This window comes from Silene latifolia, chromosome X (genome assembly GCF_048544455.1).
Source record: "Silene latifolia isolate original U9 population chromosome X, ASM4854445v1, whole genome shotgun sequence".
Taxonomy (NCBI): domain Eukaryota; kingdom Viridiplantae; phylum Streptophyta; class Magnoliopsida; order Caryophyllales; family Caryophyllaceae; genus Silene; species Silene latifolia.
Window position 1 is genome coordinate 195,620,572 of NC_133537.1, and position 72,089 is coordinate 195,692,660.

General features: G+C 36.7%; 1 protein-coding gene across 1 annotated transcript; it reads left to right on the plus strand.

Moving 5' to 3' along the window:
• Nucleotides 1-6,684: 6,684 nt before the first annotated feature.
• Nucleotides 6,685-49,288, plus strand: LOC141623770 (UDP-glucose:glycoprotein glucosyltransferase-like). Its single transcript, XM_074439924.1, has 37 exons — nucleotides 6,685-7,061; nucleotides 7,147-7,581; nucleotides 7,659-7,812; nucleotides 8,228-8,399; nucleotides 9,057-9,130; nucleotides 10,557-10,653; nucleotides 10,733-10,845; nucleotides 11,858-11,973; nucleotides 12,885-12,942; nucleotides 16,434-16,586; nucleotides 16,681-16,779; nucleotides 16,867-17,025; nucleotides 20,848-20,916; nucleotides 21,661-21,740; nucleotides 21,918-22,080; nucleotides 24,376-24,510; nucleotides 34,865-34,970; nucleotides 35,077-35,171; nucleotides 35,247-35,359; nucleotides 35,523-35,733; nucleotides 35,953-36,021; nucleotides 36,512-36,657; nucleotides 38,502-38,603; nucleotides 39,276-39,423; nucleotides 41,899-41,955; nucleotides 42,029-42,159; nucleotides 42,354-42,442; nucleotides 42,853-43,205; nucleotides 43,765-43,860; nucleotides 45,721-45,782; nucleotides 46,441-46,543; nucleotides 46,624-46,782; nucleotides 47,150-47,290; nucleotides 47,385-47,428; nucleotides 47,690-47,804; nucleotides 48,276-48,428; nucleotides 48,773-49,288. The coding sequence occupies exons 1-37, from the start codon at nucleotides 6,901-6,903 to the stop codon at nucleotides 48,950-48,952; spliced, it is 4,911 nt and encodes a 1,636-aa protein (XP_074296025.1). The 5' UTR covers nucleotides 6,685-6,900; the 3' UTR covers nucleotides 48,953-49,288.
• Nucleotides 49,289-72,089: the final 22,801 nt, after the last annotated feature.

Genomic DNA, 72,089 nt, shown 5'->3' on the forward strand with positions numbered 1-72,089 from the left:
ATTCCAAAAATGTATAAAATGTGTTAAATTGTCATCTAGTGAGGATCGAACCCATGACCTCTTGGTTTGTGTACCCTCACTATTACCACTATGACACATTCAACTTGTTGATATTAAATATAACCGATTACATTTAATTACGAATTAACAAATTAATTCGTCCAAGCTAACATTACATACATTTAATTAAATATAACTTATTATATTCAATTTACGAATTGACAGTTAATTCGTCTCAACTAATATTATTTAATCTTCATTAAATAATTGTCTCATCAACACATTGACTAACTGTTTAGTCATATTAGGCATCAATGTGATCATATTTCTATAACCACATCTCTCAAACACATCCTATAGGTGTGACCTTTAGGGACCAGTTGATCACCGCCATCTGTATGATAATAACGTCAAACTTTCTAGCAAGCCAACTGTTATTAGGTAAACGTTAATCAACTGATTAAATATACGAAGTATACCCTTGTGAACCTGTAAGAGATTTACAAATGTTATCACACTAATTTGTGGAGGACACAAGCTCCAACAGGTTTTCCTTAATATCTTACGTGAATATTACGGGAAATTGTTTACCAAAGATTAAAGATTGTGAAATATTTATAAAATATGGAATAGAAATATCCGGAACATTCCAGAACATTCTGACTCGTGATTTAACGGTTATCAGAGAATGAAGACAGTTTTAGGCCCGGACTCCAAATGTACTCTAATTACTGTCAAAACGACCGTATCGGCACGTAGATGACAACTAAGAGGTAGACATCAGTGTTTGAGCAATCACTTGACGATAAACTTACGAACTGTCACAAATCGTTCCGCGTAGCAAACATGCGGCCCAATCATCACCGGGTGGTTTGCGAGAGGTGCAGAAATGAGGTATCTACACACGCCCAGACGTACCGGGTCCGGAAGCCAACCTGATCCCCTGCCAGACGTCGTGTCTCAACCAAATGAGTTCCTCCAAACTCGTCATTAATGTGCACATCCCTCTTGGAGTGGGAAAGCTCCAAGAGGCGACCTAAGCGGAAGACGGTCTCCCAACTGTCTCCCGTCTCCTCAACAACAACCAACAGTCACAACCATCATATTACCCAATATACATGACAACACAATAAACACAAGATGCCACACAATATGCCAATTACCGAGGCATCCAACCGTCTCAACCAAAATCATGTATAATGCAATGACAATTAAAATACAACTCACATGACAATTCAAATGCATATTGAAACTGAGTAGGATTAGCCTACCTTTTAGCAAATCCGCATAAGCAATCCGTCATACAAGCTAGGCCCGTCTAGTGAAACCGTCTCACAAAACCCATTTCCTAAAATACGATAATCATACAAATACATATAAATATACTCATCTAATCATACAAATACGCATAAATATACGTATATGAATACGTATAAATATACTAATCTATATACAAATACGATTAATTAAACTAAATAAACTCGTCTTATACACTACCCAAACCCGACTCAAGTTCAACCACCACCACCACCCACTGCCACCACGGTGGCCACCACCACTAGCCACGGTGGCCACGGTCGACAGCAGCCCCAACCAACGACAACAACTCACGGCATCAACAATACAACCCGCAACAACTACAACAACACCACCACGACATTCCTCCACCGCCACCCTGCTGCCGCCTGCCACCACCGTGGTCCCTCCCTGACCAGGGTGGACCCAACCCTCGGCCACCATGCTGATGGTGTTGCCGCCACGACGCATCAACAGTAAACAACAACACAACAACAACACCACACCAATCCCGACACCTCCCTTTTACCACCCATTTCCGCCACTTCCAGCCGCCCTCACCACAACCAAAGACCACCCCTTAACTCGCCCCTCCACCCTCAATCCAAATCCGCCCAAGTCCAGACCCAACCGACCCGAAACCCTTTCAAAAAACGCAGCCCTAACCCGCATAAACCACCAACCCCAAAACCCCCTTTTTAAACTCGGTCAAACCCCTAAATGGTGGTCAATGGCGGTCGAATGGGTGGTCAAAGACGGGTCAGAGGTGGGTCAAGGTCGGGACGAGTCAATGGTATAAAAATAATAACATAAAGGCTAGTATAAGACGGTTTACCTTACGATCTCAAGGCGGAGGGACAAAAGGCAAATCTCCATTTTCTTCTCCTTTTCTCTCTTCTTTCCTCTCTCTAATTTGTTGGTGGATTACAAATGGATAGGGTTAGTTGGATAGGGTAGTATGTATATATGTATGGTGGAAGTATATAATACATATATATAATGTATTATTATTATTATTATTATTATTATTATTATTATAATCATTATTATTCCGTCTCAACATAACTTGTATCAATAAAATATTATTATTTTATAATTATTAAATACGGAGTATTACAGTTGGTTGCTTGTGTAGTACTTTTCACCCCTTCGTGCACTATATAGTTGAGATGTAAGTATTTCTTTATATATTTTTTTTGTTTAAATGTAGTACGTAAATGATAATTGACAAATAAATTAACTCACCATCATACAATAACACAAGCAACTATATGCCCATGCCTGCGGCGAGCGGCGATATACAATTACGTAATGGACAACGCTCTTTAACCCAATTGATAATTGACTAATTAATTAACCCTTTTAATATAAATTCTAATTAAAAAAAATAAAACTATAACAAAGAGTCAATTTAATTATAAATAATGGATTAATGAATTAAATACCTGCTCTATACTCTCGAATTATCGTTATCGTTGAAGAATTTGAAGGGGATATAATAAAAGAAGGTAGAGAGAATTAAGTTTGAAATTTTTTTTTAGTTAAGGGTAGACAAAAAAAAAATTTAAGGTAAGAAATACCGTAATGAATAAAAAACTAAAAATCCTGTTGCAAAAATAAACTTCGTAACATAAGTTTGGGTTAGACCTGGCAAAACGGTCAACGAGTTGGGCCAATTCGGGTTGTGTAAGTTCGGGTCTCTCATATTATCGGGTTATTTCGGGTTTCAGGTGTTTTCAGGTATGTTGGTCGGGTTATTTTCGGGTCAAAGCGGGTTGGGTTATTTCGGGTTCGGATAATTTTCAGGTCAACGATTAAGACAGAAAAAAGTATGTTTAATATTATTTCCGATTATTAGTTCAATTTTTATAAATGATTCTTTATTTTTAACATTAACAATTTTAAGTGTGCTTTTAAATTAGTCATTTTAAGTTTTTTTTATTCAATTAGTGTTGTGTTTTGTCGGGTCGTTTTCGGGTCAGGTGGTTTTAGATCGGGTCATTTCGGGCCGGGTCTGTTCCGGGTCAACGAAGTTCAGGTCATGTTCGGGTTGGGTCGGATTAATTCGGGTTTCGGGTCACAGTTGAGAGTTGTAGTTTGAGTCGTTTCGGGTCTCGAGTCAGCCTTTTCGAATCAGGTCAATCGGGTCGAGTTGGTTTTGCTAGGTCTAGGACTTTGGGTGGAATTTAGAAGCGGTAGAACTCAGCAGGGTGGGCTTTGTAGGCGGCAAATTATATTCTACTCCCAGGAGTAGGGAGCATGATACTCCCATAGGAGTTATAAAAAGATAAAATAAAAAAAATAGTTAACTACCCAGTATATGAATAACTACCCACTACTTATTCTACGTTTCTTTTTCTTTTCCAAATTACTCAACTTATAAATTTTAAAATCATATCAAATTCATCAAATTTATAATTTCATCTAGTCGTACGTACTTAAATTTGCGAAGTTAATAGTTCATAATCATTAAATTAAACCACCATATTCACCGAAATCAAAATGAATATAATAGGGTCATTGAGTGAATATGACACTAAATCTCTCATATTCATCAAATTATACTATCGTATTCACTGAGCTCAAAGTGAATATGATAGTGTCATATTGTGAATATGAGATTACATAATACATATTCATCAATATTCATCAAATTATACTATCGTATTCACTGAACTCAAAGTGAATATAATAGTGTCACATTGTGATGACATTCCATAATACATATTCATCAAATTACACAATCATATTCACTAAACTAAAATTGAATATAATAGTGTCATATGATGAATATGACCATCAAACTAAATTATCATATTCACTAAATTAAAAGTGAATATGATACTGCTATTTGATGAATCACACTCCTAAAATCACAAAACTAACCATGAATAATAAGAGACAAAATATAAAAATTCATTCAATTAATACACTTACCTGATGAGTTAGAAGATTATCAATCAAAATACAAATCTAAAAACTAATAGGTTTGAATGAAAAATAAAATAAAATTTTATGCATTATTCTTTTTGGAAGTATGAAAGATCTAGGTATGAAAGGGGAGGAAAAAGGGTTTTATGGTAAGGGTTGTTAACTGCTTAATCATACGAGTGAATTTTTATCTTTTAATTTTATTTATTTTAGGGTAAATTGATAACTTATACCTATTATAATCCACTTTTTCAAATCTTATACCTAAGATAAATTTCTTTCAAAATTTATACCAAGAAAATTATTTTCTTCCGAACTTAATACCAAATATCAAAATAAGACTTAAAAAGACGGTTTTACCCTTATTAATTAGTCCATTACCACCACTTTCCCACAATATCAATCCTTAACACATCAACCACACACCCTACCACCCATCAGCACGATCCCTCTCCTCCCCCTCACATCACCACCGTCATATCACCTTCACAACCGCCGCCTATGCCCATACTCGCCTCGTCTCACCCAATCAAAAACCCATCAACCCATAACTCTTAGCACCACCACCCACCCTCACCTTTACCACATAATTCGAACAGACCACCAGGAGCTATTGATCCACCATGGCTCAAGCTGAGCAGCAATCCCGACACCAATTCGCTCAAATTCAATCAGACTACAAGCGCGGCTCGTAAACGGCAGATCGCTCCTACCACCGTATAGCACCATCGGGTGCAATCACCAACCATGGCTTCATTCACCGGTCCTCAATCAATCCGACCACCGTGCTACAACTCCGCCACGCATACATCACGGTGGCCTCCTCTAATCCTCTTCGCTCAGTAATCAAGCAGCAGTAGCGATGACGCTTTCCGAACCCGACATCGACAACAATTACCACGTCACAACCCTCCAGCCACCAGTCAATCACTAGGGTGGTCTTAATTCACCATGATTCAATCAATCCGTACATGCTCTCTCGATTCCTTTGTGAGTTGCAATACCGCCTTTCGTGGCGACCCATAAAACGATGACCAGAACCTGGCAACAAGAACGTACTAGCAATTCGTGAAATCCATATGCTACTGTAATTTTATGCGCAAAATTCTAGGGTTTTTTTTGGTTAATTAACGTTTCTTCCCCAAAATCTAGGTTTGTTTGTTCGTGTGTTTAGAGGGAAGTGGTGTTTGTTCGTGTGTTTAGAGGGAAGTGGGGAATTAAAGAGTCATTTAATTAGTTGTATGTGGTGATGACTGATGAGGTGTATGGTGGAAATAGGGATTGATTGGCTAAAGGGTGTTAATAAATAATTAGTAAGGATAAAATGGTCAATTCGTGAGATTTGGTATTGACTATGAAAAAGATGAATTTTTTTGGTATAAGGCTCTGTTCTTTTGGACTTAATTTCGATTCTAATCGATTCGATTCGATTGATTCGGCTCCATTGATTCGATTGATTGATTCGGCTCAATTGATTGATTTAGTTGATTCGATTCGAGTTCAACATTACTATTATTATTCTTATTGATATTCTTATTATTACTTTTATATTAATTTATTTACTATTGTTATTATTGTTATTATATTATTTTTATATTTATTATATTACTATTATATGTATTAATAATTAATTCGTATTGTTTATATTATTATATTTATATTTAATAGATTTATTATTATTATTATTATTATATTTATTATTTTATTAATATATTTATTATTATTAATATTATTTATAACATATTTATTATTATTATTATTATTATTATTATTATTATTATTATTATTATTATTATATTTAATATTATTATATTAATAAATTATTATTTAATATTTATTATTTTATTAATAAACTCATTATTAATATTATTAATCACATATTTATTATTATTATTATTATTATTATTATTTTTACTATTATTATTATTATTATTATTATATTTAATATTATTATGTTAATAAGTTATTATATTAGACCTATTATTATTATTATTATATTATTTATTTTTTAGTTATTAGTATTAATATATTATATTATTATTAATAATGTTATCATTTATATTACTAATATATTATTATTATTATTACTTTATTTATTATTATATTAATATTTTATTTTTTATATATCTTATTAGATTATTATTATTAGATTATATTAATATATTATTATTAATGAACAATATTATAATAATATTTATTATTATTATTGGTATTATTTTTATTATAATATTTATTATTATTATTATTATTAATATTAATATAATCTTTTTATTATTATTATTTGATTCGATTGATTCGAGATCTGTTGATTGATTGATTGATTGACTCCATTAAAGTTCATTCGATTCGTTCAAACTCTATTGATTGATTGATTGATTGAGACAATTTTCCAAAAGAAAAGATGGCCTAAGTTTTGAAAGAAAATTATGTTAGGTATAAAATTTAAAAAAGTGTGTTATAATCAATTTAACCTTTATTTTATTTTTAATAGTGAGAGTAGGAAGTACCATACTGTATGATATAAGAATTGCTCTCTTTCTCATTCTCAATCTCAATTGTTGTTGAATTCAATTGAATGACTCCTAAATTGTTGATGTGAAATCATACATACAATTGAAACGGATCCAATAAAACTCAATTCATCATTCTCTACAGAACTACAAGTAGACGACAATGAGAAGCCATGAGAGATCAAAGCTTGTGATATTAATAATAATCTTTGGTTTGGTTGTCTTTTTTGGGGTTTTAGCTTCTTCCCAATCACATCGCCCTAAAAATGTTCAAACTTCTCTTCGCGCTAAATGGGATGCCACTTCTCTTCTTCTGGAAGCTGGGTATCGCTCTCTTCTCTCATTCTTTTTCATTTTTAATACAAATAATGCTTCATCTACAGTTTCACTGTTTTTGTTCTTTTGTCAGAGAGTTACTGTCCAGAGAGTGGAAAGATTTGTATTGGGATTTCGTTGACGGTTGGCTTCAACATGATGTCGATTCCAATACGGCCAAAGGGTGTTTGCTTCATATTCTTAACTTTGGCCGCTCTTTTCTCAGTCCTCATCTCGGCTCAATTTTTGAATTTTCGCTAACTCTGAGATCAGCGTCACCTACTCTAGTCCTATATCGACAATTGGCTCAGGATTCTCTGTCTTCTTTTCCTTTGACTGATGATGAATCCATTTCAAATGATGCTGATGCTGATGCTGATGCTAATATTCACAATTCCAAACCCGACCCGCTTCTTGTTGGTTTGAACCCCAAAAGTATTGGAGGAAAATGTTGTTGGGTTGATACTGGTGAATCACTTTTTTTTGATGTTGCTGAAATCATACCTTGGCTTCAAAACTTGGATCATTTGTAAGTCTTGCTTATCCAAATTAATTGGTTATAAATAATGCTTCAACTTGTGACATGGTTGGTTGGGTTGTTGCCAGAGCCGAACCTTCATACCAGCAACCACAGCTTTTTGAATTTGATCACGTCTATACGGTTTCTAACACTTCAAAACCAGTTGCTATTTTGTATGGAGCTCTCGGGACCACTTGTTTTACAGAGTTTCACAATGCACTTGTTCAAGCAGCCAAACAGGTGAATCCATTGTCATTGTTTAAATCTTTTAACCAGTTGCTATTTCTTGCATTTCTTATACTTTAAAGCCCAATCACGGCAATTGTTACCTATTTCAAATTTAATTTGTTTATTAAAAGCTTGACATCAAACACTAGTCTAGCATGTTTCCATTGTTTATACACCCTCCATTCAACCAAACACACCATTTGTTTTTGTTTTATTAAACAGGAAATAGTTTGTGATTTTTACATGTGTTTTCGTTTTTCACATCATCTAGATTATGCATGTTAGATACTTCCTGACTCCTGTCATGTACGTGTGTTTGGAGTCTAGAATGCAAGGCCATTTTATGTAATTCTTCTTCTTTCCTCAGCTGTGACTTTATATACATCTTTTTCTTCTTCTTCTTTGTGCTCCTTTGTTCACTTTTCAGGAAAAGGTTAGGTATGTTGTTAGACCTGTACTGCCCAGGGGTTGTGAGACAAAGGCTAGCCGCTGCAGTGCACTTGGCACCAAGGATCCCGTCAACTTGGGTGGTTATGGTGTTGAGCTTGCCTTGAAAAATATGGAATACAAAGCTATGGATGATAGCTTGATAAAAAAAAGTGAGTATTGTTATTATCCCCCGATAAGTTAGTATCTTTACGGTTTTCCACCTGCCTGCTTAGAATCATGATGACTTGAGATTCTATTTGAGGAAAAATTCACTCCATCACATAGTTCTTATGAAGTTTGAAGCTTCAAAATTGATGTTTTCTTCAATGTGACTCTCCTTCTTTGAGGCTCGATAAATACCTCAAGTATGGCCATGGGCAAGTCCATGTACAAAAGTTGACATGAAAGTGTAATTTTTCTTATAAAAGCTTCGTCGTATTTTGGTTGATTTTGTTCATGGATTGCACCTAGTACTTCCTCCATTACTTTCTTGCGGCTGTACATTTTGGAGACATTTTTATTGCTGTCATTTTTTCTCACATTGCTCTCTTTTATTTTTGAAAATGTATGCATATTATTTGAATTAGTTTCTCCAAGCTCTTCGTAATTGCTTGTATAATTACGGGAGATCCCAGTTGACTTTCACTATGGTCTATTGATGTCTATTATATTGTCGAATAGCGGTGATGTCATGATGAGAAAAAGTTGTAGTACGATCATTTATCTACATAAAAAGGCCGTGTAGCTTTTCCTCTTGATTTGTCGAAGTGCCTGATCTTCTCCTTATATTACTAAGTTTTGGCTTCACCCTTTCTGATTACTTGCAGGTATTACTCTAGAGGATCCTCATACAGAAGATTTTAGCCAGGAGCTCAGAGGCTTCATTTTCTCCAAGCTACTGGTTGGTGAACCTTATATTTTTTGACATGCATTTTTAGGTCTGCTAAGGCTCGAATTGACTAAAAAGGCAAACTTTGCTCTTCCACTCATGATATATTGTTTATTATTTTAGGGCAATTTTTTTTTTGTGTGTGTGTGTGTGTTGGGGGGGGGGGGGTGGTGTCAAATTGTGATGGAAAAGAGACCGAGAGAGTGAAAGAAAAAGAGATGATGGAGTTGTAATGTTAAGGTTGAGGATGGTGAAGCCCAGATCCCAAGAGTGGATACAATAGCAAGTAGGAGGTGCGAGTGGGTCGTGGAGAACATGGTAGTTAATGAAGATCACTTATCTGAACACCATCGTTTTGCAAAGGTTTGAAGATCCCCGAGGCTGCATTGACTGCATCTTAAGACAGCATTGGCAGACATATAGGAAGATTAGGCCTAAAGTTGCAACCACTGCTGAAACTGAGATTTAGTACTATGGTAGGGAGAGACAATTGTTGTCCCTTTAGCAACACATTTATTATCATTTTGTTTATCTGAGATTCCAACATTGAATGTTTGGTCGTAAAACAGTTTCATGTTCGTAGAATGAGATAACTAGGGAGAAAGTAGCTGGTGGATCTATTGAAATTATGAGGAAAGAGAATTAGCTAAAGTATTTTGACCATGTTAGATAGAGCCAAGTGATGCGCTGGTTAAGACCCTGGGAAGAGTGGGGAAATGAGGAGATTGTGAGGGTAGGGTAAGACCTTAGAAAATCTGGGCCTACTTGAGATTGTAAGAAATACAGCATTCGAGATGGGAAAGTGAACTTAAAGAATTCATATTAATGATAGTGAGTTTAATTTTTGTATTGTCTTGTCAATGTAAATTCTTTTTTATCGTCTTATTTTTATTTTTAATTTTTCATTTAAATTTTTGTCCAATTTCTTAATGTTTCGGCAGTTTCGTATTACTATTTCCTTTTGATTTTCCTTTGTACTTATTTCTCTCTTTTAATCTATTCTAGCTCTCATCTAAATAGTTTCCGTCATTTTTGTGCCTTTCCATTCTTTCTTCCCATGTATTTTTTTCGCCTATCTTGATTTTTTTATCGTGTTTTATTACCCTCCACTTTTTCACTGTTTTCCAATCTCACATTGACGGCTGTATAGACTGATTAATGTCAGCCAGCCACATATCATTTTGGATCTAAGGCTTTGTTGTTATCTCTGTGTCATTTCCGAAGATTCTGACATAAGATATGTCTGCTAGCTATTTGTAACTTTGAGCCTTAGTGACAAGTTCTCGTGATACATTATCTTACATATGGTCTTATATGTTTTGATCTCAGGATGGTAAATCTTTGCTTCCAATCTTCCACCATCTCTTTTAAAAACTTTTGTGTGTTTATATGCTCTGTAGTTATTGGGTAGTTGATCTGTCTCCTTGTCATCGTGCAGGAACGTAAGCCAGAGGTATCCACTGAGATTATGGTTTTCAGGGATTATCTTTTGTCATCCAGTGTATCAGATACTCTTGAAGTTTGGGAATTGAAAGGTAACCATACGTAGCATCTACTGCCTCTGGTTACAGTTGCTATTGATCTTCCCAATGAAACTAATAAATAATCATACAGATTTGGGACATCAGACTGCGCAGAAGATTGTCCATGCGTCAAATCCTTTGCAAGCAATGCAAGAAATTAATCAAAACTTTCCCAGTGTTGTTGCATCATTATCTAGAATGAAGGTATTACTCAGCTTCACCTATATTTAAGAAGTTTAGGTTCTTATCAAGTGGTTCATCAATTTGAAAAAAAAAAAAAATCAAGTGGTTCATCAATCATCACTGTCCTTTGTTAAAGGGGAGATATATTTAACAGAATCCTCTTGGACTAGTTAAAAGATACGATGTGCAAAATTGCAAATGTATATCCATGGTGCTACGACACCACATCACGACCAAGTTATCAATGTCTTGGAAGCTACTCTGGGCCGCATTTTGAGACGGAGTTTCAGAGTTTGCCAGATTTATACCGCACGGACCGAGATTAGGCAGTGATAACCACTTTCGGGATCAATGCTGAATGCTGAACCGAGATTTTGGAACATGTATACATACACCTAAACCTCTAGCTAAACTCTGCCGTCGGTGGGATTTTCTAGGTGGATTGGATTAATTCTGGGTGGCTCTTATATATTCAAAGGATTCTAGTAACGATAGTACTAAATCAAGGTTGCGGTCACGATAGCGTCTTAGTTTGAAAGGATTTGAGGCGATGAGAGAGGCCGAGGCAAAGGCGCACGCCTTTTAGACACGAGACAAACTGTTCTTCAACCATTTTTTTTTTTTTTTTTTTTTGGGTTTTTAAAGAGGGCTAATATGTAAAGGGGTAAAAACTGGGGATAAAGTGATAAGGAGGAGAGCATAATAATAAAAGAACTTGAAGAAAAAATTGGAATTAGCATAGTACTGCGCGTCAGTAATTGTGCCTTGTGTATAAGGCACACCGATGCGTCTTTGCTAGTGCACACACAGCCTTGGGCTTAAGCACTTTTTTGAGCTATGATAGCTGTATTGACTATCAGACCCTAATCTCACTAAGTGCGGCAAATATCGCCTCAAAATGAGGTCATGATGATAAAAAACTGAGGTCATGATGATCATAAAAAACCTTTACATAATGGTCAAGTTTCAGTGTTGCAACCTTTTATTTATTCCTGCTCTCAGCTACTTATTAAAAATGATTAATTTCTTGCAGTTGAATGATTCTGTGAAGGATGAAATACTTGCAAACCAAAGGATGGTGCCTCCGGGGAAGTCTTTAATGGCTATAAATGGCGGTTTAATCAATATTGAAGATATTGACCTTTATCTGTAATGCTTTATGTTTTCTTTAATCTTTAGAACCTGTATTCCTTTTATCTTATAATAATGGAACTTGGTTTTTTATTCTACATGTCTTGATGAGCTTTTAGTGTTTTTCCTGTGCGTCACTACTCTTTTCCTTCGAAACTAATGGTGTTTGTGAATTTCAAAGCTCGTGGTCGTAGTTTTATGTTTGCGTTAGGGGCTTGCTCTTTAGGTTCATTTTATATCATTTGCTTTGATTTTATTTCTCGACAACGATGTGTGGCTACTCTGCTTTAAAATATTTTTCTGAAAACTTAAGGAAGCGTCACTAGGCCTATTAATTTGTTTGTAAAGGAGAATTCTGCTTGGTTGGTCTTCTTTGATGCTAAAAGTTATCTCCCTAAAAAGCTATTCAACATAAAGAACCATGGGTGTGGAAGTTGTAATTGGGTTTGGTATGTAAATAAAGTTAAATCATGAAATGTTATGGGTGCAAATCTTTATTTCCCTTGGGGGACTGAAATCTTATTTTAGTGTTTATGAATGGGGAAGAATTTATTACTAATATGTTGAAAACTAATCCCTCAAATTTTCTATTCTCTTCCCACTTTCCTTTTTTTTTTGGCAAATTCTTTTTTTTGTCTTCCTATTTCTCTTTCTTTCCATTTCAGGTAAGTTTCTTATAGTAAATGACCACATTGTTCTCGTACTACCCAATCTATTTACTTACATTATCCCCCTAACCAACTCCCTCCTCTAAGATATTGTTGTTAGAACAGTAGAAAGATTTCATTGGGATAAATTATTGACTATTCCTTGGTTTTGTGGTTATTACATTCAAGTAGTGACTGCTATTCTGATAGAATATTTCTTCTTGTTCAGTTGGGTCCATGTGCTATTTTTACTGGGTCCAATGTGTATTACTTCTTTTCCAGGTTAATTGATATAGTTCACCAAGAGCTTACGTTGGCAGATCAATTTTCAAAATTGGAGGTTAGTCGCTTTAAGCTTTCTTAATTATTCAATGAATGTTTCTTGTTGTGTGCATCTGCTAAAGAGACGTGGTCTTCTACGGGCATTGTTTTCTGTTGATATTGTGTTCTTCCGGAGTTTCCATGTTTATTTTGAAAATGAAGAAGAGGAAGTTTATGTTGCCTAAGGGTTGTATGAGTAAGTTGTATGAGCATGTCTTCATTCTATATCTTTCATAACTTTATCGTCTTTAATTTGTGTTTTTTGGTATATGTCTGTCTTGTACCACTAAATAGGAAAACCATGGTTCCAACCCTCCTGGCCGTTTGATAAAGTTACTCTGTAGATACTATCTTCTTCGTTATCTGTCATTCTAGGAAACTCTTACTGTGCCATAGGACTAGTTGCTTAGCGTACCGATACAACTTAATTTCTAACTTTCTATTTTACACATAAACTGCTGAATGGCATTCGATGATTTGGGGAAAGGTTGGAAGTTGTTTTGTTTGAAGCGAGGAAATTCTAGCAAGTAGTTTAGTCTTTAAAACCTGTGCATTATCATAAGATGACGACTGTTCGGAATATGTAAGTATGAGATGTAATCATTCTTGCATCGCATGGACAACATTTCCTCCACCTCTCTGATAGTCGAGAAAAGGGAGAGGGGTCCCATACTAAAATTTTGTAAAGCTTAACACTTTCATGCCCCATTAGGTCTTCTAATTAACGGCGTAGATTATTAAGTGGACAATGGGAGTCTTCAACGTAGACTGAGAGAACCTTTCTGTTTTCGCGAACTGGCCTCAGTTTTGATTTTAACCATATCATGTTTAGGTAACAATTTTTAACATAATTACGTAAGGATATTGCCCTTGATTACATTAAGGGGGCGCTTGGTTGGAGAGTTTCAGGTAAGGGAAAGGGAATGAAATTTGTTCATTCTCTTATGTATTATATGTTTGTTTGCTTCAGTTTTCCTTCCCTTTATCCATTTTTTTCAATTTAGGTTTTACTCTTATTCCTCAAAATCCATTCCCCCACCCCCAAGGGTTTTCGAAACCGTTTCCCTGTGACTTCCACTCACCACTAGCAATCACCAGCATGCACCGCTCAACCAAAACACCCACCAACACCATCTCTCAGGCGACGCCAATAAAGTTTTCTTACCTAATCAAAAAAAAAAAAAAAAAAAAACCACCTCCATTGGCACCACTACCCAGCGCTGGCGCCCTTGTCCTCCCCACTCCATCCCCGTCCTTTTCACTCTTTCCTAGTCTTTGTGCCATTGAAAATGTATGGAATTGATGTGAATTGAGGGAGTATTTCTTAAAAAATTACTCCTATTTTATCGAATTAGTCCCATTGGCCCATTTTTTGCCTTGCAAAAAAATTGGGCCAATTCAATAAAATGGAGGGACTACTAGTACTACTTTTTTGAGTGTTTTTATTTTTTATTTTGCTACCTAAGCGATTTTCCGTAAAAAGTAAAATGTCCATTTTGCCTTTCTTCACCTTCTACTACCCACCATTATTGATCTTCAAGCCTCCATTAAAAATTCACCACTTTCACCCCCATTATTCAGCTTTATATCTTCATTAACAATTCGTCACTTTCATTATTCACCAATTTCCAACCCACCATACTTCTCCTTTTCTACTGTTACCTCTATGGATCCCAGACAACCTTTGTCTCTTCTCGCGGTATGTATTCTGGGCACAATTTTGTTGAATTGAATAGAAGCGATAAGTTGCAATCCGGATTTGCTGTCAATTTAAAATCATTGCTGCAATTAAAAGATTAGGTTGTGGGTTGAAGATTTGGGTTGTGTGAGAGCTGGCGTAGGGTGGTGAATAGAGGTTTATAATGGAAATGATAAAGGTTGTGCATGGTGTCTCTGGTGTGAATTGAAAAAGGGCTATGGACAAGAGCAGGAGATGGAGGAAGAAGAGAGAAGAGGGTAAAATGGGTATAAAACTGTATTTTAGAAGGCATATTCGAAATTTAACGGAATATTCCTTTTTTTGGATGGATTTTAATTAAGGTAGCAAAACTAAAGCCAGAACCCTTGCGAAGTTAGTAAATTTTTAAAAAAAGTTCATAAGGCAGCACTTTCAAAAATGTGCTATTTATAATGAAGTTTATAACAATTTTCTTTCTCAATATAATCTTTCTACTTATTCGCAAATTTAAAGGAGTCATGTACTTTTTACGAAAGAGTACCCTGAGCTTACAGATAAACCTCAAGCATATGCTAAACCTTTGTTCCATCCTTATTCTTGTTGATAACATTATTATGCATAACATGTGTCTTCAAATCCTCGGCATTTGAATCATCTGCTTATAGCAAACCTTCTGCGTTCTGCTTTATCTGTGCTCTGCGTAACATTTTACGGCATTTTAAAGAAAAAATGCGTACTCTCATTTTCTGTGAATAGATGAGGGTACCTTCTAACTGTTGAAAGTGGGAGATTGAGATTTTGTTTTTGCTTTTTGGTTTTAAGTGGGAGGTTTTAGTTGGACAATGATTTTGGGTCGAATGAATCCATACAATACCTTTCTAAGGCGATATCCTGGTACCCTTTGTATCCAATTGTGTGTGTGCTAGATTTTTTTTTGACGTGCGACACATTTATTCCACTGCTATTGCGATGTTGCTCATTCATTGTGTCGAGGTTAATTGGGCATATCAGTAGATTTGAGTATTTTGGTTTCGTGGTTGATTTCCTAGATATTGAACTTTTACATTTGGTTGATATGAAAAAAGTAATCTCTATTCATATGAACAAGAACAATTAGTCTCACTATAGTCTATAGACGGATATATCCGTCTAAAGTAAAAGACGAGTCAAATATGCTTAAAGTGGTGACATTTTTGGGCCCCACCATGCAACTTGTTGCTTGTCTTATGCTTAAAGTGGGTGGATATTTGGCCCGTCTATAACTATAGACGAATATCTCCCGTCTATAATGAGAATTTGTGTCATATGAATTCCATACATTTCTAAATGGCACTAAGTTTAAGAAAGAGCAAAAATATAAGGAAAAATACAACTTGCAAGTGGATGAGTCTAATCATAGTGAAACCCAGTTGTTATAAGTAAGGGTGTTTTGGTCTTTCTAAGGCTCATTTCTTTAAAAAGAAAACGTATGAAATTCAAATGAATGGACCAAAATGGAATACGTATTTAAACCAAATGAATGAAAGGAGTAGTTGTTATGAAGGTGTGCCTTGCTTGCTATGTTTCGGTATATCTAGTTGAGGCAAAATGCTCTTCTTTTTTCAAGAGAAAATGCATTCTCTGGACTATATTCACGAATTCTTTTTTAACAACTTTGTGGGCTAACGTTGGGGGTGCTTTTAAGTTATTTCAACAACGATTTTTACCTAAAGAACGCTCCTCTTCTTTTCCATTTTCATTGTTGTGATAGTTTTTGATTCTCTGCTTAAGAATGATCGGTCTCCCGAGTTCATATGTTTGGATTTTTTTTTTGCATTTCTAAAAAATTGTAGATTCCTGAACCTACTATACGAAAGCTTCTATCAACTTCGCCTCCTTCAGAGTCAAGTATGTTTCGTGTTGACTTCCGTTCAAGTCATGTACATTATCTGAATAACTTGGAAGAGGATTCTATATACAAAAGATGGCGCAGTAACATTAATGAGGTACCCTTCATCTACTTATGTTTTCATTTTATTATTCACCATTTTCTCTCAAAACAGGGAGTTATCAGAAGCTTTGACACTTGTCCTTCTGTAGATTTTGATGCCTACATTTCCCGGCCAGTTACGTTACATTCGTAAAAATATCTTCCATGCAGTATATGTCATTGATCCTGCAACTTCTTGTGGGCTTGAGGCAAGTATTCCTAGTGTATGATTCCAATCATCTTGATGTACATGTCATGTACTGATGCTTACAGGCAATTCCTTTGCCATTTTTTAGGTGATTGACACTATAGTTAATTTATATGAAAACCAATTTCCAATGAGATTTGGGGTTATATTGTACTCCACAGCATTCATTGAGAAAGCTGATAAAAGCAATGGCAACATTGTCACGGAGTCCAATCCCAGCTCTACTGATGAAGACATCTCTAGCTTTGTAAGTACTTCGTAACTCCTTTCTCACAACATTGGGTACTGTGTGTCTAGTCTAATATGACAAAAAGGAATTTGTCTAAGAGTTATAAAATCTATACTAATAGCTTACTGGAAATGGGAAAAAGGGAACTGAACATTATGGTTTATAGTATAGCCTGTATAACCTAATGCACCTCTGAGAACTTCAGTTTGTTGTTGGCATATCCGTTGCGACTGGCAATACCCTTATAGATTAACAATGAACCACTACCTTGTAAAAAATGCAAAAGTCATTGAATGTCTGAAATAAGGAATGGGTTACATTTTCTTCTTATCTATTGGGGATGAGAACAGAGATAATATCTTGTGAGCTATCGACCCACTCCCTAGAGTTAACATTGTGATTTAGCTGAACATTGTTGTCCTTAGCAATGTGCTTGAGCATTAGATATTTTTCTTATCATCAATGACACTTCAAGCGAAGTCGCTAGGAAGGTTTGCCGAGCATGAATATTTATAACAGTTGTGGATGTGTGGAGTTCCATCCTGGAAAAGCTTGCCACTTCTTAAGTCTTGAATATCTTTAACGTGAAGAGCGACTGCGTGTTCTATTTTTCAGAGCGGTAACTATTTCTTCCTATCATGTACATTAGCAAATGCTGCAAGTAACAACAACATCAAGGCCTTCATCCCAAAATGATTTGCGGTCGGTTGACATGAATCATCCTTTAGAACCGTTACTGAGTGATCGCACACCACATAATGCAAAGAGATTGAAAGAAAAGAGTGCAAAATGAATGAGAAGGTAAACATAATACAAAAGCCAAGCTAAACCTCTAGGTATGAAAATCAAAATAACGCAAGTAACATTGATGAAATTTTATACCAAAGAGAGAAAACTAATGGCGATGGAGAAGTAGATGATAATATGACTACTACTCTACAGACATAGAGACGTGATACATTGGCTTGCTAAAATGAAGTCCCTCCTTTTAGGCCTTGTTTGGATACCAAAAATGGAGGGAAAGGGAGGGGAGGGAGAAAGAGGGAAGAGAAGGAGAGAAGAGAAAGGGAGGGGGAATGGAGGAAGGGAGTTTTCCCTCCCAATCCCTCCTTTGTTGGAGGGAAAATAATTTGCTTTGTAGGAGGGAAGTGGAGTGATCTATTTTCCCTCCCCACCAAATCCCTCCGCACTCATTTTTCTAACTAATAAAGGAAATTCATTCCTTCCAAATCCCTCCCCTCCCTCTCTCCAAATTTATCTATTCGAACAAAGGGTTAAGCATATTTGGTGGAAATAGTGTCTTCACTGCTAAAGTGCTAATCAAGCAGAGGACTATATGCTGAAGGAGTGTTGAAAATCAAGCCATCATATCCATTTAATTACGAGGCTAATCTCTAAATAAAAGCTGAACCTTTTTTTTTTTTTTTGCTGGCAGAAAATTAAAATTTTCGGTAAAGAAGGTAAGTTTTAAAGAACCAGGAGTCCTCCTAACTAGAATTACAAAACAAAGCCCCTGCTGCCTTTGCCTATAAGGAAGAATGATTCAAGAAACTGACACCAAGTGTAATCTACCAAATGAACCCTGGAAAGTATTCGAATACTGCCCTCCAGCCACTCACATCAAAACACCACAAGTAATTCATACTTCCATAGTAACGTTCCCTCCTACCTAACCCCACAACGAGGATACTCAATAAATCCGTTATACTTCTTGGGCACACCCAATTCTCTATCTGAAGATTCATTAATCTCAATCAAAGTAAGTATGCAAAATTACACTGTAAGAACGAATCAGAATGGTCCTCACTACTGCTCAAACACATAACACAAATGCACGGGCATTCGTAGGTACTTTGGATTTCCAAATAGCTCGCAATACCAGGCTTAAAGAAGAAGCTTTAGGTCTACTCAACATCATGTCTCCTGATACGAGCATCTTTCCCGTTTGCCAAAAATAAAATAATTGAGAATCGATACGAGACAGGTCAACTCGTCGGTCTCCCACTCAAAAGAAGCTGTTCTACTTGAAGATGCAATGAATTCCCATATCATGAATTAAGTAGATGGGATGAAGCGTAGATATGAGGAAACAAAGTGGAGAAGGATTGGTTCTGTTCCCTTTACAATTTTCTGAAATTCAATCCTCGTCACCAAACTGGTAATCTACATGTGGAATTAAAGATGATTAATCTGACAGGAATACTTCCATGGAGAAGCATGGGTAGCTGTGGTTCCCGTAAGAGCCCTAACCATCAGAGTTGAATACCATACCATTAGCTGCTTCAAATGATCTGATGCCACAAAAAATAAGGTTCTAGAGGGAAGTGCCATAACCATTTTCCCAACAAAGAAATATTCATATGGTTAATCAATCCGACCAAAGCTTAAACATCCCGTATCTTTCGGCGACAAACAGCCTCCCAACTTATTAAATATGGTCTTTATAGTCAGTAGTTCTGGACTACTATAATGCCCTCATTATCTTTTTCTGCCGAGTAGCTACCCTTACTGGATGTTCGAATGTCAATAAGTAATAGAGCAGCAATGAGGAAAGGCAAAGGCTAATCAGAGCGATCCTTTCTCCTAATGAGAAATATGCCCTTCCAACCATCTTGCCGTGACCCTAGAAACTACAGGATCCAAAAATGAAGAATAGGATTTTCCTGTAGAGGTAATTCAGGTAAGTGAAGGGTGAATGTAGTATTGGACATCCAACCATATCTCCAAACTTTGATAGTTACAACCCCACATTTGGTAACATTGATCTCAATTCCTTGAATCAGCTCAAAAACTTGGAAAGGAGACATCCTATTCTGAAATGATGATCTCTGACAAAAATAAAATAGTGTCCTCAGCAAACTGAAAATGAGTCACATGAACCTCACCCCCCCCCCCCCTCCCACCAAAAAAAAAAAAAGGAATAGAAAAAAAAATCTAATACCCTCGAATGCCTAACCTTGAGACGCTATTTAAAAGAAGTACGCAGTCTATTGAAAGTGTATCAATGATTTGCAAGGATACTAATTCACTTGTATTCTCATCACATAATATCACCCCCTCATCTTGGACTCAGCGTATAAGCCTCTCTACCTCTTACTGAGCACATTAACCAAGTGGTGTTAGTCCAGTGGTAGCCGGGTTAAACCTTGAAGCTTGCAGAAATGCAGGAGTTGAGAGGTCCTGGGTTCGACTACCACCTGGGGCGATGATCACTTGGCCACTGCAGCTCCCGAAGGGGTGGCTTACATGGTCCATGTGGTGGTGCGGGAATGCATGGGCCTGGGGGGATTGAACCCCCTCGTCATAAAAAAAAAATAAAAAAAAAAATAAAGCGAGGCAGGGGAGGGAGCAAAAATAACCTGTCTTAATATAACCCTCTCACTTAATCAACATTCAATTTCACCAGTCCGTTAGACCATCCATCTCCACCACTCACCACAAGTATCCTCAACATGTGTCCTCTTTCATTTGCCATCTCTCTTTCGCCACAACTGTACCTGCTCGTATTCGCTCCCACCTTCTATTCTGTCTTCTACCTTTCACTTTCCAAAGTCGTCCACGTCTTTTTCTATCTCTTCACATCAGATCTGAAGTGATCATGTTTGAGCTGGGGACTAGTATTGACATAATTATTTTGCAAAAGAGGGAACCGGGGTACATGGGATGGCTAGAAGCGAGGGGGAATTGGTGGCTCAGGAAGGTAGTAGAGAGAGTGATAGAAGGAAAAGGAAGCTGGGTGTAGTTAGTGGTTGGCTGGAGTTTCTATTGCAAGAATATGTGCGCTCATAGTGAATAGTCACATTAGTTGCAACTTACTTGTTCGTTTTTTTGCTTTTGCAGATCATTCGTCTGTTTATTTATATCAAGGAGCATCAAGGAATCCAGACAGCTTTCAAGTTTTTAAGCAATGTAAGTATAGGCACATATTGTCCCACACACTTGTCACAGGGTCCAAGTTATCCCTTTGGTTTCTTTCATATCTTTCAAATTTTCCTTTCAAAATGTTTCTTTGATCTCTTCTCATTGCCTTTTCTGGAAATTAATTTTCATGCAAACGACCAAGCTATTTAGCTGCCTATTCACTCCCCAAGCAGGATAAAGAGAGAAAAGGGTTATGTTTGTTACCCAGAACTCTTTTGCCGTGTTGCTTACGTCATGTGCCACTTTTAATTGAAAGATATCAAAGAAACGGAGAGAGTATTCTATATGGAATCATAAATTGGAGGCTTTTAAGTCTAGTCTTAGTTCATATAAAATATTAGTTCATCACGTCAATCGTACGTGAGTCCATTGCATTTGCTCCTCATCTTTAACAAGGTATGTGGCCTTTTGAAACCAAGTCTTTTTGTATTTTTTTTCTGAGATGGATGTTATATTTCTCATGTAAGTTTCATGTTGGGTTTGGTAAATTTTGGCTAACTGTTCTGTTTTTCCGGGTTTACTGCCTTGGTACAGTACTTTGGTATTCAAATTTAATATATTGTTCAGAGTATTTGACGAGCATCTTGGAGAGAATATGTAGGAGGCGTGCTCGTACTACGCTATTCTTATAAAACTTGTCCATATCCAAGTTGTGTCCTACCCATAACGTTTACTTGCAGACTGCCCTTACATTTGTTTCTCATTGTGTCTGCATTTGTTTTTCTTCTACAGGTTCGCATAGAGTCTGGTGATCTGGGAGAAGATGTTCTTGAGAGGCATCAAGTGGAAGCAGCTTTTGTCGATGCATTACTGTAAACTCTTTAAACTTTAAAGCATAGAGTTGGCGTGGCTTTGTTTTTTCATGTTATGCACAGTTTCTATGAAAAATTAAGGTTTTTGAATTTTGACTGAATGCACTCCAACTCTTCTAAATACTTGATATCTGATTTTTTGTTAACTGTTTGGAACGCACATGCCTATATCTGCAGACCTAAGTCAAAGTCGCATCCACAGGATGCATTGCTTAAGTTGGATGAAGAGAAAACCTTTTTAGATGTGGCTCAAAAGAGTTCCCTGTTTGTTTTCCAATTGGGTTTATCAAAGCGCAGGTGCTGCCTCTTACTTAATGGACTTGTGTACGACTCAAATGAGGTAAATTCTTATGTGTGGTAACTGAATTATATTACAGTAGCTGTTAATTTTGTACTTCGACATGTTTTTTAGTCATTTGTATTATTTTTATTAATCTACCACTCTCTCGGTCTCGATGAACTCTTTACGTTTACTTTTTGCACAAAGACCAAGACAGGGGGGAGGGGGTATATGGGTGTTCTTCGATCTACTATCAATATATATATTTGAGATGGTCAAATGTAAGGTTGTAGGTGATTTGTGGTTGGTGAGGGTGCTTTGAAGCTGTATTTAGGAAGGTAAGAGGTTGATTGGAACATAGAAGTGATCTAGGTTGGTTGGAAGTGTTTGTGGTGGTTGGTTAAGATGGCTGAATGTGAGCGCAGGTTTTACTGTTGGAGTGCCAAGTTGGTGGTTGAGGAAAGGTGCATGTGAGGAGGGTGGAGTAGTTGTAAGGAGTAAAAAGGGGTATATTTGACACTTCACAACGCAAGGTCTATTCACTAACAATAAACTTTTACTAATTCACAGGGACAGAGGGAGTATTTTCTTAAAAGATTATGAATGAACTGGAAGCAAATATTTAGGCGGGGTAGAATTATCTTTGAAATGTAGCATTAGCTGTGGCCGTAGATGTTAACCTTGAACTTATCATCAGTCTTCTAATTTTTTGAATATGTGGTAGTTTGAACGTGGGACCATTTCACATCTATCCTTCATGGAGACATTGCTAGGTTTATTTTTATTTCGTTACGAAAGCATCTCTTTGAGCTAAAAGGCAAAACAGCTGGTCTGTGCAGCAATACCAGGAGAAATATTTTATAAATGGGAGCCACTGTTGTTATCCTTTCTGTTTGCTTACGGTTCCTTGTCAAAAAAGGACAGATATATCTAATTTCTTAAAATAGTGTGCTTTGTTTATATTGTGGTGTCTTTGTTAAAAGTTAAAACGGAACTCTTGTGCATTTACTAGAAGATGTTGATGGAAACGACTGGTGGCGTGACTGGGAGGAGATATGTCGGCTGTCGATGCTAGATAGGCGGTTAGTTGGCAAGAGGAAAGTAGCAGATGGTGGAGAAAGAGAAATTGTGGTGTTAGTCTAGTAATTGTGGAAAGGAAAGAGAAGATGTTGTGGATTCCTTTTTCTTTTCTTTCGTGTCAGGGTTGGTTTTAAGGTGGTCATATGCTATATGACTCCCTTCTCCAAAGATTTGTATTTTCTTTTGGGTACCAAAATTAAGAAAGAGAGACAATGACCTTTATACCATCATGTTACCCACCCATATTCTTCCCACATCCACAACACCCAACACCCAACACCCAACCAACAAACCCAATCCTTCTAACAACTAAAACCTAGCCCCAATCACCACCAAACCTGCTAAAAACACCATCTAAGCAAGTGACCTGAAACTGCTCTCTTCTCCTACCATCGACATACCCCAGGGCCAGAAATGCCTCCAACCACTAAAACTACCCCACCTCCTTGAAATTTGTCTCCTTCCTCCAAAACCACCAATCCATCTACTCAAAATCTGCCGTTTCAGCTCTAATAACCATCTATAATATTTGGGGGCGAGGTGGGGAATTTAGAGGTGGAGGATGGATTTTTGAGGCTTGGGTGCGTGTTTTGGGTAGAGGGTGGTGGTATTTTGGCTGACGATAAGAGGTAACATGATTGGGTATGGAGAGCGGCTGTGGCTAGGTGGGTGTATGTGATTGTCATGGTGAGTGAATGGGTTGGAGGTTAGGATGAGGATAGATTGTGTGTGGTGTTGACCGGCGTGATTAGTCATGAAGGAGAATATGGGTGCGTGGGGAGGTCATGGTGATTGTATGGAGGTGAGGTTGGGAGTGGAGGAGAGAGTGAGGGGTTTGGGCTGCGATCTTAATCATCTTATGGCGGGTAGGCTGGGGGTGCCTCGAGTCAGTTGAGTGTGATTAAGTAGGGCTGAGAACAGTCCATTCATGTATCTCTAATTCTCTATATGTTCAAATAAGAAAACATGGAAGAAATGGTGACTAAGCCATAACAGAAATTAAGGAACATAAGTCAGAATAGGAGGGAGTAATCGGAGTATGATATTTTTATTTTGGAAATGTTTGTATGTATTGTATATATTGAGATAATATCAGTCAAAGTTGGCATCATTTGACCACCAAAGTCAAATGAGGGTAATATAAATTGGATAGAGGAAGTAGTAGGCTGAACTCTGCATGATATTTTGTAGACTACATTGAAATGCTATCACTCTCAATTAGTTTCCATCTTTCTGGGCAGTTTTCTCATCACAACTTGTGACTATTTTGTCCAGGAAGCTCTACTGAATGGTATGAATGACGAGCTACCTAGGGTACAGGAACAAGTTTACTATGGTAATATAGATTCACGTACTGATGTGTTGGATAAATTTCTGTCTGAAAGTGGCGTGCGCCGGTACAATCCCCAGGTAATGTATCAAGTAACTTATATGTAAGCATTACAAAAAACCTTGGTGCAGATGTGGTGTATCCCCACATATTCCAACATCTTAGTATTGGTGCCCCGGGCGTAACGCCCGGGCTACCTCTATTTAGCATTAAAATTTATTTTCAATGAAATAAAACTACATTAAAGTTGCATAACTCATAAATTTATCTTTAATATTTTTTTTTTATGTCATACCTTCAAATTACGGTGAAATAAATTATGAGACAAATTCACTAATCCCGCTATTAAATTTTACTTCAATCGATGAGTTAGCTAATTGTTCATATATGTTGTTGTTACTTTTATTACATTCGTTATTACTACGGTTACTTTCACTACTCCCGCCGTAATTATTGTTACTTTCACTACTCCCGCATGAATATTGATAATTTCACTACTCCCGATGTTACTTTTATTACTTTCACTACTCCCTTTACTAATACATACTTTAGCATGAATATTGATAATTTCACTACTCCCGTTGTTGCTTCTATTACTTTCACTATTCCCATTACTAATACATACTTTGACTATTCAAATGAGTGATTACTAACATATTATTATATCCAATATTAGTAATGAGATGTTAATACAATTATTTTCACTACTAACATAATTATTTTTACTATTTAGCCATACAATTTTAGGAGTTTATATATTTATATAAATATATTACATATATGCATTAAATCAAATCGAAATAATTATACAATATTATATCTTTTGGAAATCTAACTTGATTTATTTAATTTTTAATAGTTTCCAAAATATAATCTACTTATATTATATTTGTGTATGTTAAATAATTGTATAATTATATGATGATACTAATTAATAACATAAGTGTGTCATGTTTATTTTAAGGAAAATCACCATATTTTGATATTCTCTAAATTTATACTCCAATCAAAACATATAATATTTACATTGAAGTCCCTTGATCGAGTCCATCATACAGTGCTATCGTTTTAAAACTATATAAGTATAATTAAGTTGTATAGATTTATTTAATTACATTGGAGTCCCTTGGTTTCTGGAATATATATATACTAGTATAGGTGCCCGGCTTCGCCCGGGCTACCTCTACTTACCATTATTTGTTTTTTCATTAAATAAAATTACTTAAAGTTGCATAACCAATAAATTTATTATTTATATATTTTTCTATGACATATCCTAAAATTACAATGAAATAAATTTTGAGACAAATTCACCATTCCCGCTATTAATATTTTTCTCTGATTAATGAAACAATAGTAATAACATTTCACTACTTGCCCGTAATCATTGTTACTTTCACTACTCCCGCCGTAATTATTGTTACTGTCACTACTGCCGCATTAATATTGATAATTTCACTACTCCCGCCGTAATTATTGTTACTTTCACTATTGCCGCATTAATATTGATTATTTCACTACTCCCGTTGTTGTTTCTACCACTCTCTCTAATCTCGCTGATAATATTCTTATTTTTACTATTCAAATGAGTGATTACTATCATATAACTATATCTAATGTTACTACAATTCTTTTCTTTACTGATGAAATTACTTTTACTATTTAGGCATGCAATTTTAAGAGGATTATATTTATATAAATATAATACATATACGTATTAAATCAATTCGAAAGATCGAATTATGCAGTGTTATATATTATGGAATCCAACATGAATTATTTATAACCTACTTATATTATATTTTTGTATATTAAATAATTAACATCTCTATACATCTAATAAACTACAGTATAAAGTTTAATAAAATTGCATAGATTTTAAATTTAATATATAATTTTATGATGATAATAATTAATACGATAAGGGTGCATGTTTATACTAATTAATTATTTTATTTTAAGGAAATTGACCATCTTCTAATCTTCTATAAATATTTAGAAAAATGACCAAACATCTTTCTTTCTTTTAGTCTCCTTGAAATTGACATCTTAATTAATTGTTTTATTTTAAGGAAATTGACCATGTTTTAGTCTCTTACAAATGTTTAGGAAAATTACCAAGTTTCTATATAATTTAATTTTAACCCAAACTATATAATATTTGCATTGAGATCCTTTAATCGGGTCTATCACACGGTGCTAGTGATTTAAAACTATATAGTATAATTAATTTGTATAATTTTCTTTAATTACATTGATGTCTCTTGGTTTCTGGATTTAATATATAGTATTGATATATATATATATATATATATATATATATATATATATATATATATAGAAAAGGGATCCTATAAGTCCACCTTATTTAGGTGAGTCCTTGAGTCCCCATCCTAACCTTTGGATCTACATAATGAATGGCTAAGATTAGACAAAAATAATGGGCTAGGATTTAAATACTTCAAAACCCTAATTTCTCAACTTCCCTCTCATTCCACTCCACTGCCTCACTTCTCTCTCTTCCTCTCATTTTCACACACTCTCTCATCTCTCTACAACTCCACCACCACCGACAAAACAGACACCATACAACACCGCCTTCTCACTTTGCCGTCACCACCTGCCTCTCACCTCGTCGCCGCCACTACCCGACGTCACCATCGCCTCATCTTCTCCTTTTTTTTCCTCCTTTTCCCCTATGTACTTGTCCTCCACTATCGGGATCCACACCACGCCGCCATCACGATGACGTTATCCCGACCTGTTTCCCACGCCGTCACCATGGCCAGCCCGTCCTTTCACATCTCGTTTTTTTTTTTCAGATTTCGTTTTCTTTTTCGTGGTGGTGGTGGTGTTTGTTAACGGTGGCGAGTGTTTTTTTCTTTTTCGGTGGTGGTAGGTGTTAGACGGTGGGGGGAGTGTTGTCGCGTTGCTTTTTTTCATTGTTCTTCTCTCAGATCTCTTTTTTTGTGTTTTTTTTTCAACTTTTCGTCTCTTTTTGGTGGTGGTGGTTGTTCACAGTGGTGAGTGTTGTTGTCGGTGCCATATTAACGGTGGTTGTTTTATTTTCCTTTTTTTTTTTTCCTTTTGGGCTGGTAGTGGTTGGTGTTGACGGTGTGGTGTGTTGTCGTGTAGAATTTTTTTTTGTTCGTTTTTTTGGTTGGCTTGACAGACTAGAGTTACACGCTTGACGGACTAGAGTTACACTCTAAACGAGCCAAAGTTACACTTTAAATGACTGAAATTACACTCTTAACGGCTGAAATTACACTTTTAACATGCTGAAATTACACTCTTAACAGACTGAAATTACACTCGTAACAAACTGAAGTTACACTCAAAATGGACTCGAGGATTACATTAAACTTAGTGTTAAAATTATATAAATTCAACCTATAATAAAAATTACATAAATTTAAATTTTAACATAAAAAATGTCTTAAAATACTAAAGTTACACTCTTAAAACAGTAAAGTTACACTTGTAAAACAGTAAAGTTACACTCAAAAGTGTTGAAATTACATAAAAAACAGTAAAGTTACACTCATAAAATGTTGAAATTACATAAATCTTAAAATTACATAAATTCAAATTTATATATTCAAAATATTAAAAAGATAGCCATAAATTCAAAATTTTGTATAAAAAAATAGCCATAAATTCAAATTTTATATAAAAAATAGCCTTAAATGATTAAAGTTACACTCATAAAGTACTGAAGTTACATCCAAAAAATGAGTGGCTAAGATTAGGACTTAGGGACTCAATCAAATTTGTGGACTTATAAGAACTCCTCTCTCTCTCTCTCTCTCTCTCTCTCTCTCTATATATATATATATATATATATATATATATATATATATATAAGAAGGATCAAGTGAGTCCACCAAAAATCCTTGAGTCCATAAGTCCTTTTTAGGACCCTTAAAAAGATAGGATGAAGGGTTGAGATTGAAAGGGAAAAGGGAGGGATTAGTGCTAAAATTAGGGGATCAATCCTAATTAATCACTTTCCCTCACTACTATCACTAATCAAGCCCTAATTTCACTATAAAAGCCTTCTTTTTCCACTCACTTCTCTCTCATCTCACAATTATCCTCACCCTCATCTCTCTAAAAACCAAAAAAATTCAATTCCTCTCAAAAATCCAACAAAATTCAAAAACCAAATAATTCAAAAAATAATTTTCCCTCTTCCTCACCTACCCGACCACCTCCACCGCCACATAACCTCAGCCGCAACAACCACCCACCCCCCAAAAAAAACACCCTTCTCTTCCTCACTCACCCACCACCGCCCAAACCCGACTACTGCCGCCACCATCAACTCGCAGCCCCACCACCACCCGACCACCACGGCCACCTGCCACCACCCGAAAACATCACCACCACCCGACAACCCTTCTCACCACCACAAACCAACCAAAAACACCACACGCGACCTACCATTCCCGACCTACCATTCCCCCTTACGCACCACCATTCCCGACCTCCACATCCCTACCATTTCCAGATCCCAAACACCAAAACCCACGCCCACACCCGCCACCACCACAACGACGCACCTCTTCTACCGACGACCACAACACCACCGGCCACCCTTCTCGCCTCCTCCAACACCGTCGTCAACAACAACCAACAACAACATCCACGACCACGACCACAACCACAACCACAAGATCTGAAAATAAACCAATAAAAATCGAGATCTGAAAATAAACCATTAAACAATTATACACGAGTCATTTGGTGATGGCGTTTTCAGAATTTGTTAACACGGTTTATTGGTTTTTTGGTGATGGCGTTTATTGGTTTTCAGAATCTTTTGTTATGTCGTTTTTGTTTTGTTTTTGTTGATGTGTGTAGTGTTGATGTGTGTGTCGTTTTTGTTTTGTTTTGGTTTTTTTTTTTTATTTTTATTTTTTTTTATTTTAAGTTTGGTGGTAGTTGTTAGATTGTTTTGTTTTGTTTTATAATGGTTCACGGTTTTTGTGTTAATTTTTTTTTTTTTTTTTATTTCATAATTTTCTTTATCCTAGATATCGTCTTGTTTTAGATCTAATAAATATATTTATTATACTCATATTTTTTTACATTTACAATCGTACTTCTTCACATTTACACTCGTAAATCATTACATTTACACTCGTATTTACTCTCATTTACACTTGTATTTCCTCACATTTACACTCATATTTCTTTAAATTTACACTTCTATGTTTTTTTTTTTTTTTTAATTTATGGTCTTGTTTTATATTTTTTAAATCTCGTCTTTTAAAAACTCGTCTTTTTTTATAATGTGAGATACAAAAAGCTTTTTTAAAATTTTTAGATCTACTTTTATTCTTAGATCTATAAAATAGATACTTAGTCTTTTTAAGATCTGTTTTTTTTTTTTCTAAGTTTCATAATAAAGTTAGTTGTTAATATCGTTGGTGTTGGTGTTGGTGTTGGTGTTGGTGTTATTGTTATTGTTCCACATTTATACTCGTATTTTTTTTACATTTACACTCGTATTTCTTGACATTTACACTCATATTTCTTTACTTTTACACAATTTTCAGATTTATACTCATATTTCTTTACATTTACACTCATATTTCTTTACATTTACACGCATTTTTCAGGTTTACATTTGTACTTCTTCACATTTACACTTGTAAATCATTACATTTACACTCATAATTACTCACATTTACACTCATATTTCTTTAAATTTACACTTGTATTTCCTCACATTTACACTCATCTTTAAATTTCCACTTGTATTTCCTCACATTTACACTTTTTACATTTACACTCGTTAATATATAAATTTGCATTCATAGTTTTTGTGGATATGAATTGGTGGTGGAGGACGACGTTGGTGGTGTTTGTTGGTAGTCGGACTAAAGTTTTACTCATAAAGGACCAAAGTTACACTTGTAAAGGACCAAAGTTATACTAAAAGGACCAAAGTTACACTCTTAAGCCTTCAAATTTACACTCGCAGACCTTCAAATTTACACTTAATACTACATTTACACTCGTAAAACATCACATTTACACTTGGTAACATGTTAAGATTATATAAATTCAAAATTTCCGCCACAAAAAATCAAATTTACACTCTTAAAATGTTACATTTACACTCGTAAAACATCACATTTACACTTGTAAAATGTTAAAATTATATAAATTCAAAATTTCCGTCACAAAATATAAATTTTACACTCTTAAAATGTTACATTTACACTCGTAAAACATCACATTTACACTTGTAAAATGTTAAAATTATATAAATTCAAAATTTCCGTCACAAAAAATCAAATTTACACTCTTAAAATGTTACATTTACACGCGTAAAACATCACATTTACACTTGTAAAATGTTAAAATTATATAAATTCAAAATTTCCGTCACAAAAAATAAATTTTACACTCTTAAAATGTTACATTTACACTCGTAAAACATCACATTTACACTTGTAAAATGTTAAAATTATATAAATTCAAAATTTCCGTCACAAAAAATCAAATTTACACTCTTAAAATGTTACATTTACACTCGTAAAACATCACATTTACACTTGTAAAATGTTAAAATTATATAAATTCAAAATTTCCGTCACAAAAAATATATTTTACACTCTTAAAATGTTACATTTACACTCGTAAAAATCACATTTACACTTGTAAAATGTTAAAATTATATAAATTCAAAATTTCCGTCACAAAAAATAAATTTACACTCTTAAAATGTTACATTTACACTCGTAAAACATCACATTTACACTTGTAAAACTCATACAACATTACATTTACACTTCTGAAATCTGAAACTCAAAACTGATTAATTAGGGGCTAGAGAGAGAAAGAAAAATTAATTAGTGTATAGAAATTTGATTAGTGGTAATTTTTTTTGGTAATTTTCAATCTCAACCACCCATCTCAATCCAACCATCCACATTTTTTTCCTTTTCTTTTTAATGGCCTTTAATCAAATTCATCTCAACCATCCATTGAGTCCATCCAATGGCCCTTAGAGGGACTTATGGACTCAATGGCACATGTTGGACTCATTAGAACTCCTCTCTCTCTCTATATATATAGGGTTAGGTTCTTGTGAGTTTTGTTTCTTTTGGTGAGTTGTGAGTTTGTGCTTGGAAATGTAAGCACTAGATTATATTAGAGATGAATGGCTAAGATCTAATCTTACCTGTCATATAAAATTACTGTCATTTACTTATTTTCTCTTTTTTCTAGTGCTACTCTTTTTTTTTTTACTTTAATTTTTTTTATCTCCTTTTTTTTACCTCGTGTTATTATGTTTTTTTTTTTACAACTTTGATTTTGTTTTCCTCTTATGTTTTTCTCTAATTTTCTCATTATGTTACCTTTTTTTTTCTTTTTGTACTAGATTTTTTTTACTTGAATTTTTTTACTCTTATTTTTTTACCTTGTGTTATTGTGCTTTTTTTTTTTTTACTTTGATTTTTTTCTCTTTTTTTTTTTTACCACATGTTATTGTGCTGTTATTGTTATTCCGCTGTTATTGTGATGTTATTCTGCTGTTACTTTGATTTTTTTTACGACTTTGATTTTTTTCTTTTTTTTTACTTTGTGTTATTGTGCTGTTATTGTGTTGTTATTGTGATGTTATTCCGGTGTCACTTTGATTTTTTTACTACTTTGATTTTTTTTACTACTTTGATTTTTTTCACTCTTTTTTTTACCGCATGTTATTGTGCTGTTATTCTGGTGGTATTGTTATTCTGATGTTATTGTGATGTTATTCCGGTGTCACTTTGATTTTTTTACTACTTTTGATTTTTTCACTCTTTTTTTACCGCATGTTATTGTGCTGTTATGCTGGTGTTATTGTGATGTTATTTCGGTGCCACTTTGATTTCTTTTCGACTTTGATTTTTTTTTTTTACCACGTGTTAATGTGCTGACTGTTATTCTGGTGTTATTGTGATGTTATTCCGGTGTCACTTAGATTTTTTACTACTTTGATTTTTTTTCTTTTTTTTTTTTACCACATGTTATTGTGCTGTTATTGTTATTGTGGTGTTATTGTGATGGGATCCTTACCCTTTGGACCAATTCAAAAAGGACTTTTAGAAAGATACAAAGACCCCAAAAAGTGGCACAAAGGAAAAGTGTATACGGATCATATTACATTATTACATCATCAAAAGTAGATTATAGGTAGAGTTGGCATGTTCACAAAATGTGGAAGAAAACTTCATCGGGTTGCCTCCGATAACCTCATGGTTTATGCTAAACTGTCTGCCAGCATTTATATGAAATTTTTGATGGTTTATGCCCGGGCACATACATAAACAATCTGGGCATCATGAAAAGCCAATACTCACACTTGCATTCAGTATTCTCATTACAAAGTTAAAAACTCCTTGATTAACGTAAAATCAAAGTTGCATTCGACTAATCTGACTTGTCTGTCAAGTCTGAAAATGAAGGAATTCTAACAGAATACTCAGACTTGACACTTGTCTGTCAAGTCTGCAAAAAGTCGATAAACCGATGAGAAAAAACTGAATTCTAAGAACACATCTAGAGTAGCTTGAACAAAATTCTTGTCTTCTTTCCTTTTCTTTTACAAGACAGCTCTCTGAAATATTGAAAAATATTCTTTCAACGAAAAATATTGAATCAAAAGTAAGAGATCTGAAAAAAATCGATCGAAAACAGCAGAAATCGTAAGATTACAAATACCCGAAACAAAACCTCATGATATTGACAGCGTCGTTTAAGGTGGTTGGCGACGTCGTCAGGGTGGATGATGATGCCATTGGCGTTCGTCATGGTGGTTGTGGACGACGGTTGGCTGTAGTCGTGGTGGTAGGTGCGGTTGATTGTGTGGGTGAACATGAGAGGTGGGGGATGTGTTTTAAAGTCTGATCCTTTTTTTTGGCTGGATGTCGTTTTTTTTTAATGTTAATGCGACTTGTGATATCTAATCTAAGCCGTTGGTTTTCTTAATTCAATGGCTGAGATTTTCCAAACTCACAACTCATCATAAGAACCAAAGAAGCGCTGTGGCTGAGCCCAGTATTAAATACAAGTATTAATTAGAACTGAACATTAAATATAAATGTAATAAATGCTACATAAATCTCAGCAAAGTATTAATTAGAGTTTAATAAATGTATTATAAAATTACATATAACAATTACGGTGATTTGATTTTAAATTTATATATAAATTTTTTGATAAAAATTCTAAAATGTAAATAAATACGTTCATTCCGAAAAATGCTTTCATATGAGTATAATTTTCATTACATTTATTGAAATATTTTGATATGTAGAGATGATTAAAGTGAGTCTCACAATGTTTTACATTTACGTAAAGTTATAAAACTTAGACCATTAAATCCATTAAGAAAAATATATTTGGAAGAGTCATTGTATTTATTAAAAATAGAACATAAAGAAAACTACTAAGAGATATGATTTTATAGTGGGGAATGAAAAAAATTATATTGCGAGAAATTGAATACATATGATCGAGATTTTGGTAGGTTTATATAGTGTGATAACGAGTATGTGTACGAGTATGTATGTACACACACTGATCGCGATTGCATTTAAATAATCAAAACAAAAATAATAATTATTAAGTAATATAGTATTATAAACGACATGAAAAAGTAGAAAACACTTTACAATTTTCTTTAATATCTTCAATTAAATATGTATATGTCAATTATTAAATATTGATTATGGCTAACTAAATATTACTTTTAGTTAAAACATTTTATATGTTATCTTTTAAATACTTTGAAATTAAACCTCAAAAAATAATATTTGAGAAAGTTCAACCTATTTTATTTATAGGTAAACTCTTAAACATCATTATATATAGTTGTTTAAAAAAATAAAAGGTGCAAATTTCATAGCACATGCAAAACACAATCAAAACATTTGAATAAGTTGAGTTTGAACCCTATATATTTGATACATAAATATCACACACTTTATACATAAAAAATTAAAAATTACATAAAATTCTATTCACATAATTTTGAACAATTTTAATTGATTTTGAACATAACGTATCATGAAATGATATAATTTGAGAACTTAGTGTTGATTGTTGCATTATTCGACAAAATTTTATTTTAATTAATATGATATTTGATCAGTCACAAATTTATTTATAAAGCGTTGATCATGCATAATTAATTATCACTTATTAGTTTTAATTAAAATTGTATGTATTTTATTTTAAAACATTGAAGTTAAACCTAAAGAATTAATTTCAGAAAAAATAATTTATTTTTAATTATAACTAAAAATCTTAAAGCTTATATATGAATTATATTATTTTTCATCAATTATAATAATAAATTTATAAAACAGGCCGCGCGAAGCGCGGGATACTACCTAGTTTCATTGTATATTTAGCATATTTGATTCTGTGCAGATTATAACTGATGGGAAAGTCAAACCAAAGTTTGTGTCACTGGCAAGTGCAATTCTGGATAAGGAATGTGTTCTTCATGAGATAAGCTATCTTCATTCTACAGAGAGTAAAGTTTTTGTATTGTGTTGATTGATTTATTTTTCCTTGGTTATATAACTAAATAAGTGTGCTGTATGGCTTGGTATCTGAACTTTAATCATCCTTTATCGCAGCTACTGATGACTTGAAACCAGTGACACATCTTCTTTCTGTTGATTTGACATCGGCAAAGGGTTTGAAGTTGCTTCGAGAAGGAATACATTATCTCGTAAGACTTCTCATTTGCAGTCATGTAGGTTTGTCACAATTGTAATTTACTTAGCTGATGGCAATTTTATTGCAGAGAGACGGTTCCACAAGAGCTCGTATAGGTTTACTATTTCATCCTAACTTAGCATCTGATTCACCTGGTCTCCTTTTTGTGAAGATGGTTCAGATAACCACATCCTCATACAGGTAACATGTGTGGGTGTTTTGTTAATAAACATACTTCTTGGCCTTGGGTATTTAATATTGCTTTGGGTTTGTCAAGGGAGCAACTTTATTTATTTCACATCCAGTTGTTTGATGATATCGTTACTAAATTCTGTTCATCACGTGCTTGCATGCTTTTATTCAGCCACAAGAAGGAAGTGTTGAAATTCTTGGATCAGTTGTGCTCTCTATATGAGCAAGATATGATGCAAGAATCCTCTCTTCAAATAGATAGAATGGAAGCATTTATAAAAAAGGTTACTGATCTAGCAGATGAGACTACATTGCCATCCAAGACATATAGATCTCTGCTCAAAGAATATTCTGTTGATGATTTGCAAAGTCACCTGAATAAGGTATCTCTTAGCCTCTTACTGACTAGAAATATTGTCTGTTGCAAATTGTTCAGTGCTGATGTTCTTTTGCTTTTTAAGGTTTTTTTAAAATTTTTTGTTTTGTCGTTTGTGTTTCTAATTTTCAACTTAGATTTGCTGCTCAGGGTATTTAAAAAATTTCATCCCTTGAGGAACAATGAATTCCATGTTTAGTAGCTTCATGTTTTCTATGATGTGCAGGTGGCTATGTTCCTGCAAAAGAACCTTGCGCATGAATCTACTTTGAATGCAGTCATTACCAATGGGAGGGTGCGTTTCCACTTATTAGTTATAACTAATTAGTTTTTGGTGATCACCGTATAGATTCTATATCTGTTGTTTACCTTCTCTGCCAAACTTTTCTCCTAATTTAATTTCCCACAATGAAGGCCATCTCTCTTTCAGGACTTTCTATTCCTTTGCTTTGGCATTACATCCGGTGAAGCAGAGCGACGACTAAACTTTATGTGCTTTTACATTTCTTAAGCACTAGTGATTATGCAACTCTAGACCCAGTTACATTACGAGTCATCCAGAATCAACATCTGTGTAGGTGTAAAGTTTCATACACTTGACCCCTTACCTCGCCATTAGCAGCAGCCTTCTAGGCATTGCGTAGTGTTTTTGTATAGTCATCACTCTTCTTCGTATGAAAAATTAGGTGGTTGAACGCTTCCGGTGCTTGTTTCAGATGGAAATTTGATGCTTAAATATCTTCATTATCATCCAATCTGAGTTTTGTATTGGGTGCCAATATCAGGTGACTGCCCTTGTTGAAGAATTTACTTTCATGTCTCACGATTTGCATTTATTGGAATCATTGGAGTTCAAGCAGAGAATAAAACATATTTCTGAAATCATTGAAGATTTGAAGTGGGAGAAAATTGACCCTGATACTTTGACAAGGTTGTATAACTTCTCTCGTCTGCTCTCATGTTATTTCAAGTTTCTTACCAATGGTCTGTGCATGTTCGAAAATTCTGAAAACTTATATTCGTCTGTTGTGTTCTTCTTTAATTAATCCCCCTTTTTTATTACTCCGTATTTTTTTTTATTTGCTCATGTCTTTAGGAATTCAAAATGCCCTGCACATTTGCAATTAGTCGTGTAAGTTTCAGTGTTGACTTGAAAGTATTGCTCTTTATCTGCAATCTGAATTAGCAGCCAATCATAATCTGTATAAGCTTGTAAGGCATTTAAAGAGTGAAATTAATGTTAGTAACGATATGTATTGAGTATGTGGATTAGCTGAGTGGTTCTTATTTCTATGTTGAGCTCGTAGGATCGGGGATCAATATTCATTCTACTGTGCATCACAATGTTTGAACCGCTGATAGTCTACTTTTCATAGATTTTTGTGAAATGATCAGTGGCGTAGATGGTGGTGTCAAGTTGTTTTCTCTATTGGTTTTGCGTGCTCGTTTTGCTCCCAAATTTCTATCATCATTCAGTCAATAAGTAAACCTTAGTCTCAAAATGATACTTCCTCCATTCAAATTCAGTGCAATTACTTTTGGCCAAAATGTTAGGAAATGGAAAATTTGTGAGAAAAAAAATGCAGCCCACATTCACAGGGAGTGTTTCAGGGTTATTTATTGGGTGTTGCTCTTTCATGTACATGATTTACTTAATCATGGACATAAATTACCACTTTACCCCTCCCATTTCAACCTCCCTCTTTCCCAAATTTCAACTCATTTCAATTCTCTTTCAACAACCACCCCAGCTGCTGCTACTCAACCACCATCCCAGCACCACCAACGATACGAAAAACTTAAGTATCTAACAAAAAGATTAGATTAAAACATTAGATTAGAAAGAGAACTACAGTTACCTTATTAAACGCAGATTGGACTTGACAAAATCAAATAATCAATGTAGAAATTCAAGGATAACAACGAAATTGAAAACACATTACTCTCGCTGGGTATCTTTTTAAATCTAATGGCTAAATACTTTGTATTGAAATGCTAGTTTTAGTAGTGGCGACTGGCTATTTTCGTTAACATAACTTGTGTAAAGGATACATAAATTAGTTTTTAAACCCTAATTTTTAATTGATACAATAAATTGATGCTTAATAGAAAATAGAATTATCACTTGATACTATGAGAATTCGGATACATAATTCTTGAATTTGTAAAGAATTTGATTAATTGTTGTAGAGTAATAGGAAAAGGGAGATTTTTTTTGGTTTTTTAAAAGAAGGGTAGGTGGTGGAAAGATTATGGAAAATAGTCCATGAAAAAGTAAAACTCGTACGTGAAAGAGCAACTACGTTATTTATTACCCCAAGTGGAATGTGGTGAGCCGCTTGGAATGAAGTGGAAACATTTCACCTCCATGATATCTTTTATACATGGGTGTCACCCCCTTGGTGTCCTTAATTAATATTATATCTTATCTTAACAGAAGTAAAATTTAGTCAATCCAAATGAATATAGTAGGGAGTTATTAACTCGAGGAGTAATGAAGTATGCTTACAGCTTTCCTTCTATATACACCAAATATCTGAATAACAGTATCAAATTGGCAACCAATTACATGAATAACTTGATAAGCTTTGCATTCAGTATTAAGCTTGTTTGAATCAGGGCTTTGCTTCACATAAGCATCAGCTGTTTTTATTGCCGTGATATAGATGCTAAGGCTGTGGATTTTATTTTTTAAAGGAAAACTTTGATCATATGTTTTTCTCTGTGATACTATTCTGGTCATGCTACTAATTATCATTTTGGTGAAATGCTCAGCAAGTTTATTAGTGATGTTATCATGCTTGTTTCATCCTCAATGGCTACACGAGAACGAAGTGCTGAGGGTGCTCGGTTTGAGATTTTGCAGTCATCATACAGGTTAGGTGCTTTGATTAGTATTTCAATTATTTCTTATTGTTTGTACATAGAATATAAATCTCAACTGTATTCCTATCTAGAATAGCTTAGGCATGAGGTTTATGTGCCTTATACTCCCTCCACCCCATATAGATTTTCCCATTTGATTTTGGCGGTCAAATAATGGCATTTTTGACCGATAATTTCTCATTTAATCACAGAAATTTAAAAATGATGTGAAAATAATTGTTTTGATAAATTAACATGACAAGTCTCAACATGTATTTAGCGAAACTAATGGTCAAAGTTGATATTGGTTGACCGGCTAAATGGCTGCCGAAGTCTAAAAGGGAGAGTTAATTTAAGATGGAAATTATAGTGTTCTTTGTAGAAAATGGGATCCTTTTCTTAGCTGGGTAAAAAAGTTGCAATTCTAAAGACCTTAAGAAGACTTTTAACCTAGTAACTTTGAAAGATAGGTACTAGAGAAGCGGGTCTGGTACAAAGATTACTTGCTGCCTTTACTGTACTATCTCACTTGTACTCTCTAATAGTCCTGTTTTATTGTCGCCTTTGTCTAGTTTTGTCAATTATCCTCGAGTCCTCTTCAAATCCGTGTATTGGTTTTCCTGTTTTTATTTGTGCATTTGTTGACTCTTTTTTTTTTTTTTTTTTTATATTTATTGGTCTCAGTGCTGTTCTCTTGAACTCCGGAAACTCCACCATCCATATTGATGCAGTGATTGATCCATTGAGCCCATTAGGTCAAAAGCTCACATCTCTTCTTCACATCTTGTGGAAGTATGTTCAGCCCAGCATGAGAATTGTACTTAATCCATTGGTGAGTAATCGACTCTTATTTCTAAAGCTGTTGATTTGTACTATGAATTTCTGAACTGTGCTGGATCTTAGTTTAACCTTTGGTAGATGTAAGACATCCTCATACAGACATACACTGATACACCCATATATGTAGATCTGGCAAAAAATACATGAACCAGAATAACCGAAATCGAAAATATCTGAATTGATAGTGGATCGAACACCCGATATGAGTAACTTGAATAGTACGTGAGACCCGACATCGGAATCGAATTAAAACTGAACCGAGTTCAATAATAACCCAACGTTACCCGAACGTGAATATATCTGAACCCGATAAGAAGTGAATCGATTGACCTAAACTCAAAATATTTATTTTCTCCTAAAAACAGTACATATTCGAGGTGTGTTTTCATTGATTCTTTATTGGTTAATGCCTTAATGGTATTATGAATTATTTCATTCAAACTGAAAAGCATAAGGTACATTTAAGCTAATTTTTTTTTGCCGTTGGGCCTTAGCGCAGGAAATGTATGAAACTTAACTGAACTCAGACTCAAACCAACTCGAGTTAACACAAACCGATTAAAGTGGCTAACCGAAATGAACAAAACCCAAAACTAATGTCAACCCGAGTTAAATCGAACCGATTTAACCCGATCCGAAATCGTGACCCATTTACCAGGTCTATATATATGTGCCTGCCTGAATATGAATCTACGAACATATGTTCATGTTTGAATACAGTTATACACGTGGTTTTCGCTTGTTACCTAATTCTTTTGCAAGGATAGGCCTTTTAAGATGCCAACTACGTCGTACATGACTTCTCTCGCTTCATTGACGATGGGTGAGGTCATATAATACTTTGATCTTGTTTAACGGGTATCAATACTATATATTAAATCCAGAAATCAAGGGACTTCAATGTAATTAAAGAAAGTTATACAAATTAATTATACTATATAGTTTTAAATCACTAGCACCGTGTGATGGACCCGATTAAGGGATCTCAATGCAAATATTATATATTTTGGGTTAAAATTAAATTATATAGAAACTTGGTAATTTTCCTAAACAATTGTAAGAGACTAAAACATGGTCAATTTCCTTAAAATAAAATAATTAATTAAGATGGTCAATTTCTTTAAAATAAAATAATAATTAAGATGGTGCTTGGTAATTTTCCTAAATATTTATAGAGACTAGAAGATGGTCAATTTCCTTAAAATAAAATAATTAATTAATATAAACATGCACACTTATGGTATTAATTATTATCATCATAAAATTATATATTAAATTTAAAATCTATGCAATTTTATTAAACTTTATAGTTTATTAGATGTATAAAGATGTTAATTATTTAACATACAAAAATATAATATAAGTAGGTTATAAATAATTCAAGTTAGATTCCATAATATATAATATTGCATAATTCTTTCGATTTGATTTAATGCATATATGTAATATATTTATATAAATATATAATCCTCTTAAAATTACTTGTCTAAGTAGTAAAAGTAATTTCGTCAGTAAAGAAAAGAATTGTAGTAACATTGGATATAGTTATGTGATAGTAATCACTCATTTGAATAGTAAAAGTAACAATTATCAGCCAGATTAGTGAAAGTGGTAGAAACAACAACGGGAGTAGTGAAATAATCAATATTAATGCGGCAATAGTGAAAGTAACAATAATTACGGCGGGAGTAGTGAAATTATCAATATTAATGCTAAAGAGTGACAAAGTAACAATAATTACGGCAGGAGTAGTGAAAGTAACAATGATTACGGGCAAGTAGTGAAATGTTATTACCATTATTTCATTAATAAGAGTAAAATATTACTAGCGAGAGTAGTGAATTTGTCTCAAAATTTATTTCATCGTAATTTTAGGATATGTCATAGACAAATATATTAATGATAAATTTATGGGTTATGCAACTTTAAGTAATTTTATTTAATGAAAAAAAAATTTAATAGTAAGTAGAGGTAGCCCGGGCGAAGCCGGGCACCAATACTAGTTTATTTAATTAAGAGAACCCACAAATGGTACCCCTTTATAGTTTTGAGTGGAAGCTGTAAAGCATTGAGCGTATATTCGTAACACTAGAAATATTTGTACTTCTCTTATGCTACTTTATGCCATAGCAGCGCAGTGCCTTAGATTCACACTTTTCTTCCTTTTTTTCTTTGATTTAGGAATGCTACTTTATAATGGTCAAACAGTCTTAATATCTAGCATACTGCTTGAAGTTGTATACATGTAGAGTTTCGCGCATCATATCTTTTGAGAATCAATAGGACGGTTTTGTGGCGATGTTTTGATATTTTTGTACTTTCTTTATGTTATAAGCAGTGGCGAATAAGTTAAAGTGATCTAGTGGAAACAGTGTTGTGTTTATCTGTCATAAAATATAAAATATAGAGTAAGATACTTTGATTCAGGCAGTAATTCTCTTTCTGACATGTTGTCTTCTCATGACAGAGTTCGCTTGTTGATCTCCCGTTGAAGAATTATTACAGATATGTTGTACCATCAATGGTATTGATAATGATTCTGATCTATAAATGAATTTTCTTTCTGTTTTTGTTATTGACGCTTGTGCTTCATGTAGGATGATTTTAGCAATTCTGAGAACACTGTGAATGGACCCAAGGCCTTCTTTGCAAACATGCCATTATCAAAAACATTGACAATGAACCTTGATGTACCTGAAACTTGGCTTGTGGAGCCCGTCATTGCCATGTAGGTTTCTGTTTATTCTACGGATTGTCTGGGTCTTTCCTTACTGTCCCCTGGTTTTTAGGATGTCAATTCTGAATCAGTTGGGTAGTCTGAGAAGTTTGTTTTCTTATGTCCGAAGTGTTTGTTTTGACCAATACTTTTTCAATTCCAGTTTGTTTCCTGTGCCCTTCAACTTCTGTGTGTTTTCCCGACAGCCACGACTTGGATAATATATTGCTTGAGAACTTGGGAGAGACAAGGACACTCCAAGCTGTTTTTGAACTTGAAGCCCTTGTTCTTACAGGTATTGTGTCTCTCAGTGGAATCTGTCATTGTGCATCCTTACATGTTGCGTGGTTGATCAAGCAATTCGAATTTCTTAGGAATTCAGTCTACAAAATTAATTTCCTTCACAGAATCCACTTGAATTTGGCAAATTTGTTTGCCAGTACAGGAAATTATTCGAGAGGCTTCCCATCTAGTGGGGAATAGATAAGCCAATTACTCCATGTAGGAATTGAGAATTCCTACGCAAATGGAATTCCTACATTTTCGCAAACTCGTGTCATCAAGCAACACAGAAATTTCTATTTCTTTGTCAATCAAAGGACCACTTCGCTCTTGAGTCAGATGACTTTTGTAGGTGAAACTCCATGCTTTTTATTCTAATATGCTGCTTGTGTCTGCTGTCTTGTTTATGGATGTGGCAATCAGGTCATTGTTTTGAGAAAGCCCACGAACCCCCTAGAGGTCTCCAAATGATACTTGGGACCAAGAATACACCACATCTGGTGGATACTCTCGTCATGGCAAATCTTGGTTATTGGCAAATGAAAGTTTCTCCTGGTATATGGTACTTGCAACTTGCCCCAGGAAGAAGCTCTGAACTCTACCTTTTAAATGAAGATGATAATGGAAATGAAAGGACCACCTTCTCAAAACGAATAACCATAGATAATTTACGTGGTAAAGTCGTCCACTTGGAAGTAGTGAAGAGGAAGGGCAAGGAACAGGAAAAATTGCTCTCTGATGCTGCTGATGACGTTGAGTCTACTGAAGGGAATAAAGTGAGTTACATAGCGGTTCTTGCTTTGTCCTAATTAGAAAGTGGAACGGGATATTTTTTTATGTTTCACTCCCCTTTTGTTTTTCACTTTTTCTTTTCTATATTTTCGCATTTTGAGGTAGGCGTTCACCCATGGACGGTTCTAAAGGATGATTCATATCAGCCGACCCCAAATCATTTTGGGATTAAGGCTCTGATGTTGTTGTTGTTGTTGTTGTTATCTATAGTGAGAAGATCTGTTTCAAGATGCTAAAATTTATTATCCATTGTGATTATAGAGAAACCTCTTTGGAGATTGGTCTAGAGCCAAGTCTCACCGACTCTCAAGTCAATAATATTAGAGCCTGGTCCCAATACACTAGAATATTCATTGCGTTTTGAGATGAGTCCACTTAGTTAGACCTATGTCTGAACATCGACTAACCAACATATATACATGAAGTTATAGAGCTTACGATGGTATTAATAACCTTCAAAACCTTATAAAGCTTGAGCGTTGCCTTAGACTGTTAGCCTAGATATAATGTGCTCGATGGTTTTCTTTTTGTAATCAATTGCAGGACGGGCAGAGCATTTGGAACAAAAACTTACTGAAATGGGCATCTGGACTTATTGGTGGAAGTCAACATGTGAAAAGGAATGAGAGCCCTATAGTGGTAATCCACATACTTTTTCTTCGTATCCTTTATTTTGATTTGTGTGGTATCAACCAACAGTTATGTGAATGCTAGATAAAATATTTATCCTATAACATATCAGGAGGTGGTGCTCTTGCCATAAATTATTCATAAATAATTTTAAGAAACACTAGCTGTCAGAAAAATCATTAGTTTTGGTTTTGTGCCGTTTGTGCCAAATTATCTCACAAATTATTGGTCATGAAGATTTCACTTCCTTCAAGTTGCTTGACTATATCTGGCTTAAACAGTTAAACACCTAAACCAGAAACCCAATAATTTGGAGCTCGTATAGAAGAGTACTGATCATGACCACATGCCCTTGTGTTAATGGAAATGAAGCTCAGGAGTTTTTGACAATCTTCACAGTTCAATACTACCTCCATCCCAATTTATTGTTCCGATTTGACTTTGATCTTTACTAATGTCAACTTTCACTGAATCTTTCTGCATATATATGTGTGCAATGTAGTCATGCATTGTAAAATTTATCATGTTTGATTTATCAAAATAACTATTATCATATCATCATTAGTGTTTAACATCATGGTATCAGTCGCAATTGCGGTAACTGTGTCTCCGAAATGTACTTGATGCGGCCGTTGCCCCTTGCAGACTTGGTTGCAGTTTGCACAGCAATTGTTTGGAAGCATAATAGCTATTTTAACCGTCTATTGAGATTTTGGATCATTTAATGACTAAATGACTTTATAGTAACTATTTCGACCAATATTTTCACTATAAACAAAATTTGGCCAGAGTCACATCTTGGGCCTTTCGCGGGCTGTATCGGATTGGGTTAGCTGATTTGCATAGTAACGGGGCCGCCTCGGGCGATATTTTTGCCCTGACTGATCGCAAGATCTCGTGATGACTTCTTATACCAATACATCTCCGGCCAATACAATATATATTGGCGTAGAATTAGAACCATGATCAAAGTCGACATTGTTTAAACACCAAAGTCAAATGGGGACAAACTAAATTAACTAAGTGGGATGGAGGGATTACTTGGAGACCTGGAAGCTAGATTGTTAAGTTGCCGCTTGATAGAGGTGGCAATAATTGATCCGATCCAAAAACACGATACAAAGTTAGAGAGTTAAGGTTAAGACGATGTGCCCCATTTATGAAATTGAGCTGACACGGATACGACACAAAACTTATATGGGTCGGGTTAGGGTTCGAGGTATTTCGACATGAACCGGACACGAATAACCAATTTATTCAAACATTTCGTAATTTTGGTGGGTTCACATGCTAATCAACTAACCCGCCTTAATCATCATTTTCTGTTTATTGAGTTATAAAGATTGTTAGGTTAATGAGTTTAATGAGTTAAATGAGATAAGAGGTTGAACATGAAATGGTTAAAAATAAAATGGGGTAAACAGGTAGGGTTGGTTTTTAGAAAAAAAATAAATAGATTGGATTAGGGCTATTCAGATTTAGTGTCAGAACAAAAAAAAAAAAAAGATCTCGCCCCTCAATTTCACATGAAAAAAAAATAGAGAACATGCGGAGACAAGATTTGAACCCGTGACCTCAAGGTTATGAGCCTTGTGAGACAAATGGCTTGTTTGTGTAATTGGGTTGGGTTCGGGTTGAGGAATGAGGACCCATTTAAAATTGTCACGAACACGAATTGAACACGACACGGCTTAATCTGTTTGCTAGGTCTACCACTTGATGACGTGAAGATCATTGTTTCTGCAAATGTTGGCATTTATTCCTGGGAGAACATATTGAAGTTACATCTCTTTGTATTTTGACGTTTGAATCCTAAGTTCATTGTTTATTAACATCTTGGTAACAAAACGTGAACATCAACTCTTGCAGGAGAGTAAAAATGGCCGTCATGGAAAACCAATTAACATATTTTCAGTTGCATCTGGACACTTGTGAGTGAAGCCTGTTTCTTTATTTTATTTCAAAGCTACTATCTATTTAGTATTTATGTTGTACTTCGCTATATTAATTGCTCTGCTTTTGGATAATATTAAGCGTTCTATTTCCAATAGCCTTCTCTTGCTGAGAAAGATTTTACTCCGAATTGCTAGAACTCTTCTCAAGGGATTAGGTCTAGGATTTTTCATCTATCTTTTGCCTTCAATTATCTATCAGTGGAGATATTTAATGGACCATAAATATTATCAGCCAACACCACCTCTCTTTTAATTAGCATTGGCCATTGAGTCAGCAATTTTTTTTTCCCCTTTTTCTTTTTATGTAAGCACATGCAAGTATGCTTGAGTGTCACATTTGTTTTCCACCACACAAAACACACTTGAAAAGGTAAGATACGCTTTTAGCTAGACTAACTAAAATGGAATACATTAACTATCCGGGACAGAGGGAAAACGTCCTTTTAGCCAAGTGTGTTTGAGAAATAAGGACCTTAATTGATTATGAATGACACTGTAATGTGCTACATGTTATGCTTAGATGTTCAACCTTTGTGATATTTGTAAAATGTTCTGTGTCCCGTGCAAATGTTTACTTCTATGCGTTTTTTTCATTTGCTCCGGTATGCTAGTTAACGTATGCTTTATTTTACAGGTATGAACGCTTTCTCAAAATTATGATTTTGAGTGTACTGAAGCACACTCGTCGGCCCGTAAAGTTTTGGTTCATCAAGAACTATTTGTCTCCACAGTTTAAGGTTGTATACCATCTCCATAGGGTCTGAGCAGAAAATGATAGTGTGTTTTGGGATTGACTGTTTTTAACTTTTATGTGCAGGATGTTATTCCACATATGGCTCAAGAATATGGTTTTGATTATGAATTAATTACGTACAAATGGCCCACATGGCTTCATAAACAAGCTGAAAAGCAACGAATTATCTGGGCTTACAAAATTTTGTTTCTGGATGTTATTTTTCCCCTTTCATTGGACAAGGTATATATAATTTAGCTTTTTTTTTTGTTGGAGTGATATATACTCCCTCCGTCCCGCTCATTTGTTGTCCTTTGGTTTTGGCTCAAAGACCAAGGAAAGAGGAGAGAACCAATTACTAAATGACATGTGGATGAAATTGAGTTTGAATGATCAAATTGTTCATCAAATGCAATCCTAAAATAGAAAGGACAACAATTGACTGAGACACCCCAAAATGGAAAAGGACAACAAATGACAGGGACAAAGGGAGTACTATATAGCTTAGCCTTATACGGAGTATGATTTAAGCTCTCTTTCTTTTCTTTTGAAAAAAATTCTTGTAAAATTCTTGCGAATGATGGATAATCATTAATGTGAGAATCTGCAGGTTATATTCGTTGATGCTGATCAGATCGTCCGTGCAGACATGGGCGAGCTCTATGACATGGACATTAAAGGGAGACCTCTGGCGTACACCCCGTTCTGTGATAACAACAGAGATATGGATGGCTATAGATTTTGGCGACAAGTAATCCCTTTTTTCAGTATCTACAGCTTTATATTGGCCTCAAAATTATCAAATTATGGCATATGCAATTACAATTTGGATACCTTTTGTGTAGGGATTTTGGAAGGAGCATTTACGTGGTAGACCGTATCACATCAGGTGGAAGTTTATTCTTGAATCACACATTTACATCTGCTATCAATATTCTTTATTGGAATCCATTATGTTGAACAATGAACACGAACTTCAGGAAAGAACATGAGGCTGAACCATATTCTTGGGTAGTTTTGTTGGTTTTATTTAGTGGGTTAATCGGTATTGGTATGGATTCTAGTAGTTGAATTAGGGTTGTCTCAAATTATGTTCTGATGAGACCGTCTTTGAGGAGACTAATTTTTGGTTGAATTTTGCATCTTGCAGTGCACTTTATGTTGTAGATCTGGCAAAATTTCGTCAAACTGCTGCTGGAGATACCCTCAGAGTATTTTATGAAACTCTTAGCAAGGATCCGAATAGTCTCTCTAATCTAGACCAGGTATCTCATAAGAGTCTCAACTTGCAACTTAACTGATTTGTTTTAGTTTGTAAAAAAATTCAAGGCGGCGCTGCTTCTCTTCTGCCTACAACAATAACATTACCCATGTGTTTCAAGGTTCTTTATGAGCCATATTGAAAATGCATCAAGATTTGCATCAACCCAATGTGGCTTCACAATAAAGAAGCGTATTGTGTAGTAACTTTGTTTTGTTCCATCATATTCAAAAGCAACAAAAAATGGAAAAAAATGAAGAAAATATTTGGCTCCAGTTAGAAATTGAAAATACATCTTTACTCCCGATTCTGGGAAATAACCAACTTCACATGCACTCAAAGTTGTGCTGTTTGGTAAAACTGTAAAGTAATTGCCAACATTTGAGAAAATGAACATTCTCCAAAAGAGATTTGGAAGAAAGAAGAAAGACTCCTTATCATTTTGTCATGCTGTTAATATTTGGGTATATTTCAGGATCTCCCAAACTATGCTCAGCATACCGTGCCCATCTTTTCTCTACCCCAGGAGTGGCTCTGGTGTGAGTCATGGTGTGGCAATTCTACGAAATCTAAGGCAAAAACTATTGACCTTTGCAACAATCCAATGACCAAGGAGCCTAAGCTTCAGGTAGGGCTCTGAATTTTTTTTTTATCTGCCTTTCTTTATTATCAGTATGTCTTAATTTCTATGAAGTTAGTATTCTTTATAAAAATATATTTCTATATAATGATATAGATTTTACAATTTTTGACAAATCATTATATAACAAAGGAAAGTCAATGGTACTCCTGAAAATCAAACACAATAAACAATAACAATTGTGTTATACCATAGCCTCAAGGTCTCCCGTAAATTGAACATGGCTAATATATAATTAAAACCAGAGTTTGGCGTCTGTTACCCAGTATTCAACATATACACAATCAGAATGTAGTTTTGTTTAATGCACTTTGCCTCTTTGCAACACCAAGGGTGCTAGAAGAATTGTAGCCGAGTGGAAAGACCTTGACTTGGAGGCGAGGCGATTCACTGCTAGAATTACAGGTGAAGAAATGGACCCGCTTGAGCTAGCAATGCCCTCCCCAAAGATGGAGAATGTTGGGGATGACGGCTCAATCCAAATCGACTTGGAGGCGAAGGCAGAGCTGTGATAACCATTTGAGGGTAATTATCCCGGGTTGGATTCGAATCACAGAAGCACGAAGGAGAGAGCCGAAAGCTCCGTGGATGCTTATAGTCGAGGGCCCTTAGGGCTTCCTGCAGGGACCCGTGAGATAGAACCTTGTTCTCGGCAAGGTGCCATTCAATATGGAGCGTTATTAAGTAACAAACAAATGAATGAATATTTGCCGAGTCGATTTTAGATTGTCTTGGAATCACAGTATGTGACTACTGACGCAGTAGTTTTAGATGAATTTTGTTTTGAACAACTAATAGATTGAAGCTTAATTTAAGTGCAGCAAAAGGTTGTGTTAAGCGTTGTTCAAGTGGTGTTCAACTGTGGCTGATGTTTTTTTCCTTTCTATCTGGTTTCCTCTTATCTTCAAACTAGGTGCCCGACTGCGCAATGCTGCAAGCGGTCTTTTGGTTTATATTATTAATTCCGTCTAATAATTTTAGTAGTTTTAGAAGGCGTTTGGTTCGAAGGCGGGAAAGGGAATTAGAAATGGAAATTTGGGGAAATGAATTGAATTCCCCTTTGATTATAAAACTTGTTTGGTTTAGAACGTAATGTGAAATATTAACCCACCAGGGCACCGCCACCGACGGCGGCCTCTCTAAGTTCTAGTCGTCAGTGTGCACACTCCCTGACTACCTTGCCATATAGTCGACAGCATGCAGCTCCCTACATTTGTCATTGCCTTATCACACCACCTCCGTTGAAACCCCACTCCACCAACCCCCACCCATAAACCCCATTGTAGGGCTAGAGTATTGACGAAGGTAGAATCTTAGAGCATCTGTAAAGGTGAGGCTCCCACTAGTGGAAAAACATTATTTTGCGGCGGGTTATTTGAGGCGTTTTTTACGCAAACACGGCAAATAAAAATCGAGTTTTCCCTTTTCTTCCCCAAAAATTAAAGTAATTGCGGCGTTTTTATAGAATAACGCCTCAAATGACTTATATGCGGCGTTTTCTATATATAACGCCTCAAATAGCCACATTGAAGGCACGTGTCACGCGAGTTGTTTAAGGTAACAGATATTCAGATAAGCCTCAACTTGAAGCTCAATCAAACAAACCTAAGCTTCATTTTCGATCTCTCTCTTTCTCATTCTCTCTCGGATTTCTCCACAATCACAACCTACCACAAATCTGAGGCGGATCCATCTCAACATCAACCCTACTGCAAATTGGTAATTTTCCCTAATTTGTTCCTTAAATTTCAAGTTCCAAGTTTAATTGTTGCTTTAAATTTCTAGTTCTAATTTTTGAGTAATTAGGTTTATGACGAGTTTCTTTAGTTAATATGTATTCCACCATTGTCAACCACAAAGATCAGGATGCAGCTGACGAAGACGCTTATACAACCGTCCTTTGCAGCTCTAACCTAATTTCCCAAATCTCAGTTTCTGCGATCGACGCACTCGTCCTTGCCATCATCGATCCCTAACCTATCCACTGTGACAACCCCAACAACGGCAGCTCATCCCTCTGCAAATTTTCGTTCTTTTTGCCAGGGTATAATCTCCTAACTTGAATAATTTCGATTTAACTAATTAGGTTTTTGGGTAATTAGTGTTTTTATTCAAATTACAAAATTGGATTGTCTTGTAATGTTTGTACTTTGATTTAAAGTTAAATATACTATGTTCCATTATAAGTATTTGGCTTAGACGGAGTGGATTTGATGATTAAGGTTGATGAAATTACGATTGTTCTTCAATACAAATTAGGGATTTCTGATTTTTCGGTTTTAAAGTTCGTTTATTCACTTATCTCATCCTCATCATTGCATATATGTCTTATGTTTGTGCCTCAATGCTACAGTTTGTGATGAGTTTTTGATCCAATCTGATGATTAGGGCTGATGAGTTAACTTTCAGAGAAACCAAATCTGTAGCCAGAAATTTAGTGAATTGATTTTGACCCACAACTGTTAAATAACAAGGGTGTTGAACAAACTGAGACTAGGTTATGATTCAAGTTCACTTCTCATCTTTTACAAACCCTACATCATGAATTGAACAATTTAACATTCACATTTGTTATTTTAATCTTCATAAATTACCTTGGTTTGTTATATTTTTTCATTTCTGTAATGCAATCTAATGGTTTGTACTTGTCGCCCCCAATTTCCATTTTGTGACTAAACCGCGTATACTGAAAACTTGTCAAGAATTTGCAGGTACCAATTTACTAATGTGTTATTTATTTTATGATTCTTTCATGTGCATAATTTATCTTATAGTTCATTCATGTGTGTTATTTTGAGCTTAATAAACTATCTCCATTTGTAATTTTTTTTTTTTGTGAAATGTGAGTAGATAGTATATATCAAACCTTTGCAAATATACAACCAAAGTGATGTGACTCATATTTGAGCACATTTAGTCCCCGAATTAACCTCGTTCCTATGCTTTTTAGCATATATTTGGGTCATTTATTATCTTTAGTTTCCCATTTTGCATATTCTTTGAGGTTTTGTGTCCTTGGTAGGAGAGGATGGCTAACCTTGCATTTATGAGGCGAAATGGAGCTAAATGAATCACATCTAATGACCAAGCATCAAAGAGAAGACCGACACTAGAGGTCTAAGTGAATAAATAAAGTGAAATGGGCAATGATGAAAGGATCCTTGCATCCCCAACATGATCCTCGCGGATTGTTAAGGAGCTAAACAAGAGAAGCACTCTGCCCAAGGATCCGAGCGGCCCGAGCATGATCCGAGCGTGCCACACTGCAAGGATCCGAGCGGCTTGATCCCAGGACGAGCGGACTGTGCAGCAAAGATCCGAGCGTCTCCTCCCTGATCCGAGCGAATCCCAAGATAGAACAGTCCGTGCCTCAGCACGGGACGAGCGGATCGTGGCAGGACTAGCAAGGAGGATTCGCGCATTTCCCTCAGGAGTAGCATTTCCTCAATTTTTCTTAGGGTCTTAATAGTCATTTAAGCCCTCAGTAACCCTAATCCTTGTACCTAATCTTTAGTATAAATACCCCTTTGTACTACCTAGATTAGCATCCAATTTTAATCAATTCCTAATCCAATCTTAATACTCTCTTAAATTAGTCTTAATTTAGTTGTAATACAATTCTCAATATTAATCACATCTTAATCTTTCCTTAATTTCTCTATTGTTCTTCCTTTTATTTGGGTAATTAGAAGATTATTTGGGTTTATTTGGAGGATTGACAACCTTCCATCAATCATCAAGTACTTCTATTATTCTTTGCTTTATTATTTTGGATCATCTCCATAGGTATAATTCCTTCTTAATCTTGTTTAATTATTGTTAATCACTTTCATTTATTCATCATGTTTTGCTTTGTTAGTATGATTGACAATCTTATTAGCATGCTAAACTTAATCATGAGTGAGTAGTTTCTTTAGCTAGGGTTAATGGGGGATTAGGGGAAAGAAACATGGGGATTGATCTATGCTTAATCTAATATGTTTTCATAATTAATTTGCTTGCTTGTTGTGATTTCAACCTATGCACATTTTATGTTTGATGAAATGCGAGCCTATGAATCCTTGCATTTTTTGACCATCCCTTATCTTTTCAATGAGGCTTGTAAGATATAAACCAACTCGAGCCTCATTAGACCATGCATAGAGTTGAATAGGAAGGATTAAGCCGACTTGTAGGTGTTGTACAGTCTAGACGACTTGTCTCCGGGACCTAAACCTTCTTAGGGATTGTAAGATATACACTAACTTGATCCCATCACAACAATAAGTGCTTGCATCTAATTGAGAACATGTTTGTATGATCAACTCCCATGAATCCCTATGAACCCATGACACCCTAGTGCCTTTAATCATTTGTTTACAAACCCCTTTAATTACTTTGCTTTGTTTTCATTAATTTATTTTCATTTTTGTTGATTAGTTTAGATTACACATCACCTCAACCCAAATTGTGACACCCTAAGACATAGCTATTTATAATTGAGAATCCTACATCAATACCCGTCCCTTGGGATCCGACCTTTACTTACCTCTTTACTAAGTGTAGTTTGTGAAGTTATAAATATTGTTTTGGTTGGTAACTTTTGACGACGAGTTTAAACATGGACCACAAAGTTCAAGAGTATCAGCCTGAACATGCTTATACTCCTGCAAAGAAGCAAGGAAAACAATACAAACAAAAGAAGCTAGCTAGTATCTTGGCCAACAGTAGGGACCAAACCCCATCTCCTAATCCATTATTTGTCACCTCGACTCAGATCCTTGCCAATCATGAGACGTATCCTTCGCTTAGCTTCCTCCCTCACACACTCAGCTACCTTGTCAGGCCTCATCAGAGCTGCATTTAGTCGAGCATTGTTCCTTTGGTACCAGGTATAGTAATAGCAAGCTATCCATAGCATCGAATGAACTCATGACTTCAGACCTGTTCTACATGAGTTTGTCATAGACACATCAATTCTGAAACCACACCAGTTTTCAATACACTGCAGCACCTTTCTACTGTAATCACATTTGAATAACAAATGCACAGTTGTTTCAGCCGCACATTTACAATTGCAGCAGTTGCTTTCTTGGCAATAACCAATTCTGAAAAGCTCCTCCCTGACATTAAGCCCATTATTTATAGCAATCCAAGTGATAACAACATGCTTGGAAACATTCCACTTATTCCATACCACTGTATACCATCTTGCTTATTTTGGTTATGCCTGAGACATTCATATCCATGTTTGACAGAGTACCCATCTGAGTCAGGAGTCCATTGATCATTCACATAGGCCAGTTTCATCTTTTCCTTGATTTTACATATAGATTTCCATGCCCAAGCAGCATCTGCAGGTGGTCTGTAATCATGCCAGCTTCCATTCTTCAAATAGATATGATTTATCCACCTAACCCAGAGTCTATCAGCCTTACCCTATATCCAATCTACCAGTTTGGCCACAATGGCAACATTCCAGGTCTCAGCTTTGTTGATTCTCAGGCCTCCTTCCTCTTTTGGTAAAGTGATTTTATCCCAAACAATTAGAGGGACCCTGTGATAATCAGAACTCCCATCCCATAAGAAATTCCTACAAATTGCTTCAATCCTCTTAATCACAGCTTTAGGAATAAGAAAAATGCCTGCCCGATATGAATAAAGAGTATTCAACATAGAGTTCTGATTCGAAACGCGGGATGAGAAAACTAACGCCGACGGGACGAACCAATTGGTCGATAAAGGTTAGGTTGTGGGCCCGGACAAGGAACCCGACTTATGACCGTAATATCAATTAATGCAGGAGACTCCCCTCGGGTCGCCCTATGGCTCGTGCCCCAAGAGGCCGTCTGTTTTCATATTTTAAAGCCTGGACATGCCTTGTTCCCGAGGGGAGTCTCCTGCGTTGGCTCGTAAGTCGATAAATATCGAGAGTATTTGGAAGAAATTCCAAAATACGAGAAATAATGAAATATTGAATCATATGATATAAGATCTATTTTATAAACAAATTTCCACTTCTTGAATAAACACAAATCGACTAATATTTTAATATCAACGTACACGTATAAATTATGCATCAAATATGTATTCACCTTACATAATACGGACACAGTTCAATTTTGTCCAGAACTCGTCAGTCATTGAGGGAAAGTAAACATTTAGAAGTCAATAATCAATAATTAAGCCAATTTCTAGACGTAGTTTAGCAAAACGTTCACTAGCTAAAGGCTTGGTAGAAATATCGGCCTTTTGATCGTCAGTAGGACAAAAGATTAATTCAATGTTTCCTTTTTCGACATGGTCTCTAAAAATATGATGACGAATATCTATGTGTTTAGTTCTAGAATGTTGGGCAGGATTTTTGGAAATAACAATTGTGCTAATATTATCACAATAAATCGGTATGCATGCAAAAATCACCCTATAATCACGTAATTGTTGTTTAAGCCAAAGTAATTGAGTGATGACGCAATGTACTCACTTTCAGTTGTAGATAATTCAACCGTGGCCTGTTTCTTAGATCCCCATGTGATTATGCTAGAACCAAGGAACGTTGTTGTTCCAGAAGTACTTTTTCCATCTATAGAACATCCTCCGAAATCAGCATCTGAATATCCTTTAAGCTATCAAACATAGGATAAAACAGATAAAGTTTACTTGTTCCGACGAGATATCGTAATATGCGTTTCACAGCTACTAAATGTGCTCCTTTAGGATTTGCTTGAAAACGAGTACATACACATACACTTTGCATAATGTCAGGACACCTAGCTGTAAGATAAAGAAGGGAGCCTATCATACCTCTATAGAGCGTCTCATTTACAGACTTACCATCTTCATCTTTTTCTAACTTCGTATTTGCTACCATTGGTGTAGAAACAACTGTAGCCTTTTCCATCCCAAACTTCTTAAGTAGCTCCTTAATATATTTTTTTTGTTGATGTACCATTATATCTTCTCGAGTTTGCTTAATCTGTAGACCTAGGAAGAATCCTAATTCTCCCATCATAATCATTTCAAATTCTGACTGCATTAACTTAGAGAAGTACTTACACAATTTTTTATTAGTAGAACCAAATATAATATCATCAATATAAATTTGGACAATTAAAATATCCGACCCTTGATTCTTTAAGAATAAAGTTTTATCGACATATCCTCTTTTGAAATCATTTTTAAGTAAAAACTGTGATAAACGTTCTTACCACGAACGTGGTGCTTGCTTTAGATCATAAAGGGTCTTGGCGAGTTTAAAAACATATTCAGAAAATTCTTTATCTTTAAAACCTTGTGGTTGTTCAACAAATACTTCTTCTTTCAAATAGCCATTAAGAAACTCCGTCTTAACATCCATTTGAAAGAGTTTAAAACCTTTGGGAGAAGCAAAATCAATTAATAAACGTATAGCTTCTAGCCTGGCTACTGGTGCGAAGGTTTAATCAAAATCAATACCTTCTTGTTGGTTATAGCCCTGCACCACTAGCCTAGCCTTATTTCTCACAATAGCTCTCTAATCGTCATGTTTGTTTCTAAAAACCCATCTTGTTCCAATAACTTTACGATTTAGGGATTTAGGCACCAAATGCCAAACTTTGTTTCTCTCAAATTGTCCTAATTCATCTTGCATTGCAACTATCCAATCCGAATCAGTTAGTGCAACCTTGATGTTTTCAGGTTCAATCATTGAGAGGAATGAGTTTAAGACACACATATTATTTCTAACAGACTTACGTGTTTGTACTCCAACATTTGGATCCCTAATGATCGCGCTTTATGGATGCGCTCTTATATTTCCATTTGTTAGACATAGATGGAATGTTGCTGACATTCTGATCCGAGAAACATTACCCTGAGTTGAGGTAACGTTACCCTCATCTGAGGTAACGGTATGCTCATCCGAGATAACCGTATCCTCTGTTGTTCCCCCTAAATTCAAGCTAGGATTTTGTGTTGATTTACCAGTAGCTTTACGTCCTAGAGAATCTTTAGGAGATTCTTTAGATTTAGAAGATATAGATGAATCAACATTAGTCCTTGCTTAATTTATGACTTCCTTTGCTTTGTGGGTGTTCTCGGCATTTGTTCCATTAATCTCTTGATTTTCATTTTCTTTAAGCTCGGGAGAAGCCTTATGAGTAAGCCAAAAATCTAGATCATTATCATCTTCAAGTTCCTCCGGTTCATATTAATCAAGTATATCAGATTCGTCAAAAATAACATGAATACTCTCTTATACGCATAATGTTCTTTGGTTATATACTCTATAAGCATTGCTATGAGTAGAATAACCTAAGAAAACTCCTTCGTCACTACGAGGATCAAATTTACCTAATTTATTTTTGCCATTATTATGTACAAAACCTTTGCTGCCAAAATATCTTAGGTGTGCAATATTTTGTTTTCTTCCTCGTAATAGCTCGTATGGGGTTTTCTTTATGATTGGTCTAATCATAGCACGATTATGTATATAATATGCTGTGTTTAAAACTTCTGCCCAGAAGTTTCTAGTTAGACCACTACAAAGTAATATTGTGCGTGACATATCTTCAAGAGTTCTATTCATTCTTTCAACGACTCCATTTTGTTGTGGAGTTCATGGAGCGGAGAAATTATGATCCACTCCATTTTGTCTACAAAACCTAATGAAGGCTTGATTGTCAAATTTCGAGCCGTGATCTGTTCTAATAGATTTTAGATTATGACAATTTTTGTTTTGAGCCAATTTCATTAAACATTCAAACTACTCAAAAGTTTTATCCTTAGAGGTTAAAAATACAGACCAAACAAATCTTGAATAATCATCTACTAGAACAAACATGTATCGATGACCAGGCCTACTACTTACCTTCATAAGTCCACATAGATCCATATGAACTAATTATAAGGGTTTAGAAGTACTTACAATCTTTTTCAGCTTGAAGGATGATTGAAGATGCTTACAATTGTAGATACCCAGTATCTACACCTTCCAGAAACCACCCGATGATGATCGGACTATAACGTGTTTTTGATATGCGTGCGTGGATTGGCTATACATGAGACGGTTGAATGAATTACTCGAATATGAAAAATGATTTCAAAAATGGTTTTCTAACTTCATTTGCATTAAAACAACACTATTTAGAGTTAAAACCGTCTTCGAACCCAAAACAGACTTATAAACCCGTAACTCGAGTTAATCTGAGTCAACCCGAGTCTCAAATGCCAAAAATAATGCCATGGATGGCTTTATCATGATATTTGCATTAAAATGACACTAATTAGAGTCAAAACTGACACCGGGCCAAAAACCGACTCCAAATTTAAATCCCGACTCAAAACGGATCAAACCCGAGTTAAGCACAAAATGCCTACCCCAAATAACACCCAAAAATCATCTTATTAGATGCCCATATTTTTACACAACATCTTATTTGATTACCACAAATCAAACCAACCAAACAATAGATAGAGGAAAGGCCACGTCCAAATTGAAAAGGACAGGACACCCCTTTGTATCACTAGGTGGCTCGCGCCTCACTAAGCGTCCTCCTTAGCCTCCAAGCAAACTCAACCGACCTACCACCCCACAATTCTCTACAAATACCCACCTTCACACACCATAATTGTCACGCGAGCGTCCGCCCCCTCACATCTCCCTTAAACTTTTAGACTCGACTTCCTAAGTCACAAATCGACACGTGTTTTCGACCTACCGATCGAAAACACAAGCCTTACACATTTTGTTTGGTACCGTTATTGTGCATTCAACCGACCCATTCGACTAACTCAACATTAATCAACATGTTTTTCAACCACATGTTTTCAACATCTTTTCAAAACAAAATCCATTTTTAAGGCACTCTTTTAAACTTCTTTGATCGCGAGTAGTCGAATACGAGAAAACCCTCTCTAAAGTCGTCTACCTCACAAACATCATAACGCGTAAGTTTGAGGGTGTAAACAACTCACTTATTTCATGTCTTTACTATTTTTATGAGTTTATAAGCATGAACGATGCATAACACAATTCAAATATAGGTTAGACGAGCCAAAACCGGATTTTGATTGGAGACAGAGGCTGGTAGTCACAATTACCAACCTCGCGCGTCATATGGGGTCTCTGGTCAGAAATCAAACGTGTTTGTTCTCGTCTTTCCTCTTTGTTTCATTTCTTATTTACAATCGGTTTTTACCATTTCAAATATTTCAATTCATTTTTATGACAAACGTTTTAACCATAAATCATAATCATCCTTGGTTCCTTATACCGTGACGGTTTAATCCGTGACTCGGTGATATTATTTGGTCAATTACATTTTAATTGGTATTTTAACACCCTTTTCTTTTATTTACCATTTTTTCCATATGTTTACATTTGCAAACATATTAGTCATATTCATAATCATCTTTGGTTCTTTATACCATGCCGGTTTAATCCGAGTACGATGACAAACTTGACTAATTATAAATAAATGAACTTAACATATTTAGTTCAAATCAAACATTTTCCTTTCACTTTTATTTCATTTTATTTTCATCTTTGTCTTAACCATATGATATGTCACCCTTGGTTCCTTATACCATGTCTATTTAATTCGAGTACGGTGATAAAACGGTTAAGCACACATATTTTAAATATTTACTTGTAAACTATAGTTTTCAAACTTGCAAATCCGACACCGAATATTACTAACATAATAGTAATTATTCCGAGTCATGCAATCATACTTGTAAATCATTTAAACCTAAAAACTGTTTTTCATAACCTTTTAAACAACCAGGAGACTCCCCTCGGGTCGCCCTATGGCTCGCGCCCCAAGAGGCCGTCTGTTTTCATATTTTAAAGCCTGGACAGGCCTTGTTCCCTCGCCAATGGGCTCGCGCCCTAATGGGCTGCCCGACACTGGTCTGATCCGTTAATTTTAGCACTTGTCTAGGACAATCCCGATTACGGTTTTCCCGAATCTACATGGATCAGATTGACGAGTTAACACTCTTTTAAACATTTTAACATTTTCTTATCCATCCTCTTATTCTTTCATTTTAATAATAAATGGATCGTGTTAAGCACCATAATCCGAATTTGGTAAATGGATGTTTAATTTCCGTTTTCACATGCAAATCAATCTAAATCCAACTCGACATCATTTACTTGATATTTGGATCAACAAACTGACTTAGCAAATCTTCACATATTAGGTTAAGACTTTTGGATGTGCATTCATGCATTTAAACTGTTTTATCAACTCTTGCACTTAAACAACCACGATCGATCAGTAGAGGCCACTAACGCGGGCGGGATTTGGTGTTCGATTAAAGAGCTTCCTAATACGTACCCTCACTCCTTACTCAGAACCTTTGGATAGTGGATGGACTTATCCAGGGCATACGAGAGTCATTCTAGCGATAGGATGCTAAAGGGGGCCGAGTCCTTATCTTTAGTACCTATGTCAAGCACCACTTTTTACCTTGATTGACCGAGGTATAAAGTGGATTCAAACGATTTCCAAGCATCCCATAATTGCTTGGTGGCGACTTCGAATATCTCTTACATCGTTTCAAGACCTTTGCCAAGACGAAACCTACCGATCTAAAGCGATCCGGTCGAAAGCATTTTTACGCCACCGAGCGTGGCTTTCAAGACTGCTATACGTCCACAGATTGGCTTGGCGTGTAGGTGGCCTATGTCCATAGATTGACGACTCCGCTGGGGAGAACTAGGACACTTGTGTCTTTGTGATCCTTAGAGGTGAAACTCGAACGAGGTCGTGGTTAAAGTGTATTAATTGATATTACGGTCATAAGTCGGGTTCCTTGTCCGGGCCCACAACCTAACCTTTATCGACCAATTGGCTCGTCCCGTTGGCGTGAGTTTTCTCATCTCGCGTTTTGAATCCCGATTGCGTCATGCATACCATTGACGTGACACATTTCTGTTTCATCAAAGAGCATTCATTTCCTACGTGAACGAGGCTAGGGCACTCTCCTTAAACATTTTGTTTGGTTTGATATCCCTCTCAAAGATCGGGGATTGATTGCTTGGTGTGTAACCACCCTTATTAAGCCAAAACCCATGTCAGCATTATGCATAATATAATGAACTGTGAGTGCTTAGGTGCTATGTGATCATAAGTCCTTCCGTGTCATTTCCAAAATTTCAAAACACCTATTTGTGCCGTTATAATAGCCATTTCAAACCTCGGCCGTTCGCCGACCGTTGCAAACCTTTTTATGCCGTCGTAATGGCGATTTTCAAACCCGGTTTTTACAACCGTTTCAAAGCACCTTTTTATGCCGTCGGTTACCCTTAGCATTCTATGTCTAGAATGACTCTCGAGATGCCAATGGACACGGATGTCCAGAGATAACTGGAATAAGGGGTGAGGGTATGTATTAGGAAGCTCTTTAATCGAACACCTAATCCCGCCCGCCTCGATAGCGGCCTCTACTAATGACTAGGGAAATCGTTCATATTTGATATATCGTCGATGTAATGCATGCAATGCAACAAACATAGATTAATCCTAGCATGTGAAATTAGACTATGTCGGTTAACACGTATTTTAGCAAAAAATTTGGTCGAAGTAAATGTTAGATTAAATTACATGGGAATGCCAAGTAAATAAAGCATACATAATAATAAATACGATAAATGAATTGCAATAATTAAAATTACAAGAGTTACAAGGTTTATTTGACCTACGTCAGAAGCACGCTCAAAAAGGGGATTTCGAAGAAGAAAATAAAAGGAAAATAAAATTAGAGTTAAAATATGAAAACACGTCATATTAGAAGTGATAATACGAATAATAGTTGATTTAAACCGTAATTAGAAGCTACGTCAAAGCGAGAAAGAGTTCAGGGACAGAAGCCAACCCAGAACAGGTGCAGCATCTGCTGCGTCCTTTGGAAGAGGCGCAACACTTCCTGCGTCTGTTCTTGAGTTGGATTCTGGCTGTGAAGTTAGAATCGCTGATTGTTATCGTTCATCGGTAGATTTAGGATGGATTATCAGTTTTAGACTCAAGTTGAAGAGCTTTAATTGATTACATGCATCTGGACAAGTCCTAAACGAATTAAAAAAAACGAGAATTTACAACGGTTTACATAATTAAAGATGAACTCGTGTCGGAAATACAAAGGAACGAATCTTGAGGTTAGATTAATGAAACTGGACAAGTAAGAAAACTCATGTATCAAATTAGGATCCCAGAACCTCGACATGAACAAGTCGAAACCCAGAAGAATCGATTTGAATTAAATCGGCGAAAACCCACGAGTATTAAATTACTCGGGATTAAGGACGAATTAAAGATCGTAATTTAAGAGGATTGTTAAAATACAATTTATACACTGAAACTATAAAGAAAACGAAGGAAAACCAAAGAAATAAGAAAAAAGAGAAAATTGCAGGAAGTCGAGGAAGACGAAGAAGAGTAGGAGCAGCAAGCAGCCTCTGAAAGAGGCGTAGCAAGTGCTGCTATCCTTCTAAGAGGCGCAGCTGCTGCTGCGTTTCTGCTCCACGTCTGACCTTCGCTGTTTTATAAATACGGTTTTAAAAGATGGAATTTATAAAGAGTACAATAAATAAATGGGATTTACACCCTCAGACATACATGTTTGACAAAACGAGATTGATTAAAGTTAACGTTAGTGATTGCTCGACTCGAGTATGCGTGGAGAGTGCTCTCGTTAGAGGATTTAAAAGATTGATTAAGTTGATTAAAAGTGGAGTTGGCAAATTGGTCGGTCTATGCAACGTGACTGGAACTCAAAAGGATCTGAGCTTACGTAGTCGATTGATCAAGCACGTAGGCGTCAAAAGCAATAGCGTAGTCCAGAATGCAAAGAGAGAGAAATAAGGGGCGGAACACTCGCGTGCCAAATATGGAGGTCGAAGGTCTCTATTTATACTAAACACATGAAAGAGTTTAGGAATGACACGGATATGGAAACAAATCACGGAAATATTCTGAAAAGCGTGAAAAGAGGGTTGGGGAAGATGCGCAGCAGCCACTGCGACCCTTCGAAGAGGCGCAACACCTGCTGCGTCCTTTCCCCAGAGGTTTCCTCCTCAGTAGGAAAGATTTTCGCGTTTTATTATGGAAGTTCGGTAGATCTATACTTCCTTATTCCATAAAACACAAAATACGGAAGATATTTAATTAAAAAATATTAATTTAAATTAGGAATAAATATCCAGAGAATTCGAGAACATTCCGGAATATTCCGACTCGGCATTTAAACGGTTTTAAAAAAAGAAGCGGTTTTTGACCCGAACTCTAAATGAACTCTAATTACTGTCAAAATGACCGTATCGGCGCATAGATGACGACCAAGGGGTTGACTCGAGTGTTTGAGCTATCACTTGTCGATGAACTTATGGACTGTCATAAAATCGTTCTGCGTATCAAATCTGCGGCCCAATCATCACTGAGTGGTTGGCGGGAGGTGTAGAAATGAGGTATCTACAGAGCCCCCACTTTGAGTGAGGCGTGGACAAGGCAAAAGTCAAAGTATAGTCATCAGGTCAATCGAAGATTACAACCTGACGACTATGGCGATGCGAGGCAGCTCAAGGGGTCTGAACAAGGACCTGTCATCGAGAACATTTTAGAGTCTGTCGATTATCGGTGAGGGTCGTTTAAAGTCCATTAGACTATGTAAGGAAGCTCGCCAGCCATATCGGGGAGGGTCGTTTAAATGCTGATTTGGACGAAGAGAATGCCCAAAGAGGAGTCGTATGCTGAGGAAAAGGCCAATGAAGCCCGGGCCCACAAATAACGAACGTCCTAAAGAAAGCCGCTGAGGAAGAGGCGCAGTAAAAGCTACGACCTTTGGAAGAGGCGCAACAAGTGCTGCGTCCTTTCCCGAGCTCGTCCCTCTCTGGGTAAAAACCCGACTAAAGCCGTGTTTTGGTTTTATTTCAAAACACAAACATATTTAGTTTCTTTAGAAAAACTCAACCAAATTCCGTCAAAATTTGATCAAATCTCGCCAAAAATCATGACTAATCAAGGTATGTGTCAAAAATTAGGGTTTATATACCCTTTATTTCGAAAATTTGGGGCTTTTGTCCCAAATGGATTTGTCTCATGAAATTGACATTACAAATGAGTAATTGATCATGTCAGGAACGTAAGATGTATTCCTTTCGAATTTTCGTCAATTATTAAGGATTTGAGGGCGAAATGTGATGGTCTCTCTACTAAACCGTAAAACCCTTCGAAAACGGCCCTATACTAGCCCATTTTTGATGAAACTTGGTGTTTTGGAACCCTTGAGTAATGGGTAAACTCGCTATCATGCCAGATTTTTGATTTGTGACAGCTTCTTTGGGACACTTTTTGTGTGGCATAATTGCTATTGTAGCGAAATTCTGTCGAATTTTCGGCTCAAACCCGCAACTAGGCTTGAACTTAGACTCGTCTTGACCCATACTACCACGTGTGTGGTTAGGCTTTGGAAAATTTGGCCAAAGATGGCTAGAAATGCCGCTTTTAGACGCTTGAAATGCTTGAAAATTCTTGAAAATATGCTTAGCATTGCTTTATTCGCTTCGATTTGCAAAGGAAATTCCTTCTACGTCGGGGAGAGACCCCATGGACACTGACTTTGAGCCTTCTACCATCCAGGAGATGGAGGAGGACATAGAGGAAGAGGCCGCGTGGAGGGCCAATTTGGGACGAGGTGGCCGTCAGCTCGCATGAGCGCCTGAGTGGGCCAACAAATGGGATGGGAGACATCTCATTTAGGCAGCGGAGAGCCACCTGTCGTACAGGACGACGAGGAGTATAGTAAGCCTTCAACTTGTCACTTCCTTTATTTACTTCTCGTCATTTCCTTATTTATTCATTTCTTATCATTTCTTGTGCTTAAGAAAGCTTTCTTTTGAATTGACGCAGGAGGCTGGAAACATGAGGTCCTTTTCTGGTTACACGACGATGATGGATGCCTTTTGGAAGCTGTCGGAAGAAGAGAAGGCTATCATCGAGCGGGGAGCCTTTGGTGCCTTGGTACGAGGCTGGAGAGAGATCAAGGAGAGAAAGATTCGGGCTAATCTCTGCCTGATTTGAGCCTTTTTTGATTGATTCTAGGACACGACCTCGACTTTCCATATGCCTTTTGGAGAGATCGGGGTCACTTTGGAGGACTACGACATGCTCTCGGGTCTGCCGTGTGGAGAGGAGCCGACGGTGTGGCCGTTGACGGCCATGAGAGTAGACTTGGCCGAGGCGAGGAGTCTGATTGGCTGGAACTTGGCTACGGGTGCGGCCTAGGTTTCTGGTTTGGTGCCGAGTACCTACGTCAAGGACTACTACGGCGGTAGGATTCTGGCGAGAGTGAGGATGGATGGACGCATCGTGCCTCCACCACCCTGTACTGCTGAGCAGCTGGCCCGTCTGTGGTTCTGGTGGTTCTTGTCTTCAATTTACCTCGGAGACAAGGGGGAGAGGCTGTCGACGAAGCTTCTTCCGTTTCTTTCTGACTTGAGTAGCCTAGGTCGTTGGGAGTAGGTTACTCCTAGTTTTGCGGTCCTCACGCGCTACATGAGGGCCATGGTTCGTCCGGAGCTGATAGAGAAGGGGACTTCTCCTACAACTGTTGGTCCTGGACTTCTGTTGGAGGTATGAACCTTTCTTGAAAATATGAAAGATCATCATTTTTTTTAATATATGAAAGATCATTTTTTGTAGAGAATTATTTGTAATCATTGTCATTTTGCCTGCAGGCGTGGGGGTACTCTTACTTTCCTGGCTTCGCGTCCACGAGGGCGGTGGACGTACCGAGGGCATACCCCGTTGTGAGGGACTGGATAGTGTGTCGTCGGAAGAGCTAACAGTCTTGTTACGACGTTTGCCGGAGGGGCGGGAATGCCCTGAGTTTAGACAGCGTAAGTGTCTTTGATCTTCATTTTATCTTTTCTTTACTTTGAGATGATCGTAGGAATGACCCCCCCCCCCCCATTTTCTTGATTTAGTGGGTGTCCCGGCCTTGGGAGAGTTACTCTGGGGCTCCAGCCTTTGTGGCTGCGGTTCTCTGTCTTCAGAGTTCGAGCCGGTTGCTGTTGGCGATGCCCATGGGGCCTGTGTGGTACTTGGGTGAGCGTTTGGCTCGGTAGTGCTCTCGTGACACTTTTACGGTTCCCATTGACCCTCCACGAACGATGTTTAGGGAGCCTTCAGAGGCTGAGAGGACATCGGACCTGGCTGGTGCGAGTGATGACGCCCTCCTTCTTCCTGGTGAGGAGTACACTGAGTTTGTTCGCTGGAGGCTAGCGTACTGGCCGATCGTGGTAAGCATATTACCGTTTACTTGACTTTGGTAAATCTGATGGATGATGAACGATTAACAACATAATGAACCATTTGGGTTTTTGTAGGAGATCGAGGTTGCTGGCGTCGAGCCCCCAGCTTTTCCAGGGCATGCATGATGGGGATCTCAGAGATCCGGGACTTCAGCGAGGCGGTGACTGACGCTGGCTTGGATGAGTGGCAGCATATCGTGAGGAGGGTAAGCCCCCAGCTTTGGTTGTCTTTATTATTTTATGCTTTATTACATAGGAATGCATTTGTTTGAACCTTCTCTGTTTTTGAATGAAGGTGGCACCGTCCAGGCATGTGGAGCTGTGGAGGATGGCCAACCAGTTGCGAGCTACAGCCATCGAGGCCCTCATAGGTGGCTCGGGGTAGCAGGTATGAACCTTCTGTACCCGTTCTTTTATTTTTATCGTCTCCAATTTTGTGAAGTGAAGTTAAGTGAGGTAAAATATCGCTCCATTTTTTCAGTATAGAGGGAGCGTGTGCTGGCGCAGTCTCAGGAGGAGACGGCCCATTTGCTGAGAGAGATCGAGGCCAGAGATGCTAAGATCGCCGCCCTTGAGGCGACAGTGGTTGATCTAAGGGGTCGTCAGGATTAGTTAGCTGACTGTTGTTTGTACATTTTTACATTTTTGTCCTTATTTTGGGCAGGAGCCCGTACTTTGTTGTATATTTTTTGCATTTGTATATATGATGGCATGTGTGCCTTTGCTGCTGGGTGTTTGCTGTATCTGCAGGTTAGCTTTGAAAAAAACAGGTTTGGCATGTGACGGTTTGCTCCGTCATGCTGCCGAAATTCACGTAGGAAATCACAGGCAAAACATTTAGCAAAAGATACTAAATTAAATAAATGGCCTAAGTTAGCGCGAAAAGAATGGAAAATGAAAAAAAAGTGCCCAAAAATGGATAAAATGACAAAATGACGCGACCGGACGGTAGGGAGGGTTACCCCTTAAAAAAAGAATTTAAAAGAAATGTCTAAGTGTATTAGAAACATTTTAAAAAGTGTGCGTATTTGGCGAAAATGTCGATTTTGCCTCGAAAAGTGAACCCGTAAAAGATTAGGAGACACAAATTTGGTAGTTAATCGGAATTACCGAATTAAGTCCCTATAGGAATAGAAAACTTTAATAAAAACAGATTAGGAAAGATCCCATGGCTGTCAAACGAGGAAGAGAGCCTGGGGAAGAGGCGCAGCAGGAGCTGCGATCCTTCGAAGAGGCGCAGCAGCTGCTGCGTCTTTTCTCCAGCTTGTCTGTTCTCGACAGAAATTAGGAAACAACGAATAGTATAAATAGAGACCTCGGTTGAGATTCTATTCTCACAATTCTCCCTTCCTTGACTTCGTCTTTTACATAAAACCTCCTATATCTTCTCAAAATTTCCAAAAAATATGGATGCCTTTGAAAATCGCATTAAGGAGTGGATGAATGAATTTACAAATGTGGAGAAACATGACATGGGTGCTTTTAATTTAGGATCAATCATAAGTTTGAATCTAGTGAAGGTAATTAGGCCCTTTTTGGATGCTTGTCTTGAATATTGGGATCCTAATTTTCATGTATTTGCCTTTCCGGGAGGCGAAATTTGTCCCTTTCCTGAAGAAATTGCTGCGGTTGGAGGATGGGATGCAGAAAGTGTTCCTGCTATACCTCCTAGCTCTCAAGGATATAAAAATAAATTCAGGGACTTGCTTGGATTGACCAAGGCTGAGGCAGACCGTCTTGTGACCTCAAAAGGTGTCCGTATGTTCGAATTTGTTGATCGATTAATAAATAGGGAGGACCTTACTATCTCCTATGTGGTAAGGCGTAGAGCTTATGGATTTTGCCTTCTTCATTGGTATATCCTGCGAGGGCATGTGGACCAAGAGATGAGGGGTGACCCTCGATTTTTAGGCATAGTGGAGCCAATTGAACTGCGCAGGAGCCCAGCATGCTTAATTCTAGGGAGGATTGGATAACAGGAATGCGAACCGCGAGCATCCTTATCTTGGGAGTCCCATCATTTTGCAGGTAAGAACCCGTCTTTTTATCTTATTCGACCGTTTTTTTTTCCGTTTTGTTTTGTTTTTTTTTTTTGATTTTTTTTGTTTCGGCCGGTTTTGGGATATTGCCTCCCGCCCCCTTCTTTGCAGATCTGGGTGATGGAAAGACTTCGGTTGATCGAGCCCCCAGTTGACGTGACAGGATATTGCTGCCGATCAATTGCGATGAGAACGAGGCTATACATGGCGGACTTCACTCGAGTATGCAACTATTGGGGAAAAAAATTGAAGGGTGAAGGTGATCCCTTGATTCGGTGGATAGTTCCTTGGTGGCATCTTAGGTCAGTGACCGGAGTATCGTCTTTGGATCCAACACGGTCAGTTTGCGTTCCTGGCTTGGAATTCATGGTCCATACCATTTCGGAGAGATTGATGAGGCAAGCGGGCCTAAGACAGAAAACCCCGAACCTAGACACTGTTCCTCAAACTGCCTTAGCGCATACTTTGGAGTCTTGTCGAGAGTGGGCTATTCGTTGGGCCCAAAGGAATATGTGGTTCATACCGGTTCCGGTTGGCTCGTTATGGGTATCTGACTCATATCTGTAGTGGAGGAAAGATAGCACCCCCCAGGAGTGTGAAAAGCCGAGGAAGCACTGTAGATACCCAGTATCTGCTGAGACTCCAACAAACACCCGATGATTATCGGACTACAACATGTTTTGGAATCGCGGCGTTTGATCGACAGTTTGTGTAAAACTTTACGTCAAAAAACTTAAAACGATTTCGAAAATAAGACATTTCAAAACATTTCAAAAATACCTGGAGTGTTTAATGCACGACGACGGGGTCGCAATGATATAACTAGAGTCAAAACCGACACCGGACCAAAAACCGACTCAAAAATTCAAATCCCGACTCCAACAACGAGTCAAACCGAGTCAACCACCAAAAACAAAACATTTCAAACCTTCTACCTTAAATTTTCCCGGATTTATGTTTGGTCAAGTACCAAACATATGACTACAAAACCTAGGATAGAACAAATCATGATTGTTTTTGTGTGAAAGCGACAACACACCTCGAAGACCCGCGACGTGGCTCGCGCCTCTTTGAGCAGCCCAGGTGGCCACGTCGCTCAAAACTCACACAACCACTTATTTACCTATAAATACCCCTCAAATGCCCCCCATTTGGGACTTACGCGAGTGTCCGCCCCCTCTTTTCTCCCTTAAAATTCTCGACTCGACTTCTTAAGTCACAATCCGACGCGTATTTACGACCTACCGATCGTAAATACAAGCCTTACACATTGTTTGGTACCGTCATCGTGCATTAAATCACTTGACCGACCACTTCGACCACTACACCGTCACTAATCTTAAAACACTCTTTTTTACTTACCAAAACGGTTTTAAACCGAATTTTTTCCGACCAAACGAGTTGTTACACTTACGTCGGTCACTCGCCATAACCAAACATGTAAGTATAAGGGTGTAAAAATCCTCTTTTTATCATGTTTTCATTTGTTTCATGACTATAACATGCTAAAACGTGCATAACATGAACTAAAACATGGGATAAACGAGCCAAAACTGATTTTTGGCCTGAGACAGAAGCCCCTTGGTTCGCTGGCTTGCCCGCGCCTAAATGGGGTGTCCAGGTCAGAGATCAACCGTGTTTGTTCTCGTCTTTCCCCTTTAATTCATTTTCATATTTGTAATCGGTTTTTACCATTTCAAATATTTTCAAACCCTTTTTTATTTCATTTCATGTGTTTTAACCATAAAACATTTTTTCACCCTTGGCTCCTCATACCATGACGGTTAAATCTGTGTTTCGGTGATAATATTTAGTTAATGACGTTTAAAAGGTATTTAAAACTTTTTATTTCATTTCTTTACATTTTGGGAGGTATTTTAAAGCCTTTCATCATTTCTTTACATTTTCAAAATAAACATATTAGTCACCGACACAAAGTCATCCTTGGTTCTACATACCATGCCGGATTTTAACCGGGTACGATGACGAGTATCGACTAATTACATTCAAATGAACTTAAAATAATTAGTTCATAATTATTTTCAAAACTATTCATGTCAAGCTTGTCAAGTCGAACCCGACACCGAATATTATCAAAATAATGATGATTATTCGAATCTAGTTCTTCAAATCAACAAATGCGGTCTAAACGATCTTTTCAAACCAAATCGGGTTCAAATACCCATTTCTCAACACGTTTTATAACGTTTTCAAAAGGTCAGAACACGGCATATAACCGTAGGCTGACCCGCGCCTCAAGCAGGCCTTTTCTTTCTCATTTTCAGAACCAGGGGAGGTCCCTTTACACCGCCGGCTGTCTTGCGCCTCATGTAGCCGTCTGGTACAGGGCCTGTTCCCTTTTCAGCATTAGTCTAGGACGACCCCGACTCCGGTTAGCCCGGATAAAGGACGGATCAGATGACTATTTGTTTATTCAAAATCATATTTGCAAAATGCTTTACTAAGACAAATGGATCACGTTATGCACCCTTAACCTAATACGGTAAATGGATGTTTAATTTCCGTCTGGCATGCAAATGAATCGTTAATCCAACTCGACATCTTATACTTGATACTTGGATTAAATCAATCGACTTAGAAAGTTCTCACATGTTAGATTTAAATTATTGGATGCGCATTCATGCATTTAAACCGTTTTATCAACTTTTGCATTCAACCAACCAAGATCGATCAGTAGAGGCCGATACCGCGGGCGGGATTGGGTGTCTGATTAAAGGGCTTCCCAATACGTACCTTCACCTCTTACTCAGAAACTTTGGATAGTGGACGACCTTATCCAGGGCGTACGAGAGTCATTCTAGAGATAGGATGCTAAAGAGGGACAATTTCCTTATCTTTAGTACCTATGTCAAACGCTGCTTTGTGCTTCGATTTGACCGAGTTATAAAGTGGAATTTGAACGGGTTCCAAGCATCCCACAAATGCTTGGTGGCGACTCCGAACATCTCTAATCGTTTCGAGACCCTTACCGAGACGAAACCGACCGATCTAAAACGATCCGGTCGAAAGCATTTTTACGCCGCCGAGCGTGGCTTTCAAAAGACCGCTGTATGTCCGCTGATCGAAGTGGGCTTGCAGGTGGGCCATGTCCACAGATTTGGCGACTCTGCTGGGGAAAACTAGGACACTTGCGTCTTTGTGATCCCTAGATGGTGAGACTCGAACGAGGTCTTGGTTGGAATGCATTAATTGATATTACGGTCATGGTCGGGTTCCTTGTCCGGGCCCACAACCTAACCCTTTTTGACCAATTGGCTTGTCTCGTCGGCGTGAGCTTTCTCATCCCCGTGTTTCGAATCCTGATTGAGTCAAGCATTCCATCGATGTTACACATTTCTGTTTCGTCAAAGAGCTTTCATCACTTTCGAGCACGAGGCTAGGGCACCCTCCTTACACATTTTGTTTGGATTGGTATCTCTCTCGCAAATCGGGGTTTGATTGCTTGGTGTGTAACCCACCCTCTTAAGCCAAAACCCGTGTCAGCATAATGCATAATATAATGAACTGTGAGTGATTATGTGCTACTTGATCATAACTCCTTTTGTGTCATTTTCAAAACTTTCAAAAAACACCCTTTTGCGCCGTTATAATGGCCGTTTCAAACCTCGGTCTTTTGCCGACCGTTGCACGCCTTTCTAGGCCGTCGTAATGACGATTTTCAAACCCGGTTTTTATAACCATTTCAACACGCCTTTCTAGGCCGTCGTAATGACGATTTTCAAACCCGATTTTTATAACCATTTCAAACACGCCTTTCTAGGCCGTCGTAATGACGATTTTCAAACTTGGTTTTTCACAACCATTTCAAATTACCTTTTTATGCCGTTATAATCGCCGCGTCTAGACATGGATTTTAACCCGTTTCACGCCGACAATGGCTCTTTCAAAACCCGAGAAAAGCACACACCCTTTTCTCGAGACACTTTTGAGATCCCGAGGACCATGCGCCGTCCCCGAGACCTCTTCAAACATTTCAGACCCGATTTTCAAAACATACAATTTTGAATTTCAAAACCGTCTTGGGAAACAATACACTGTTTTCCGAGCCGATCCAAACTCGAACCGTCTTTTGCAAATAAACTTAAGACAACCCTTTTTAACTGACCGACTTGCGGAGATCTCTATCTTCAGAAGTCGCCCATTAAAGCGACGACTGAATCTTTTTGAAAATTTATATTTTCGAAACCTTTAGTCCACCATTCCAATTCTGCCTCGTGTCGAAGCAAACGTACTTATGGGTCTTTACTTATAGGTCGTCTCACCGCGAGACCCATCCAATGACGTCGCGCCGTTATGTTGGACTCGTGTCAAAAGTTC

Coding starts and splice junctions, on each gene's coding strand:
- LOC141623770 (XM_074439924.1), top strand. CDS start 6,901: ATGAGAAGCCATGAGAGATCAAAGCTTGTGATATTAATAATAATCTTT. Junction 7,582..7,658: donor CTTCAAAACTTGGATCATTT/GTAAGTCTTGCT, acceptor GGTTGTTGCCAG/AGCCGAACCTTCATACCAGC. Junction 48,429..48,772: donor CCAAGGAGCCTAAGCTTCAG/GTAGGGCTCTGA, acceptor TGCAACACCAAG/GGTGCTAGAAGAATTGTAGC.